Source organism: Macaca mulatta, chromosome 13 (assembly GCF_049350105.2).
Source record: "Macaca mulatta isolate MMU2019108-1 chromosome 13, T2T-MMU8v2.0, whole genome shotgun sequence".
NCBI lineage: Eukaryota > Metazoa > Chordata > Mammalia > Primates > Cercopithecidae > Macaca > Macaca mulatta.
Window position 1 is genome coordinate 83,017,131 of NC_133418.1, and position 72,089 is coordinate 83,089,219.

Consider the following 72,089-nt stretch of genomic DNA (forward strand, 5'->3'; position numbering starts at 1 on the left):
GTCCAATTTATCATTTTTTCCTTTTATGGATCATGCTTTTGGTGACAAGTCTAAACATTCTTTGCCTATCCCTGGATCCTGAAGATTTTCTCCCAAGTTTTTTTTTTCTAAAAGTTTTATAGTTTTATGGTTTATATTTAAGGGTCTTTGTTAGATTTTGAGTCAGTATAAGATGTGAAACTTAGGTCAAGGATCTTTTTTTGGCCTATAGATGTCCAATTCTTCCAGAACCATTTGCTGAAAAGGCAGTCTTTTCTTTATTGAATTGCTTTTGTTCCTTTGTCAAAAATGAATTGGGTATATTTGTGTGGTTCTATTTTTGCAGTCTTTATTCTGTCCCATTGATCTATGTGTCTCTCCTTCCACCAGTACCACAGAGTCTTGATTATGGTAGCAATATTATAAGTCTTGAAAATAAGTAGACACATTCCTGTTACTTTATTTTTATTTTAGCTATTCTAGTTCTTTTGTCTTTCCATGTATTCATTTTAGAATAATCTTTTTTTTTTTTTTTTTGAGACAGAGTCTTGCTCTGTTGCCCAGGCTGGGGTGCAGTGGCCAGATCTCAGCTCACTGCAAGCTCCGCCTCCCGGGTTTAGACCATTCTCCTGCCTCAGCCTCCCGAGTAGCTGGGACTACAGGCGCCCGCCACCTCGCCCGGCTAGTTTTTTGTATTTTTTTTAGTAGAGACGGGGTTTCACCGTGTTAGCCAGGATGGTCTCGATCTCCTGACCTCGTGATCCGCCCGTCTCGGCCTCCCAAAGTGCTGGGATTACAGGCTTGAGCCACCACGCCCGGCCCATTTTAGAATAATCTTGTCCATATCTATAAAATAATCTTGCTGGATTTTTGATAGTAGTTATGTCAAATCTGTATATCAGTTTGGGGAGAATTGACATCTTTACTATGTTGGATCTTTCAGTCCATGAACATGATATGTTTCCTCATTTATTTAAATAATTGATTTCTTTAATTGGCATTGAATAGTTTTTGACATAAAAGTTATAGTACATGTTTTAAATCTAAGTTTTCAATTTTTTGAGTGATTTTAAGTTATATTGCATTTTAAAATTATTGGTATTCATGCATTCATTGCTACTATATGGAAATATAGTTGCTTTTTATATGTTTGTCTTATATCTTACAACCTTTCTGAACTCACGTTAATTCTAGGAGTTGTTTTTTTGCAGATTCTTTGGGGTTTTCTGTAAAGACAGTTATGTCTACTGCAAGTAGGAACAGTCAGTCTTATTTTTTTCTTTCTGATATCTATTTCTTTTATTTTCATATGCTGCCATATTGCGTTGGCTAGAGCTTTCAGCACTATGTTGAATAAGAGTGTGAAGGTGGATATTTTTTGCTTCATTCCTCATCTTAGAGAGAAGACATTCAGTCTTTTACTAAAGTATAATATTACTGTAGGTGTTTTGTTCCTTGTCAAGTTGAGGATGTTCTCTCTTATTCCTATTTTTTGAGTTTTTTTTTAAAATCATAAATGGGTATTGAATTCTCTCCAGTATTTTTCTGTACTGATTGATATGATCCTGTGATTTTTCTTCTTTAGCCAGTTAATATAGTGGATTACAGTCTTTGATTTTAAAACAGCGAACCAACCTTGCATCCCTAGAATAAGCCCCACTTCATCATGGTGTGTACTTTTATTATATTCTACTTGCTAACATTAAGAATTATTGCTTTTATATTCATGAGGGTTATTGGCCTTTAGTTATCTTTTTTGTACAGTCTTTGTCTGGTTTTGTGTTTTGAGTAATAGTGTCTTCATGAAATGAGTTGGAAACTGTTCTTTTTTCTTCTGTTTTCTAGAAGAGAATGTGTAAATTGGTTTCATTTCTTTTTAAAATAAATGTTTGGGAGAATTCTCCAGTGAAGCCATCAGGGCCTGGAGATTTCATTTCTGCTCTTTATTATTTCCTTCTTTCTGCTTGCTTTGGGGTTGTTTTGCTGTTTTTTTTTTTTTGTAGATTATTGAAGTGAAAGCTTATAGTATTCATCTGTTACTTTTCCTTTCTAATGTATGCATTTAGTGCTGTGCATTTCTGTCTCAGTACTGCCTTGAATGCATTCCACAAATTTTGATATGCTGCATTTTTATTTCATTCAGTTGAATGTATTAAAAATTTCCCTCGAAGAATTCCTCTTTGCCCTGTGATTATTTAAAAGAATGTTATTTAGTTTCCAAGTGCATGGAGATTTTCCTGCTATCTTTCTGTTATTGATTTCCAGTTTGATTCCATTTTGGTTGGAGAACACAGTCTACGTGATTTTAACTCTTTTAAATTCTTTTAAATTTGTTCTATGACCCAGGATAACCTGGTAATCCTGTCATATATTCCATGGGCACTTGAAAATAATGCATATTTTGCTATTGTTGGCTAGAGTGTTCTATAAACACTGACTAGATTCTGTTGGTTGATAGATAGGAGTTTTTATATCCTTGCTGATTTTCTGTCTAGTTGTTCTGTCAGTTGTTGACAGAGGGGTGTTGAAATCTCTAGCTATAATTGTGGATTTGTCTATTTCTCCTTTCAGTTCTATCAATTTTTGCTTTGCATATTTTGCAACTTTATTGTTTGGTATGGACACATTTAAGATTACTACATTTTATTGGTGGATTGATTCTTTTATCACTGTATGATGTTCCTCTGGTTTCTGGTAATTTTATTTGTTCTGAAATTTACTTTATCTGATATCAATATGGCCACTTCTACTTTCTTTTGATTGTGTGATCTATATTTTTCCATTGTTCTATTTTTATTTTATTCTTTTTCACTGTTCAAGGTTTATTGGGGGTTTTAGTTGGTATGACACTTGGATAGTTGGTTGCACTGTTTATATGTAGGTCTTTTTACATTATATGGTAATGTACACTACTGATATACATAGTTCACAAAATAAGATCCTTTGTAACAATTATGTACAAGACATGAAATATTGGATTTATACACTGGATCCCAGGATGTGACTGATTGGGAAAAAATGTTGGACTAGGCATTGTTCAGTGAGGGAGCCAGGAAGTTATATAACACATGGTAAACCTCCATCTGGCTCAAGGGGCAACTGCAGCATGTGCAGCATTGGCAGTGGTGCCTCAGAGGTAGTAGAACTATTTCAGACTAACCAGTTTAGGACTACGCAGGATTAGTGACATCCAGCATTAGGATATAGCTGTAGGATTTTACAAACCATTTCTATTTCTAACTTTAGGAATTGATGTTTTTCCCAGTCCATCTTAATATTACTGTTGTAATCACAGACCAGAAAAAAGGACAACATGCACAACCTCCAACTAAAATCCTGTTGTAGCCTAAACAGTGAAATGGATGATATCAGAAGACTTTAAAATTGCAGCTCTGGCTGGGAGCGGTGGCTCACGCCTGTAATCCCAGCACTTTGGAAGGCTGAGGTGGGTGAATCATCTGAGGTCAGGAGTTCAAGACCAGCCTGGTCAACATGGTGAAACCCTTTCTCTACTAAAAATACAAAAAATTAGCTGAGTGTGGTGGTGGGTAGCTGTAATCCCAGCTACTCGGGAGGCTGAGGCAGGAGAATTGCTTGAACCTGGGAGGTAGAGGTTGCAGTGAGCCAAGATTGTGCCATTGCACTCCAGCCTGGGCAACAAGAGTGAAACTCCATCTCAAAAAAAAAAATAATAAAAAAATTTAAAAAAATACTGCAACTCTTTTTGGATCCCCCAAAGTGTATCTGTACTCTTTTTCAAACGGGCCTCTTCCTTAGGAGTCAGAGTCACCTTCACAAGGTCTGAGATTGCATTCTGTACCAAGATGCAAGCAACACTAAGGAAGACATCATCCTTTATTCCATAGAAACCCTTAATCATGGTGGAAATTGGGTGTACCCACCTGAGATTATTCATTATACTCTCTGCCAAATCTGCCACAGAGAGTCCAGTGGCCCAGGATGTGTAGCCTTTCAGTTTGATCACCTTGTAAGGACTCTGAACCACCTGCTTGTGAACCTCTTTCCACTGTTCCTTATCTGTATCAGTCCCTCAATGTGCGTGCAGAGTCTTCAGGGAGACACCAGCAACATTCACTCCATTCCATAAAGGCACACTGGAATCTCCATGTTCCCCAAGGACCCGCCCATGACAGCTTAATGGGTGAACTCCCAGCTTTCCCCCATCAGGTAACGGAATTGGGCTGAATCCAGATTGCAACCACTTCCAATAACACGGTTTTTGGGAAAGCCACTTATCTTCCAAGCCACATAGGTCAAGATACCCACTGGATTTGAAACAATAAGCAACTTGCAGTTCGGGCTGTATTTTACAACATTAGGAATGATGAATTTAAAGATGTTCATGTTATGCTGGTCCAAATTAAGATGGCTTTCTCCCTCTTGCTGACGTGCCCCAGATGTGATAATGACCAGCTTGGAGTTTGTAGTTACATTATGGTCTTTGCCAGAGATAATCTTTGGCGTTCTAAGGAAAAGGCTGCCATGTTGGAGATCCGTCATCTCTCCCTTCAATTTGTCTTCCATGACATCAACAAGAGCAAGTTCATCTGCCAAGTCCTTCATTAAGATACTGATGGCACAGACCATGCCAACAGCACTAACCCCAACAAATGTAATCTTAATGGGGGGGGGGCTGTTGTTGTTTTAGAAGATTATGAATCAGCTGATCCTTGAGAGTTGCAACACTGGACTTGGAACCAAAAGGAATTGGGAATGCATGTCAGGCAAGCACTGGGGGCACAAGGCAATGAGATCCGGACTTGGTGGCAACAGCTCCAGCACCTCCATCCTTTTATTCTTAACCATTTATTTTAAACCATTTTATTTGCATTTAATATGATTATTGATACATTAAAGTTTAAGTCTGCCATTATATATTTTGCTGTATTTTCTCTCTAACTTTTATTTCTCAATTTTCTTTTCCCTTTTTCCTGTTCAAAATGCAGGCTGCTTGAACATTTTGTAAAATTTCACTTTGATTTTCCAATAGTGTTTTGAGTCTATTAGTCTATAATGTTTTGAGTCTTAGTAGTTGCTTTAGGTATTACCTCATACCCACTCACACCAACACACACATACATCTTATCACACACACAAATGTCTGTTAGTGTCATCATTTTACAAGTTTCACATGAAGTGTAGGAGGCTTACCTCTTTTTATGTCCCTTTCCCTTCCCTATTTATAACAAAATTATCTTAAATATTTTCTCTACATACATTCAAGACCATATTAAACATTATTACAATTTTTGCTCCAACTGTCAACATAATTCAGAAGGCTCAAGAGGATAAGGAAGATCTATTGTATCTACCTATATTTTTGCTTACTGTGTTCTTTTCCTTTTTCTTCTTTCTTTGTTCCTTTTCCTTTTCTTCCTCTCCCTCTCCCTCTTTCTTCCTTTTTCTTTTCTTTTCCTTTTTTCTTTCTTTTCTATCTCTCTCTCTCTCTCTCCTTCTCTCCCTCCTTCTCTCCCTCTTGCTCTCTCTCTTTCTCTCTCTCCTTCCCTTCTTCCTTCCTCCCTCCCTCCCTCTCTCTCTTTCTCTCATTCTCTCTTTCTTTCAACAGAGTCTTGCTTTGTCACCAGGCTGGAGTGCAGTGGCGTGATATCCCCTCACTGCAACCTCCACCTCCCAGGTTCAAGTGATTCCCCTGCCTCGGCCTCCCGAGTAGCTTTCAATTTTTCTAATAATTTAAGAAACTTCTTTAACCACTTCCTTTCTATTTATAAATCTTCATTTATTCATTCTTTTAGCGTAGGTCTGCTGGTGACAAATTATCTTTATTTTCCTTCATTTGAGAATTTTTTGATCTTTCTTCACTTCTAAATGATATTTTTGCTGCATAAAGCATTCTGGGTTGACGGTTATTTTCTTCCAGCACTGGAAAAATGTCGTGCCACTTTCTTGTGGTTTCCATGGTTTCTGATGAGAAATCCACTGTGATTTTAATTTTTTTCTTCTATAGGTAAGTTGTCATTTGTCTCTGCTTTTAGTATCTTAGCAGACATTCTTGTAGTGAAAAAACTGTATTGAACAGAACCTAGACTCCAATTCTGCTTTACATCGGTCACAAATTATTTTTAGTAATTTTCTAAAAATGCTGTATAAAACAAGGGAAAGATTGTACTTTGTTTTGCTCTAAATTTTACTAAAAGTTGGTCACCATTTCAGAAAACAACATTACACAATATTGTAGTTGTTTACTTCACACACTTGTATCTGACTACATTTACAAGTGTTGTATTCACAGAAATTCCACATATAAGTATAAGCATCTGACTACATCATGTTTTCAGGTGTGACCATGCCAAGTACTTAAATATGAAAAATGTATTATTTTATTAGCAATTAATTTCCTTTTATTTTCTATAAAAGGAAAATAAAAGGGCACTATATTGAAATTTTGCAATTACTTGTGTAGATTGTATTTTACATCAATTTCATTTCAGGATAGAAAAGGAGGGTGATTCAAAATAGCTATACAAACAGATCATCAGATCTGAAAGGGTTGAGACCACTAATATAATGCAATTAGTTAATATGCTAATCAAATTTAACACACTAAATACAATGATAGATAATACTATTAAAGATTCAATTATCTAAGTGAACCACTAGATGTCCATTGGACTCCTTTTCAGTGTGAGAGAAACCATGGCATTTCTCGATTATCAAAAAGAGCAGAGAACAGAGATAATAGATTTTAGCTTATCTTAGAATCTTTAAAGAAAGGCAGACAGGAGCACTACACAGGTGGTGAATGTCATGCATTTTGAAAGGTTCAAATGGTACTAACAGAAGATATAGTACGTATTTTTTTTTAAAACCATTTGTGTGATGATGGAAATTCACCTATTTTTCTGAGCCTCATTTCTTCATTGTGTACAACAAGGAGGTTGTAGGGCTAAAGAGGATCACTTAAGGGCCTTCCCGTCTCAGTAGACAGCAGTTGACAGTCTTCATTCCTAAGCTCATTTGAAAGGATTGGGACAGTGGAAATTTGGTTTCATTTTTCATGAATTGTGAGAGGACTGAGGGCAAATGATACTTTCTTCAGAGTGAGATGACAAGATTGGGTGAGAGTGAAGCAGAGAAGAGACAAAGATGTACTGAGAAAGGACGTCTTTCTGTAATAGGTTTTTTTTTTTTTTGGGTTGTTCTTGTTTTTGTGTGTGTATGTATATGTATATGTGGGGTTTTTTTTTTCAAGCAACACTTACTTATTCTGTAGATTCTACCTATGGAATATCTTTCAAATCTATTCCCACGGCCACTTTCCTATTTCAGGACCTCCTCATCTCTCATATCATCCTAATTAATTTTTTTTGTCTATATCTCTCTCCTATGCACACTGACACCAAAATTATCTAAAATAAAGATCTGATCATATTATCATGCTTAAAAACAAGAGATGACCCCCTCAGCATGAAACCACACCCTTCCCCATCTGATTCTCGCCTGTCCCCCCAGCCATTGCCCACTTTGCCCGTACTCCCTCTGCTCTGGCCATGCTTGTCACCAGACATGCCATGCACTTTCATTCTCTGGACCTCTACCTGGAACTTCCCTTCCCTCTTCAACTGGCAAACTCCTCGCTTCTCCTCAAGGCTTAGCTCCAATGTCACCTTTTTTTTTTTTTTTTTTTTTTTTTTTTGTGAAGCCTATCCTTTGTTCACTAGGTAGAATTAAATAATTTCTCTCCACAGCCGTTTGCACATAGTCTGTGCAGGTACTTGCCACACTGTGTTATAAGGTCCATGTCAAAAGGATTGGCATCCCTCATTAGACTTGTGAACCTCTCAAGGGCAGGTATTGAGTTGTATTCATTATTTAATCCTTGATGCTTGGCACACAGTAAGTACACAGTAAATGTTTGTTGAATGAATGAGTGAATGCATAAAGGGCTCTAACATGGTATTTTGAGTACTATATACATACAGTCCCAAACCTGACTGCACATCAGAATTACCTGGGAAGTCTGTTAAAATCCGGATTCCTAGCTCTTACCTACCATTATTTTGTAGTTTGATAAGCTCTAAGTGATTCTTATGCAGACATCCTGGTGCTGGTTCTTACATGGCCTTTGGAACCATAACCGAATCCATTATAGATGGGGTTCTAAAACTTTCCAACCAGGAATTTCACAGCTCATCCCAGGATGATATCCTCCATCTTATATTCTGAACTTTTTCCAGGAGTCATTCAGGCCATCTTGATATGCGGAAAATTTCAGAATCATTTTGGGGGCTTTAAAAAATGTACAATATACATGTCTGGGCCTCTCCTTGTGGAGTTGCTGACATGCCTTAGGGAGGAAAAAGAGAAGATTCAGGTATGGTCATTTATATTTTGAAACTCTGTAGGTGACTTTGGTAGGTCATACCTCGGTGACTCTGCACTTACAGGAAAACCTGTGTTACCTACATTTAATGCAGTGGAGGCCAGAGACTTTGGTTCATGTTTAATTTTGGTTCTGTTATCTCAGAGCCAAGACCAATAAGAAATTCAGCTACCTCTATTTTCTGGTTAACCACCCACTAAATGAGCTGGAAGGCACAACTGCTCCTGTGGAAAGTGGCTATAAAAGGAAGCTGCCTCTGGCTATCTTAATCACACAGATATTAGAGCAGGCTGAGTAAGAGAAGATGTTAGGGGGAGTGTGAGAATGTGTCACCATGGGAGGTTACTCCAAAAGAGTAACCCTGTTAGGTTTGATGGGCTTTTATGCCCCTCTGGATTGTCAGGGGGTCTGCGTGGCTGGACAAATCATTTAAAACCCCTCCAATGAGCTGCTGTTTTACCTCTTTCACCTTGGACAGCCAGGCTGTTGGGTATTTATTACGGCAGTGCATCAAGCTGGTGGCAGCTTAGATTTCCACTGACAGCACAAGCTAGCAAGGCAGTTTGGTCCTGTCATCTTAAATTCTTAGTTTGCTCACTCGTAAAATGGGGACAATAACAGTTTACAAAGAACGTTTGAGGGAGATGCCATTGTTTTGATTTCCAGGTGACCTGTGTATTACGTTGTTTTCTGCTGCTTGCTTCTGAGTTACAATTTATGTTTTAATTTTAATTTTTTTTGAAACAGAGTCTTGCTTTGTCACCTAGGCTAGAGTGCAGTGGCGCAATCTCGGCTCACTGCAACCACCACCTCCTGGGTTCAAGTGATTATCCTGCCTCAGCCTTCTGAGTAGCTGGGATTACAGGCACGCACCACCACACCCAGCTAATTTTTTGTATTTAGTAGAGACGGGGTTTCACCATGTTGGCCGGGCTGGTCTTGAACTCCTGACCTCAGGTGATCCACCCACCTTGGCCTCCCGAAGTGCTGGGATTACAGGCATGAGCCACTGCGCCCAGCCTATTTTAATATTTTATTATGGAAAAGTTCAAACACATAAAAGAAAACAATATAATGAGCTCCATGTACCTTTCATGTAGCTTCAATTATCAACATTTTGCTACTCTTGTTCCATTTACTTCCAAACATTTTTTTCAGAAGTATTTACTTTTTTGTAATTTAAATTTTAGTTTTCAACATGACACAAAATCTACATGTGGTTTGAAAACAAAATAGCTTCTAAGTTTATAATTGCAAAACACTGTATATGTTTATTTTCGACTTTTTATTTAGAAATATTTTCAGACTTACAGAAAAGTTGCAAGAATAGTAGTACACAGAATTTACATATCCCTTTGTCCAGACTCACACAAAATTAAAATGTAACCACTTTTGCTTTATTATTCTCTTACTCTGTGGATATATTATGTATACACATACAAAGCCTATATGCATATATACATATTTTCTAATATATAACCATGTATAATTAGCACATTCTACCTAATTAAAATAACTAATATCATGTAATACTAGCTGCAGTTTTCCCTGATTATCTCAAAAATGTCTTTAACAGTTGTTTGTTTTCAAACCAGGATTCAAACCTATTACTTTTAATTGTTGACTCTTAAGCCTGTCTCTATTTCTCTTTTTCTTCTCAACACTTTTTTTTTTTTAAATTATACTTTAAGTTCTAGGGTACACATGCATAACGTGCATGTTTGTTACATATGTATACTTGTGCCATGTTGGTGTGCTGCACCCATCAACTCATCAACACCCACCCATCAACTCGTCATTTACATCAGGTATAACTCCCAATGCAATCCCTTCCCTGTCCCCCCTCCCCATAATAGGCTCCAGTGTGTGATATTCCCCTTCCCGAGTCCAAGTGATCTCATTGTTCAGTTCCCACCTATGAGTGAGAACATGCGGTGTTTGGTTTTCTGTTCTTGTGATAGTTTGCTGAGAATGATGGTTTCCAGCTGCATCCATGTTCCTACAAAGGACACAAACTCATCCTTTTTTATGGCTGCATAGTATTCCATGGTGTATATGTGCCACATTTTCTTAATCCAGTCTGTCACTGATGGACATTTGGGTTGATTCCAAGTCTTTGCTATTGTGAATAGTGCCGCAATGAACATACGTGTGCATGTGTCTTTATAGCAGCATGATTTATAATCCTTTGGGTATATACCCAGTAATGGGATGGCTGGGTCATATGGTACTTCTAGTTCTAGATCCTTGAGGAATCGCCATACTGTTTTCCATAATGGTTGAACTAGTTTACAATCCCACCAACAGTGTAAAAGTGTTCCTATTTCTCCACATCCTCTCCAGCACCTGTTGTTTCCTGACTTTTTAATGATTGCCATTCTAACTGGCGTGAGATGGTATCTCATTGTGGTTTTGATTTGCATTTCTCTGATGGCCAGTGATGATGAGCATTTTTTCATGTGTCTGTTGGCTGTATGAATGTCTTCTTTTGAGAAATGTCTGTTCATATCCTTTGCCCACTTTTTGATGGGGTTGTTTGTTTTTTTCTTGTAAATTTGTTTGAGTTCTTTGTAGGTTCTGGATATTAGCCCTTTGTCAGAAGAGTAGATTGCAAAAATTTTCTCCCATTCTGTAGGTTGCCTGTTCACTCTGATGATAGTTTCTTTTGCTGTGCAGAAGCTCTTTAGTTTAATGAGATCCTATTTGTCAATTTTGGCTTTTGTTGCTGTTGCTTTTGGTGTTTTAGACATGAAGTCTTTGCCCATGCCTATGTCCTGAATGGTATTACCTAGGTTTTCTTCTAGGGTTTTTATGGTATTAGGTCTAACACTTAAGTCTCTAATCCATCTTGAATTAATTTTCGTATAAGGAGTAAGGAAAGGATCCAGTTTCAGCTTTCTACTTATGGCTAGCCAATTTTCCCAGCGCCATTTATTAAATAGGGAATCCTTTCCCCATTCCTTGTTTTTCTCAGGTTTGTCAAAGATCAGATGGCTGTAGATGTGTGGTATTATTTCTGAGGACTCTGTTCTGTTCTATTGGTCTATGTCTCTGTTTGGTACCAGTACCATGCTGTTTTGGTTACTGTAGCCTTGTAGTATAGTTTGAAGTCAGGTAGCGTGATGCCTCCAGCTTTGTTCTTTTGACTTAGGATTGTCTTGGCAATGCGGGCTCTTTTTTGATTCCATATGAACTTTAAAGCAGTTTTTTCCAATTCTGTGAAGAAACTCATTGGTAGCTTGATGGGGATGGCATTGAATCTATAAATTACCTTGGGCAGTATGGCCATTTTCACAATATTGATTGTTCCTATCCATGAGCATGATATGTTCTTCCATTTGTTTGTGTCCTCTTTTATTTCACTGAGCAGTGGTTTGTAGTTCTCCTTGAAGAGGTCCTTTACATCCCTTGTAAGTTGGATTCCTAGGTATTTCATTCTCTTTGAAGCAATTGTGAATGGAAGTTCATTCATGATTTGGCTCTCTGTTTGTCTGTTACTGGTGTATAAGAATGCTTGTGATTTTTGCATATTAATTTTGTATCCTGAGACTTTGCTGCAGTTGCTTATCAGCTTAAGGAGATTTGGGGCTGAGATGATGGTGTTTTCTAAATATACAATCATGTCATCTGCAAACAGGGACAATTTGAATTCTTCTTTTCCTATCTGAATACCCTTTATTTCTTTCTCTTGCCTGATTGCCCTAGCCAGAACTTCCAACACTATGTTGAATGGGAGTGGTGAGAGAGGGCATCCCTGTCTTGTGCCAGTTTTCAAAGGGAATGCTTCTAGTTTTTGCCCATTCAGTATGATATTGGCTGTGGGTTTGTCATAAATAGCTCTTATGATTTTGAGATACATTCCATCAATGCCGAATTTATTGAGAGTTTTTAGCATGAAGGGCTGTTGAATTTTGTCAAAGACCTTTTTTGCATCTATTGAGATAATCATATGGTTTTTGTCTTTGGTTTTGTTTATATCCTGGATTACGTTTACTGATTTGCGTATGTTGAACCAGCCTTGCATCCCAGGGATGAAGCCCACTTGATCATGGTGGGTAAGCTTTTTGATGTGCTGCTGGATTCGGTTTGCCAGCATTTTATTGAGGATTTTTGCATCGATGTTCACCAGGGATATTGGTCTAAAATTCTCTTTTTTTTGTTGTGTCTCTGCCAGGCTTTGGTATCAGGATGATGTTGGCCTCATAAAATGAGTTAGGGATGATTCTCTCTTTTTCTATTGATTGGAATAGTTTCAGAAGAAATGGTACCAGCTCCTCTTTGCACCTCTGGTAGAATTCAGCTGTGAATCCATCTGGTCCTGGACTTTTTTTGGTTGGTAGGCTATTAATTATTGCCTCAATTTCAGAGCCTGCTATTGGTCTATCCAGAGATTCAACTTCTTCCTGGTTTAGTCTTGGGAGAGTGTAAGTGTCCAGGAAATTATCCATTTCTTCTAGATTTTCTAGTTTTTTTGTGTAGAGGTGTTTATAGTATTCTCTGATGGTAGTTTGTATTTCTGTGGGGTCGGTGGTGATATCCCCTTTATCATTTTTTATTGTGTCTATTTGATTCTTCTCTCTTTTCTTCTTTATTAGTCTTGCTAGCGGTCTATCAATTTTGTTGATCTTTTCAAAAAACCAACTCCTGGATTCATTGACTTTTTTTAGAGGGTTTTTTGTGTCTCTATCTCCTTCAGTTCTGCTCTGATCTTAGTTATTTCTTGCCTTCTGCTAGCTTTTGAATGCTCAACACTTTTTTTGAAACACTTCAAACCTGCGGAAAATGGAAGAGTTCTCTATAGCTCCCTCTCTCTGTCCTTTGAGCTCTTGGCTGTGCCTTCTGAGCCACCCTTCCTTTTTATGAAAGCCAGAGCAAGTATGCAGGTGAGTAGTTTTGTCAGCCCTTCCACTGCCTGTAGAATTTTTGGAGTCTGACAGTCTTTATATATTTTGTACTCTTTCTATTTCTTTTTTGTTCAAGCCAATGGTATTTCTGCTGAAACCTTTTCCGTAAGAACTTTGTATATCTCCTGTGGATTTCCCTGGGGTTCATTCCACTAGACAAAAGCCATATTGACAGATCTTTCTGAGATAAACCCTTCTGTCTCTTGACTTCTGCTGAGATGGCTAAGGGACCACACTTAAGTCCTCTGGTTGATTGAGAAGATTTGTGAGGCACACCTTTAATTTCTTGAAAGGGTCCTCTCCTCACTGAGTAATTTAATTTTTTGCTCTTTTTGAGGCTTTAGCAAAAGATTGTATAACCATACTCTTGGTCTTTTCTTTAGGGCTTGCTTTCCTGATATTGAATCTCTTAATTTTAGTGTCTGGAGATGCCAAGACATTTCAAAATAATCAAATTCTGGTCCATTTTTGTTTAACAGTCCAAGTTTCAATTTATCCCTCTCATACTGAATTTTGTTATAAGCAGCAAGAAGAAACAGGTAGCATCTTCAACGTTTTGCTTAGAAATCTTAGCTATATATCTGAACTTCATCACTTGCTAGTGTTGCTTTCCACATAAATGCAAAGAATAATTCTACTAAGATCTGTGCCTTACATAACAAGAATCATCATGCCTTCAGTTTCAAGTAACATGTTCTACGCTTCGTTCTGAGTCCACACCAGCAGATTCAAGTCCAGATTTCTACTAACAGTCTGTTCAAGGCAATTAAATGTTCTCTATCATGCCACTTAATTCTTTCAGCCTCTGTGTGCTGCCCAGTTTCAAAGCCATTCCCCACTTTTTAGGTATTTGTTATAGCACCATCCTATTTCTGTGTTAGTTTTCTATTGCTTTGTAATACCTTACTACAAACTCAGCACATGTTATCTCATAGTTTCTATGGGTTAGGAGGCTATGTAAACATGGCTTAGCTAGAGCGTCTACTCAGAGTCTCACAAAGCTGCATGCAAGGTGTGATCTGGGCTGCATTCTCATCTGGAGGCTCAACTAGCAAAGAATCTGTTTCAAGCTCATTCAGGTTGTTGGTAGGATTTGTTTACTGTGACTGTATGATGGCAGTCCTCAATTTCTTGCTGTTGGTGGGAGGTCCTGGAGGTTGCGCAGTTCCCTGACACATGATCTTCTCCATAGGCAATTCATACATAGCTATGTACTTCAAGGCCAGCTATGTTAGTCTGTTTGCATTTCTATAAAGTAATACCTGAGACGGGGTAATTCATAAAGAAGTGTTTTATTTGACTTATGTTTCTGTAGGCTGCACACAAAGCATAGTGCCAGCCTCTGCCTCTGGTGAGGACCTCAGGAAGTTTACAGTCATGGTGGAAGACAAAGGGGGCGCCAGCGTGTTGCATGGTGAGAGAAGGAGCAAGAGAGAGAGAGGAGGAGGTGCCAGGCTCCTTTAAAGAACCAGCTCTTGTCTGAACTAACAGAGTGAGAATGTACTCATTGCAAATGGGAGGGCACCAAGGCATTCATGAGGGATCCACCCACATGATCCAAACACTTCCCACTAGGCCCCACCTCTAACAATGGGGATCACATTTCAGCATGAGATTTGGAGGAAACACACATCTGAACCATATCACCAACAGAAGAATCTCTCACTCTAGTCTGCTAATATGGAGTCTTACATAACATAGTATACTCATGGGAGTGACATCCCATCCCTAAGTCATATTCTGTTGACCAGAAGCACTTTGTAGGTTCTGTCCATACTCACGAAGAGGGGATTGTACAAGGTCATGGATCATTAGAGTATGTCTGCCATACATCCTTTATTATGTCTCTATTTTTAAATGAAACTTATGGAGGTTTCCTTTGTGACTTAATGTATGGTCAATTTTGTGAATGTTCCCTGTACACTTGAAAAAAAGTTACATTCTCTATTGTTGTATTTGGGAGCTTAATATACATTTTAATCTACATTTTACTAATTATTTTGTTTAGATCTTCTATATGCTTACTTATTTTTGTCTATTTGACCTGCTTTGAACTGAGAATGGTTTGTTAATGTATCCTATTGTTAATGTTTTTCTGCCCGTTTCTCCCTGAATTTCTTGTAGTTTCTCCTTTAATAATATGATTGTTAATTATTTGGTACAAAGATATTATTAACTATGTTTTTACTGTAACTTATTGTTTGACTTTTAAAAATGTCCTTTATTGTTTCATATAGTGTTTTGTTTTTGATGTTTCACTGTGTGATATAAAGATTGCAATCACTGCTTTCTAGTATTTTTCATTTGCCTTGTATACATTTGCCCATCTCTTTAATTTTAGTCTCTTTGAATAATTTTGGTTTAGGTTGTCTCCTTTAAAAATAGCTTTATTTAGGTATAATCATTAAACTGTACATATTTAATGACTACAGCTGGATAAATTTGGACACACGAATATACTTATGAAAACTTCGTTCACAATAAGGGTGCTTAGACGTATCAGTCACCTTTAAAATTTCCTTTTTCTTCTTTGTTATTGTTGTAAAAACTCTTGAAATTAGATCCACCCTTCTAACAATTTTTCAGTGCATAATATAGTAATATTAACTATAGACACTATGTTGATATAGATATTTAGAATTTATTCGTCTTGCATAACTGAAACTTTATACCTGTTAAACAGCAACTCCCCATTTTCCCTTCCTTCCAACCCCTGGAAGCCACCATTCTACTTAACATTTTTATGAGTTTGACTATTTTAGTTACCTCATATAAGTGGAATCATGCAATATTTTTCCCTCTGTGACTGCCTTAATTTCACTTAGCAAAATATCTTTCAGGTTCTTCCACATTTTTGCAAATGACAAGATTTCCTTCTTCTTAAAGGCTGATTGAATTTCCATTTTATAAATATATCACATTTTCTTTATTCATTTTTATTCATTTTATTCACATTTCTTTATTCATCTATTGATGAGTATGTGAATTTTTTCCATATCTTGCAGTGCGAATAACACTGCAATGAACATGAGAGTACAGATATCTCTTTGAGATCCTGATTTCAATTCTTTTGAATATATACTCAGAACTGGGATTGCTGGATCATATGGTCGTATTACTTTTACTTTTTTTGAGGAAGCTCCATACTATTTTCCATAGTAGCTATACCATTTTACATTCCTACTAACAGCTTACAAGTGTTCCAATTTCTCTACATCCTCAGCATCACTTATCTTATATATTTTTAATAATAGCCACTCTAACAGGTATGAGATGATATCGATCTCCTTGGGGTTTTGATTTGCCATTTCCTGATGATTGGTGATACTGAGAATCTTTTCATATACCTATCGGCCACTCATACATCTTCTCTGGAGGAATGTCTATTCAAGTCCTTTTCCTATTTTAAAAATTAAGTTGTTTCATTGCTATTGAGTTCTCTGAGTTCCTTACGAATTTAAAATATTAATAACTTATGAAATATATAGCTTGCATATATATTATCCCATTCCATAGGTTGCTTTTTCACTCTGCTAATTGTTTCCTTTGCTGTGCAGCTTTTTAGTTTGATGCAATTCCACTTGTCTACTTTTGCTTTTGTTGCTTGCATTTCTTGTGTCTGTGCAATAAATCATTGCCAAGGCCAGTGTCAAAAAGCTTTTCCCCTATGTTTTCTTCTAGGAGTTTTACAGTTTTAGGTCTTACATTTAAAACCTTAATTCATTCCGAATTGATTTTTTTGTGTAAGATAGGGGATCCAATTTCATTTTTTATGTGTGAATATCCAGTTTTCCTAGTTTTCTTTGCTGAAGAGACTGTTTTTTCTCCATTGTGTATTTTGGTACTCTTGCTGAAGACCAGTTGACCTTTTATTCATGAGTTTATATCTTGGCTCTCTCTTCTGTTGTATTGGTCTATTCATCTGTCTTTGTGTCAGTGTTAGGTTGTCTCTTGAGTATACAACATAGAGTTCAGTTTTGCTTTGTGATCCAATCTGAAATGTTTTTCCTTTAGGTGGTAAGCACAGGCATTGACATTTGTGCCTGGACCCAATTCCCTTAACTGGGCCAGTGAACTTATCTTCCAGCTACTCTGTGTCTTGCCTAATACTGGCTCATACCTTCACCTGTCTTTGGAAGATTGCCTTTGGTGGATGGGAGTCACCTAGTTGGGAGATGCCTTGAAATTACGACCCCTGCCTCCAATGCCAGACAGTGACTCACTGATGTTGATATATAACAACCCAGCACTCTTGTTTCTAGATGGAAAAAACCCTGTGGTGCAATCCATGATCTAGAACTTCCGGTGGTATGGATGGGCTGAAGCTAGACTTTTTATGAATCCACATATTTGCTTAGCTGCTGCTTCTGCTCTATCTTGCTTCCTTTTCTTATAAATTTCTCTTGAGAGCACACCTTCATGAACTCACTTTAACAAGAATTCCATACCAGGCTTTATTTTAGGGGAACACAATCTAAGGCAATAAAAAGTTTGTTTACATTTATTGGTATGACTGATATATTTAGTCTCAACTCTGTGATATTATTTTCTATTATGTTTACTGTGTGTTTTATTTGCTGTGTTAGCTGAGTGTGGTGGCAGGCACCTCTAATCTCAGCTACTTGGGAGGCTGAGGCAGGGGAATCTCTTGAACCTGGAAGGCTGAAGTTGCAGTGAGCCCAGACCACACCATTGCACTCCAGCCTGGGCAACAAGAATGAAACTCCACCTCACACACACACACAAAAGAATGTTTGTAGTTTTGTTATAGTAATTATTTGTGTATCAATGCCTTTTATACTCAAAATATCAAAACATTCCCCTTCTTTAAGCAACTACTGTTTTGTCAGGTCTCTGTGTGGCAATCAATAAACTTATTCTGTGTTTTCTTCTCTGTTTCCATTTTGCTTTAATTTATAAAGTTGCATTATTTTTTCTTTGTCAGGATATGCAACATTTACATAGCATTTTTTTAACCTTGACTCATCTTTGTTTTAGTCTTAGATTTATAATTAATTATATGCAATACTGCAGCTGAATTTGGTCAAATTTCCCCAGTCATCTCTTGATTAAAAGAAGTTCATCCTCTAGTAGATTCTTCAAAATGAGCTCTTGAGAGCAGTATTCTGTAGTTATTGCATATAAAATATCTTGGCTAAACAGAAAAATTTGGGGTCACATCCTTTTTCATCAAGAATCTTTAAAATGTTGCTTTGAAGTTGTCAAGATTTGAATGTTGCTATTTAGAAGTTCAATGCCAACCTGGCTTTTCTTTCCTTTGTAAAATATTTGGTATTTTTAATATGAAGGGACAGAGATTTTTATTTTTCTTTATATTATAAGTGAACAGTTTTGATTTTTAGATCCCACTAATAAGTGAGAACGTGATGTTTGTCTTTCTGTGCCTGGCTTATTTTACTTAACAATCATTTTCAGGTCCTTCCATGTTGCAAGTGACAGGATCTCATTCTTTTTTATTGCTGATTTTAATTGGATATATAATATCTTAGAGATGACTGTTTGAGGTCAATTTTCCTAGTTACACAGTGGACCATTTCAATGTGTTGATCCACATCTTTTATTTCTGAAAAGCATTACTGGATCAGACTTTTAAATACTGGTTTTACTATATTAAAATTGGTTTATTTCCTGTTTCAAGGCCACAATTCTATCTGTGGGGTCTTTTTTCCCACTAATTTGTATTTTTTTTTAATCTTGGACATTTAATCTTTTCTCCTCCATTTCCAGTCATGTGCTGGTAAATGTTTAATAGCACTTCTGGAAAAAAATCCTTGATTTATAGCATTTTCAAATTCCAATGGTGTAAATACTCCCATTATGACTAATGTCAAGCTACCAATGGGATGTCACTGAACACAGCGTTAAGAAGATACACACAGAATTTGCTCTGCCACCTTGGTATGAGTTGGCTCCAGTACATCATTCATTCCTCTCATAATATTTCCAACTTAATTTATTCTCTATTGAGCACTTTGTAATTTGGTTTGGAAGGGGTGACTATGGGATGATCCAGGAGTTACTGACTATTCCTCCTGAAGCACTTGTGTGGATGGACAACTCAGAACTTGCAGAGAAATCTGAAAAGTCAAGCATATCCAGCCAGTAAAGTGGGACTAAAAGCTGGAGGTCGTAAATCAGTTTACAAAAATTTATTGCCTCTGTGTAGCCACTGGCACTGATAGTCTATAGCCAACAATCTGGTGGTGTGCTTAGGGCTACTGTTAGTCAGCAGGGACTAGGGTTAGGAAATGAGGTTCAGGTGTGGAGTAAAGGAGAACAAAGACAAACTAGAACTTAGTCTGGCATCTGCCACTGTGTTTGACCACAAAGACCTTCAAATAATAATGACTGCTACTTCTCCTCTACCTTCCATATATCATGCATGCTCATCTTTTGATAAATTAATATGGAAGCACTCAGGGAAAGGGATTCTGGAAAATGTAGCACCCACTAAAAGGACAGTAGTACTACTCGGCACAATTTCTGGCTTGATTTTTTGATTTTTTTTCCTCCAATTTATTTCCTGATTTCAGTCAATTCTTATTTCACATCTTCCTGTTTTTTTCTCCCTGTCTGAATTTATGAATTCCTTTTTATCTTCGCCATCCTGGTTTACGCTTTATTTTCCATAGAGCTTGTTTCCACCCACACCTTCTCTGGTCTCATCCATGCTCATTCCGGAGTCCAGGATCTCAGGTCTGGGGAATTTGTGAATTTCTAATTTGGAGTGTTTTTTTTGTTTTTTAAACTATACAAAAAAATTTTAAAGGCTATATAGTTCATGTTGGGTTGAGGTGTGATACAATGTTCTTCTGTGTAAAGTCAGTTTTTTGGGGGAGTTTTTAAAAGATCATCAGCTGAAACGTTATTTTTTTGTATGCTTTTTTAAAAAATATGATTTTACTGCTGTATTCTGTTCATTTTGAAATGTTATGTTTTCCTGGGCCAGCTATAACAAATGGTTCTATATAAGTGAGGGTGAAAGGTTTGAGTGGCTTACATGGTTCAGGAGTGCCCTCTTTTGTTGGCATAATGAAATACATTTTCTTCATTAGAAGGCCTTTTTTTTTGGTGGTGGGTGAGAGCATTGGTATGTCATTTGACTTTATAATTCTCTTTTAGAACTCTTTTTAAATTTTCAACTTTTATTTTACATTCAGGCGTATATGTTCAGGATGTGCGGGTTAGTTACGTAGGTAAATGTGTGCCATGGTGGTTTGCTGCATAGATCATCCCATCACCTAGGTATTAAGCCCAGCATCTACTAGCCATTCTCCTGATGCTCCCCATCCACCCATCCCAATATGCCCCAGTGCATGTTGTTCCTCCCCATGTCTCATTGTTCAGCTTCCATATAAGTGAGAAGATATGGTGTTTGGTTTTCTGTTCCTGCATTAGTTTGCTATTGATAATGGCTTCTAGCTCCATCTACGTCCCTGCAGAGGATATGATCTCATTCCTTTTAATGGCTACATAGTATTCCATGGTGTATATGTATTACATTTTCTTTATCCAGACTATCATCGATGGGCATTTGCATTGATTTCATGTCTTAGCTATGGGAATAGTGCTGCAATGAACATACATGTGAGTGTAACTTTATAACAGAATGATTTACATTCCTTTGAGTATATACCCAGTAATGAGATTGCTGGGTCAAATGGTATTACTGCCTCTAGATTATTGAAGAATTGCTACACTATTTTCCACAATAGTTGAACTAATTTACACTCTCACCAACAGTGTAGAAGCGTTGCTTTTTCTCCACAACCTCGCCAGCATCTCTTGTTTTTTGACTTTTTAATAATCACCATCCTGACAGGCATTAGATGGTATCTCATTATGGTTTTGATTTGCATTTCTCTAATTATCACTGCTGTTGAACTTTTCGTCGTATATCTGTTGGCTGCATATATGTCTTCTTTTGAGAAGTGTCTGTTCACGTTCTTTGCCCACTTTTTAATGGGGTTGCTTTTTCCTTTTAAATTTCTTTAAGTTCCTTGTAGACTCTGGATATTAGATCTTTGTGAGATGGATAGATTGCAAATATTTTTTCCTATTCTGTATATTGTCTGTTTACTCTGTTGATAGTTTCTTTTGCTGTGCAGAAGCACTTTAATTAGATCCCATTTGCCAATTTTCGCTTTTGCTGCAGTTGCTTTTGGCATTTTCATCATGAAATCTTTGCTTATGCCTATGTCCTGAATGACATTGCCTAGATTTTGTTCTAGGGTTTTCACAGTTTTGGGCTTTACATTTGAATCTTTAATCTATCTTGAATTAATTTTTGTATGAGGTGTAAGGAAGGGGTCTAGTTTCAATTTTCTACATATGGCTAGCCAGTTCTCCCAGCTCTGTTTATTAAATAGGGAATCCTTTCCCCATTGCTTGTTTTTGTCATGTTTGTTGAAGATCAGATGGTTGTAGGTGTGCAGTCTTATTTCTGAGGTCTCTGTTCTGTTGCATTGGTCTATGTGTCTGTTTGGTACCAGTAGCATGCTGTTTTGGTTAATGCAGCCTTGTAGCATAGTTTGAAGTCAGGTAGCATGATGCCTCCAGCTGTGTTCTTTTTGCTTAGGATTGTCTTGGCTATTCAGGCTCTATCTTGGTTCCATATGAATTTTAAAATAGTTTTTTCTAATTTTCAAACTTCATTGCTTATTTTCCTTCATCACAAAGTCTCCAAAGGATGCCTCATGTTCCCTTGGGATTAGTGCCTTCTCAAGGTTGCCCACTCTTGTCTGGAGCACTTTCAAGCTTCTGCCTTTCTATTCCTCAGTAGATCTTAGATCCACCAGATCTCAGTGTTTCCCCACCAGGGTGGGACTCTGTTTCGTAGATGATTTTATCAGTGTTTCGTTGTTTCTAGTCCCCCATTGCACTTTACTGAGAGCAGAGCAGACTATGGCAACACAATAAAAACCTCTCAAGATTACAACTGAGACTATATTGAATGGGACAAATTCGCTTGCTTTTTAAAATGTAAAAGGGATAATCCAAATATCCTTAATATCTTTAATCCAAAATTTTCTGGAGAATTGAAGACAAACAATATAGCGTGTGTTCTGATTTATGAATTAATAAATTGAAATAATCATGGCATTTATTCTTGTTGTTTTTATTATACGTGTTTTAGGTTATAGGTAAATCATGTTTACATGGGGGTTCATGTACTTCACATGAGTTATTGTGCTTTCTGCTTTCAAGTGATCATTATCTTTTATGTCTCGTACAAATATCAAGGGAGATGGGCTTTGAGAGGTGAGAGGGTGAATTTGAATAGAGGGAAAACCTTGCAGATACTGAGAGAAGCTCTGACTACTTCTAACGGGAGGGCAAGTTCACAGGTTAAAAAAGAAGAAACAGTTGTGACAAGCTTACATGATTATATTTAACTTAAGTAATGGTTTTAAAAGCTGCCAAATTCTTAATATAATTGTGTTGACCACAAGATTTATATGAAATTGCATGACAAGTGATGTGACCCTAGAAAGACACTAATTTGAATGTTTTTTCTCTCAGTGCTTTATTCCTCTAATTATATGCATTACTCTTGAAAATGCGAAAAGCTGTTTTCTAAGAGTTCAGAAGTCATCACTTGCATCTTGACAACAAGAAAAAAAGCTGAACAAACTGAAAATAAAAACTCTTCTTGGATCCATCACAGAATGGAGATCACAGGGCAAACTGCTTTCTAAAATGGAGAGAGAATCTGGAAGATATAGTTAATCACAGCTTACTAGTAGCAGAAGACCAGAGCAGAATCCACAGTCGAAGCCACTGTTGGTAGGAGCAATTTAAACTGTAATTGACCAGTTGCTGGAGGCTCATTGAGAGTTAAAAATGCCAAGGACTTACAGGTTTAGAAGGACCTCTCCAGTCTTTCCAATTTCACCTTCAGGAACCCTGCCAAGTTTTCACTGTGAGGACTGAAAAAAAATATCTCTTGCTTCAAGAGATTTTCAGAATGGAAAAACAACCATTCTGAAATATACCCAGCGCTCTCTGTGCTCCTTAACAAGTCTTGCTCTCAGGGAAAACTATTTTATCAGAATCTGATTGGAGTTTTACTAAAGCCTACCTGACTAGAGAATAGCGTGTGGGATGAATGGGATAGGAAAGAGAAATATCCATCCTAGATTCACTAAAAGACTGACATGTAATCATATGACTATAGAATTCTTCCTCTTCTCTACATTTTACCACCATATCAAGAAGGCTTCTGTATAACAACAGGGGATTATAGCTGAAAGAACTGCAAACTTCAGATCCTAATTAAGGAGTTTCTTGGGACACCCAAGGACAACAGGGAGAAAAAAGACACTAGAGAAAATGTTAGCATTTGAGACCACAACTGCAGGAAACAGTAAACACTCTCTAACCCCTAGCCAGATAAATACAAAACCTCACACTAAAGGCCTATTGCCTCAGTTCCTTTTATCTGATATATCACGTTTGCTTTAATAAACAATTACAAGGCATGCTAAAAGGCAAAAATCACAGTTTGAAGGGACAAATCAAGCATTAGAAACAGTCAAATATGGCAGAGATTTTGAAATTTCGGCCAGCAGTTAACTAATTATTTTATCCAGGAATTTAAAATAACTGTGACGAATATGTTAAGGGCACCAGTAAAAAAAAGTGTACAACATACAAGGACAGATGGGTAATATAAGCAGAGAGAGAAAAAAACTCTAAGAATCAAAAAGAAATGTTAGAAATCAAAACCATAGTAACAAATGAAGAATGCCTTTGATGGGCTTATCCATCAGTAGACTGGACATGTCAAAGGAAAGAATTAATGAGCTTGAAAATATGTAAGGAGAAGTTTCCTAGACCAAAATGCCAAGAGAAAAGTGTTTGTAGTTTGTGCAATAGTGCAATGAATAACAACAGTGGTATAAGAGATAGGAAGAAGGAATTGGTAACACTCTGTTATACATTACTTGTACTACACATGAGGTGGTATAGTTTTATTTGAAAGGGAACTGAAGTTAGTCATACATTGTAAACTCTAGAGCAATAACTAAAAATGTTTTTTAAAAATATAAATGGTATTTTAAGAGAGAAGAGAAAATGGAATTATATAAAATGCTCAATTAAAACGGGAGAAGGCAGAAAGAGAAAAAAGAAACAAATAACAAGGGCAACAAGTAAAAAACAGTTACAAATATGGTTGAATTAATCCAACGATAACAATAGTTACTTAAAATAAGAATGGTCAAAATTTATCAGTTAAAAGACAAAGATGTCAGAGTGGATAAAAAGACCCCACTACTATATGTTATCTGCAAGAAACCCACTTTATAATAACACAGATAGATTAGAAATAAAGGGATGAAGATATACTATACTAACACTAATCAAAAGCAAGCTGAAGTAGCTACATTAATTTCAGACTTTAGAGCAAGAAAAGCTATGGATAAAGAGGGGCGTTACATAATGATAAAAGGGATCTATTCCCTAAGAAGACAATAATTTTAAATGTGTATGTGTCAACAATGGAATACCAATATACATTAGGCAAAAATGATAGAACTGCAAGAACTAGATGAGTCCACTATTATAGTTGGAGATTTCAACACCCCTATGTTAGTAATTGACAGATTCAGCAAGCAGAAAATCAGTAAGGACATAGTTGAACCGAACACCATCATCAGTCAAATGAATCTAATTGACATTTTAGAAAATACTTCATACAACAACAGCAGCATACATATACTTCTGACACACACAGAGAACATTCACAAGGTAGACCACATTTTGAACCATAAAAAAATTGTGACAAATTTAAAAGAATAGACATCATACAAGCATGCTCTCAGGCCACAATGGCATTAAAGTAGGAATCCCTAACAGAAAGATATCTAGAAAATCCCAAAATATTTGTATACAGAAAAAGTTCTAAGTAACACATGATCAAAGAAATATGAAGAGAAATTAAAAAATACATTGAACTAAATAAAAATATTTTCATTTACAACCCATCAAAATTTGTGGGATGCAGCAAAAGCAGTGCTCAGAGGCAAATTTATAGCATGGACTGCATTTATTAGAAAAGAATCCAGTAAATTAAGCCTCCACTTTGTAGACTAAAAAAGGACAAATTAAATCAAAACTAAGCAGAAGAAAAGAAATAATAAAAATCAGAGCAGAAATCAGTGAAATTAAAAACCAGAAAACAGTAGAGAAAACCAACAAATCCACATGTTGGTTCTTAGAAAAGATCAGGAAAATTCATAACCACATAGCCAGGCTAGCCTAGAAAATAAGAGAAAAGACACAAATTATTAATCATCAATGAAAAAAGAGCCATCACTACTAATTCCATGGACATTAGAATAATAAAAAAAATTATGAACAATTATATGTCCACAAATTTGATGTTACATAAAATGGGTCAATTCCTTGAAAGACACAGTCTACCAAAATTCACACAAAGAGGAATAGATAATAGGTTTATATATAGTAAAGAAATTGAATTAGTAATTAATGATCTTTCCAAAAAGAAGGCACAATGCTCAGATTGTTTCACTGGTGAATTCTACCAAACATTTAAGAAAGAAATAATACGAATACTCTATAATCTATTTGAGAAAAAGAAGCAGAGAGAACACATCCTAGTTTATTCTATGTGGCCAGGGTTACCCTTATGCCAAAACCAGATAAAGACATTTCAAGAAAGAAAATCTACAGACCAATATTCATTATAAATATTGATGGAAAAATCTCAGGAAAATATGGGGGAACTTCAAAAGTTCATGGAATAAATGGAAATAAAAGATAAAAACAAGAAATATAAACTTTATTAACATAAACACCATCAAGTTCAATATACCTTTGTAAGCAATGATACTAGCCATTTAGTCTATCTCTAAAGAACTGAGGGTCCCAGAAATTTAACCATGTCAGTGCAGTAGTTTTTACATTATTCAATGAAGAAAAATGAGTGCCCTTTAAAGATATTTTTAAAATTAGAAAACAAAAAGAAGTCAGGAATCAAAACAGGACTGTAGAGTGGATGCCTAATAATTTCCCATAGAAATTCTTGCAAAATTGCCTTTGTTTGATCAGAGGAATGAGTAGGAGCATTGTTGTGGTGAAGAAGGACTCTCTGGTGAAGAGTTCCTGGGCTTTTTCCTGTTAAGCTTTGGTTAACTTTCTCAAAACACTGTCAAGTAAACAGATGCTACTCTTTTGCCCTCAAGAAAGTCAAGCATAATGCCTTAAGCATCCCAAAAAACTGTTGCCATGACCTTTGCTCTGGATTGGTCTGCTTTTGCTTTCACTGGATCAGTTCCATCTCTTGGTATCCATTCCTTTGATTGTGCATTGTCTTCAGGATTGTACTGGTAAAGCCATACTTCATCTTCTGTTACATTTCTTCAAAGAAATCCTTCAGGATATCGATCCTGCCTGTTTAGAATTTCCATCAAAAGCTTTAATCTTGTTTGCTGCTAATGTGGGTACCATAGTTTTGGCACCTATTAAGTGAAAAGTTTGTTCACCTTTAATTTTTTAATCAGAATTGTGTAAGCTGAACCAGTTGAAATGTGTATGGTGTGGCAGTTGTTTCTGCTGTCAATTGTTGGTCCTCTTCAATTAGGATGTGAATAAGATTAAATTTTTCCTCACAAATTGATGTGGGTGGTCTAGTTACTGTGGGCTTCATCTTTAACATGGTCTTGTCATTTCTTAAAATGAGTTATCCATTTGTAAACTACTGATTTCTTTGGGACATTGTCCCCATAAACTTTTCAGAAAGTGTCAACGATGATTTCACTATTCTTCCACCCAAGTTTCACCATAAATTTGATGTTTGTTCTTGTTTCAATTTTAGCAGAATTCATGTTGCTCTGATAGGAGTTCTTTTCAAACTGATGTCTCATCCTTTTTGTTAATGATTTCTCAAACTAGATTCTGTTTAGATATGTTACAATAAGTTAGCGTTAGTTGATTTTGATGCAAAAGTTTTTGAAATGCCTTAATAGCTTTTTTCATAATAAATATTTTCCATGAACCTTTAAGGAACCCCTCTTAGGAAATTAAACCTAGCAACATATACAAAGAATTATATATAATGCCAATTAGAACTTCTTCCAGGTGTACAAGTATGGTTTAACAATGGAAAAATCATATCAACATACTAAAGAAAAATTATATAATCATGTCAATAGATGCAGAAAAAATATTTGAAAAACTCCAACACCTCATTCATAATAAAAACTTTCAGCAAAGTAGGAATAGAAGGTGCTATGGTTTGGATACAGTTGGTTTGTCCTCACCAAAACTCACGTTAAATTTGATCCCCAAAGCCATGAGTTGGGACCTAGTGGGAGGTGTTTGGGTCATGGGAGTAGATCCCTCATGAATGGCTTTGTGTCACTCTCCACAGTAGCAAGTGAGTTCTCACTTTGGTGAGACTGGGTTAGTTCTCATATAAATGAATTAGTTCCTGAGAAAGTAAGTTGTTAAACTTTTTGACTTCTTTGGTTTTGCTATCTTGCTTCCTTTCTCAGCATGTGATCTCTTTGTATATGCTGGCTCCTCTTCCACTTTCTGCCATGAGTTGATGCATCCTGAGGTCCTCACCAGGTGCAGATGCTCAATCTTGAACTTTCCAGCCACCAGAATCATGAGCTAAATAAACCTCTTTAATAAATTTCCGAGTCTCAGATGTTCTGTTATAGCAACACAAAACAGACCAAGACAGAGAAGAACTTCCTCAACTTGATAAAGAGCACGTGTAACAAATACAGAGCTGACATCATAATTAATGGTGAGAAACTGGGCACTTTTCTTCTAAGACTGGGAAAAAGGCCAGGATGTCCCTTCTCACCACCTCTATTCAACATTGTACTAGAAGTCCTAGCTAATGAAATAAGATAAGAAAATGAAATAAAAGGTATATATCATAATAAGAAAGAAAGAAAACTATGTTTGTTTGAAGATGACATAATTGTCTATTCAGGAAATACCAAAGAATAAACAAAAAACCCTCCTGGAACCAATAAGGGATTACAGCAAGGCTATTGGTGTAAAGTTAATATATAAAAAGTAATTGCTTTCTTATATATCAGCAGTTGAAATTTGAAATTAAAGACACAAAATCATTGACATTAGAACTAAAATAATCTTAGGTATAGATATAACAAAGTATGTATAAGATCTGTATGAGGAAAACTACAAAATTCTGATAGAAGAAATAAAAAAATTAAATTAATGGTAAGACATTTCATGTTCATGGACAGGAAGGCTCAATATTGTTGAGATGTCAGTTCTTCCTAAATTGATGTATACCTGCAACACAATCTCAATAAAAATCCTTGCAAATTACTTTGTGGATATCAACAAACTGATTCTAAAGTTTTATATGGAAAGACAAAAGACCCAGAATAGTCCATAAAATATTGAAGAGGAAGAGCAAAGTCAGAACACTGACACTATATGGCTTCAAATCTTACTATAAAGCTTCAGTAATCAAGATAGTGTGGTACAGGTTGAATATGCCTTATACAAAATGCTTGCAACTGGAAGTGTTTTGAGTTTTGGATTTTTTTTTGGAGTTTGCAATATTTGCATATAGGAACATTGAGACCTACTCTTGAAAATCTGAAATTTGCAGTACTCCAATGAGCATTTTCTTTGAGCGTGAACTTTGAGCATTTTGTTAGCCTTAAAAATTTTCGGATTTTGAGGTATTTCAAATTTTGATTTTTTGGATTAGGCGTGCTTCTTTTTTATTGGTAAAAGAGTAGACAGATAGATTGATGGGACAAAATAGAGAGCCTAGAAATAGATCCACAAAATATAGTCACTGGTTTTTGACAAAGAACAAAGGCAATGCAAAGGAGAAAGAATAGTCTTTTCAGCAAATATTGCTGAAACAACTTGATATCTAAATGCAGAAAAAAAAAAAAAAATCTAGATACAGACCTTACAGCTTTCATGAAAATTAAAATGGATCACAGGACTAATCTAAAATGCAAAATTATAAAACTTCTGGAAAGTAACAGAAAATTTAGTTGACTTTGAGTTTGGCAATGAGTTTTTAGATAAAACACCAAAAGCATAATTAATCAGTGGAATAAAACATTGAGTTAATTTTCTTTATTCTTTTTTTTTTTTTCTGAGGCAGGATCTCATTCTGTCACCCAGGCTGGAGTGCAATGGTGTGATCTTGGCCCACTGAAACCTCCACCTCCCAGGCTCGAGTGATGCTTGCACCTCAGCTCCCTGAGTAGCTGGGACTACAGGCATCCACCACCATGCGTGGCTAATTTTTTGTATTTTACTAGAGACGAGATTTTACCATGTTGTCCAGGGGGTGGTCTTGAACTCCTGAGCTCAGGCAATCCACCCACCTCGGCCTCCCCAAATGCTAGGATTACAGGTGTGAACCACAGTACCTGGCCAGTTAATTTTCATTAAAATTAAAAATTTTGGCTCTGCAAAAATTAATTTCATGCACTGTTAAGAGATTCAAAAGACAGGTCACAGACTGGGAGGAGATATTTGCAAAACACCTATCTGATAATGGCTTGTATCCAAAATATGCAAATAATTCTGAAAATTCAACAATAAGAAAACAACTCAATAGCTGCTTCACCAAAGAAAATATACAGATGGCAAACAAGCATATAAAAAAATGCTTAGCATTATAGTCATCAGGAAACTGAAAATTAAAACAACAAGATACCACCACATACTTATTAGAATGGCTGAAATCCAAAAGACTCATGATACCAAATGCTGGTAAAGATGTAGAGCAACAGGAACTCTCATTTACTGCTGGTGGGAAAGCAAAATAATAAAGCCATTTTGAAAGACACCTTGGCAGTTTCTTATAAAACTAAACGTAGTCTTACCATATGACTCAGCAATTGGGATTCTAGGTAGTTACTCAAGTGACCTGAACATTTACGTTTACACAAAAAAACTGCATACAAATGTTAATAGTAGTTTTATTCTTAATTGTGACATTTTGGAAGCAAACAAGGTATTCTTCAATAGCTGAATGGAGAAACAATATCTATACAATGGATACATTTTAAAATCACTAAATATTCCACTGTATTATTCCATTGTATAACTCTATACAAGGGAATATTATTCAATGATTAAAAACTATGAAGCCACAAAAAGACATGAAAGAAACTTAAATACATATTGTTAAGTAAAAGAATCCAGCCCGAAAAGACACCACATAGGAGAATTTCAACTACGTAACATTTAAGAAAATGCACAACTATAAAAACAGTAAAAATGTCAGTGGTTGCCAGGGGTTGGGGAAGGAATAATAGGTGGATTATAGGTCATTACTAGAGCAGTGAAACTATTCTGTGTGATACGACAATAGTGGATACATGACATTATGCATTTGGCAAAAATTACAACATAGTGAACCCTGGTAAACTGTGATCTTTAATTAGTAATAATGTACCAAGATTGGTTCATCAGTTGTAACAGATGGACCACACCAACAGAAAATGTTAATGTTTGGGGGAAATGAGAGTCAGGGGAGACAGTGTGTATAGGTACTCTCTGTACTTTCTGCTCAGTTTTTCTGGAAACCTAAAATCCCTCCCAAAATAAAGTCTATAAGAATATGCTAAAGAGACTTGTGGATCTTTAGTTTGGGCCAAACTGCCCTCCTGGACCCAGTCTGTAATAGGCCCTGAAACAGGAACTTTGAGAAGCGGGAATGGGTGGGGGAGAGGGAGGGAGTTGGGGGGATGGGTCTCACTTAACATCCCAGCCCCCATGACAGAGTGGCACTAGAATCTGGGAATTTAACACACACTAGGCTTGCTCTCTTGAAGTTATTTTCTTGCTTTCAAGGGGTGAAAGGAAGATCATATACTACAAGTTAAGTAGCCATGCCAAAACTCAAAGTTCTGACAGTGACACTCCAGGCTTTTAGTTACATATGATTCTTGTTTCTAAGGGCACTCCTTTACCGCTTTGGAGAAAGCCAGTAAGATAAAAAACACATGACCTATCAAAGGTTGTGACTTGCCCTGGAAGAATATATTTATTTTTTTCTTGGGCTGCCATTTCCCTCAGGAACCCTCACTGGATCGTGTAATTCATGTTGTGCCCCATGTGGGGATTTGGCTTTTCTGTTTATGTGAGTTTTGATAATACAAGTCAGGCTGAGCATTTAGCTAGTGTCTCAGGAGGCATGTTTGTCAAATGCAAATTAACATATATAATCTTAACATACTTCCAGTAACTGAGTTGATATGTGCTCTGTTGACAAAGGAGTCTCCCAGGTAATAAATGTTGAATGCTTGGAAATAGGGAATGTATTTAAACCTCAGCCAAAAAATTGGCTCCTAAAGCCAAGATTTGAGTAAAGAGACAGTGGCTATTTCGTTATTATTATTATTTTTTTCAAAACTCTGGATGGTTAGTTAACTAGATAAAAAATAAAATATAAATATATGAAAATTATATCTTTAGTTGAGTTCTCATTTAGGAGAAATTTGCTTAAAAATAAAAAATATGAGTATATTAGGTCATTTTAAAATAACTGTGTTACTCCAATTTTAGTATATGTGATGCTGAAGTGAGCACTTAGCATAACTGCATCATATATCTCTATCTCTATTTTTCTACTTGGAGTTTAATTTATATTACAATAATAAATAACTTCACTAATTGAGTAAATTGGCTCAATGGCATGGAGAAATTCAGTTAATAGCTGAAAATGTTTCAAGTATGAAAAAATTAGGCCAAGTTGGGTAGATTGCTTGAGCCCAGGAGTTTGAGACCAACCTGGGCAACACAGTGAAACTCTGTCTCTACAAAAACGACACAAAAAAGTAGCCAAGTTTGGTGGTGTGTGCCTGTGGTTCCAGCTACTGGGGAGGCTGGGATGGGAGGATCACCTGAGCCTGGGAGGTAGAAGTTTCAGTGAGCTGAGATCATACCTCTGCACTCCAGCCTGGGCAACAGAGAGAGACTCTGTCTCAAAAAAAAAAAAAAAAAAAAAAAAAAAAAAAAAAAAAAGAAGAAGAAATGGAATGAATACATAATGTAAATACTTTGAAGAAACAATAATCACAAATAGCCAATTAAAAATCCTGACAGATTGGCTTTAAGGAAAAGAAAAAAATATATTGTCATTGTTACACTCAATGTTAGTAGGCAAGAAAGTTTCTCAAATACTGTTATCTGATTAATCAATTAAAATAACATATTTGTTTACTATGCTAGTGCCATTCATTTGTCAAGAAAGCTTTTCAAATTTGAGCTTCAAATTAGCGTATGTCTAAATCAGTTTCTTAACAGTGGCACTATTGACATTTTAGTTCGGGCAATTCTTTATTGTGGGGAGCTATTTTGTACATTGTAGGGTATTTGGTAGTATCCTTGGTCTCTAACTGCTAGATGCCAATAGCGTTCCCCTCTCCGGGTATGACAAAAATGTCTGCAGGTATTGCTACATATCCCCTGGAAGGCAAATTTACTTCTGTTTGATAATCAGTGGTCTAAATTATTGGAATATCCCAAACAGGGCAATTAAAATGATGAAATCTTACTGAACATACATTCTACAATGAACATAGAAGAAAGGATGCTTTTAAATCAGAGTCAGTGCGTAAATAGACCAAATTTGATGTTATCTAGTGCTGATTTCAAGGACTGAATTTGGGTGACCATAGCAAACCATTTGGTTCACATAAACTTTTATTTTCCTTGATTGGGTTTGGTGTATAACCTGTCTGCTCCAAGATAACTTGGAACAGACTATAATATTCAACATAATAGTTCAAGGATACCTGTGTTGACTAAATATATTGTTGATTTAATTACTGTGGTTTTGAATAAAAAATTTAGAACTCTTCTTTCTGAATAAGGGCTTTAGTAACCTTTTTCTTGTAGCTCCTCATCACTCTAATGACACTTTCACTAATTTCAAAAAAAGTAATTTGCCTCAAAAGGCTGATAATTTCAATTTACTGTGTTGATCAAGGAAGGATTTATACATCTTTGGCAGTTGGGCTGATTGCTCATTCAAGGGCTTTAATTATTCCTTGACTCATTTATTTTTAAGAGACATTCGAACTAGCCTTTCTTTTGCTCATTAGGTGCTTGACAGCTTCCAAAGTAAGCAAGGGTTGACTTAGTACACAGAGGATTTTTCCCTTTCCTTGATATCCATTCCTCCTATCACTTCTTTGGGTCCAGGTTTCTGCCTCTTAGAATGCACTTTAATTTCTAACGCTAACAACATAACTTTAGGAGCTCAAGTGAGGCTCAGGGCAGTCAGAATCATTAATTTTTATTTTTTGTTGGATCTTGTTGAACCACTTTGAGGTAGACTAAGAGAACGACCAATGTGGGGCATGTTGAGTCTAAGAGTTGGGTGGATAGGGGGATTTTCAGGGGGTGGCCAATCATTTTAGCTTGCCTGGGACTGAGGGGCTTTCCAGGATGTGGGGCTTTTGTTGCTAAAATCAGGAAAGTTACAGGAAAACCGGGATGAGTTGGTTACCCTAGGAATACTATTGCAATCCAGATGTCTTGGGATTCAGCAGCATGTAAACTCAAATATGACCACATAGCCATCAATACCCCAAAATTGATAGCTCTGGGTCCCCCATCTTACAACGGCAAGCACTTAGTGTCCTGAAATTCTCTCAGATTTTTTGTAGGAGTCTGCAGAGAGTGACTCATTTGTATCCATAAAGGTGGGCTTTTCTCTCTCTCTGTTTTCTTTTTCCTTTCCTTCCTCCTCAACTTCCTGGCAGTGGTTTGCAGTCTACACACTGCTGAAAGAAGTGCCTCTATGCTGCCACTGTTGTTGGAAATGTCTGTAAAACACTGGTGCACTCCCAGACCTTGCCTATCTGGTGCTTTCATGGGGATAGTTTTTCTCTTCTGGGAGATCCCAAAGCCTTCAGGTTATCAAAAGTGCTCAGAGAGTCACAGTCCTTTAGCTCCTGGGCCCCCTTCAGCACTCTTGGCCAGCTCTTAGACACATTCACTTGGACTCTTCCTATACTGGAAGGCTTTTTCTTCCATTATTCTTTTCTCTCTCTTTTACTCATTTGAAAGCATTCCTGAACCTACAAAATGGATAACAAAAAATCCCCATGCACACTAATCCACACCGTTGGGGGTGTGGTCTTACTCTTCTTATACACTCACTCAGCAGCTTCTTTTCTGCTGAGCCAAACCTCTGTTTTACACAGCCATGAAGTGAGAGGATTTTCCAAATTCACCACGGGCTTCATCTCAGCCTCTAATTGCTTAATTGAAACCACTCATAGGCCACATGACTATATGGCATGAGTCTTGTTCCTTTTTACTTAAAATCCAAAGTTACTAGGAAGACATCAGGAAATGCAAGAGGCGTCTAGAAAGCAAGAGGTCAGAGAGATGCTGTCCATGGTGCTGCAGCAGTGCTCAATGTTGATGAGTACAACTTTACAGACAGTCCCTGACTTACGATGGTTTCACTTCCAATTTTTTGACTTTATGATGGTGCAAAAGCAATACACATTCAGTAGAAACCGTACTTTAAGTACCATTACAACCATTCTGCTTTTCCATTTTCAGTACAGTATCCAGTAAATTACATGAAATATTCAACACTTTACTATAAAATAGTCTTCATATTAGATGATTTTGCCCACCTTGAGCCCAAATTTGAGCATGTTTAAGTTAGGCTAGGCTAAGCTATAATGTTTAGTAGTTCAGGTGTATTAAATTCATTTTAGACTTATAATATTTTCACCTTACAATGGATTTATTGGCATATAACTTGAATGTAAATTGAGAATCATCTGTAGTCAATTATAGGGCAAGTATTAGTGAGTCAAACTCTCATTTCCTCATTAGCCACCCCCATCCAACTTGAATCAGTTTTTTTTTGGGTAAAGATATAAGATGTAAAACAAGCTATCAGTTAGAAGGATTTTGGCTGCAACTGCCATAAAAAAGGATGAGTTTGTGTCCTTTGTAGGGACATGGATGCAGCTGGAAACCATCATTCTCAGCAAACTATTGCAAGAACAGAAAACCAAACACCGCATGTTCTCACTCATAGGTGGGAACTGAACATTGAGATCACTTGGACTCGGGAAGGGGAACATCACACACCGGGGCCTATCATGGGGAGGGGGGAGAGGGGAGGGATTGCATTGGGAGTTATACCTGATGTAAATGACGAGTTGATGGGTGCTGACGAGTTGATGGGTGCAGCACGCCAACATGGCACAAGTATACATATGTAACAAACCTGCACGTTATGCACATGTACCCTAGAACTTAAAGTATAATAATAATAAAAAAAAGAATCTCTTCTTTGAGCCACCATATAGAAGAAATAAATTATAAATTCTAGGAAGAAACAAATGTAAGAAATTGCATAGAGGGTTTTGATTAGGTAGTGAGTGAACATTATTGGGGTAAGAGAGGTCAACAGCTTCTATTTAAACCCATAAAATATGTTCAGCAAATGGCACAATTGTAAAAAAAAAAGTTACTTTGTAGGAAAAAGTTACATCAGGGATCTTTTCTTTAACTTATTATTTATTGTATTACACTGTATCATCACTCTATTCAGTGTTCTAAGTATTGATGAGAATGTTTTATTCTGGAAGAATGTGATCCTGCTGAGATTTTTGAATAAGGAGATAAATAAAATGCTTATAAAATAAATAAAAAAAGGATTTTGGCTGCAAGTAACATAAATTATTATCCAAACTGGCTTAAACAAATAGGACATTTATCATCTTATAGAGCAGCAAGTCCATAAGTAGGGCAAACTTCAGAGTTGATTGGCTCAGTGCATCAGAAATAGCAAGAAGCCAGATTATCTCCACATCTGTGTCATATCATCTGTACATGGGTTCACCTTCTAACTAATTCTTCTAGTCACAGATAGCTGCCAAAAGAGATTGGGAAAAATCATACCCTTGATTTAATCCATTAGGGGAGAGAGAGAGAGAGAAGGAAGGAGAGAAAGAAAGAGGAAGAGGAAGATAGAGACATGAGGGAAGAGAGAGGGAAGAGAAAGGGAGAAATTATTCCTCAAATATGAATGTAATTTCTTCCATTTAATCTTATTGGGTAAATTTTGGTCATATGCTCACTCTGATCGGTAAGAATCACCAGGAAAATGCAATCGTTGATTTGTTTAGACTAATCATGAATCAAATCCAGAGCTGGAGATGGAGTATATCTTCCTGAGTCACATGTGCTACATGAGAAAATGATGGATAGTTGAACAAAATTGGGACTCCTTTAGGAAAAAATAACTCCATTTTATGCTATTTCTCTATCTCTGTGATGGCCCTGGTACTTTGGCAATAACCTTATAACAACTTTGGTAATACTCTTACAATTTGGCAGAGTAAAGAGTACAAAGAGGATGGGTTGGGGAGCCCTATGAACCTGAATTTCAGCAATGGTTTTTCTGTCTTCTTCAGAAAAGCGAGGTCACCCCCTGAGCTTCTGTTTCCTTATCTGTTAAATAGCTTAATGCTATTGACTATGGAGCACTGTTGTGGGTATTTAAGACATAATGTATACAAAGTATGTTCTCAGAACTGGGCACATAGTAGCTACTCAAGAAATGTTAATTTTCAGCTCTTTCTTCTCCCCTGCCTTACCGAGTTGGAAACATAACTACCTATTGCAGTTATGTTCATCACTTCATCACTATCTTCATCACTCTTAGCCATCTCTTAGACACACTCATTTGCATGTCACTTTTTCAACTGCATTGCTGTGCTGCCTTGGGCCATCCAGGGGGCCAATAATGAGGGTTATATGTCTAGCATCCTTGTCCAAAAAAATGGAAATCAATGGTGGGTTATGCACTTCTTCACTGTATAATGTTGGATGGTTCAATCCCTCTGTAGGTGACTGCCCTACAGTGTCCAATTTCTTGTGTATCTGATCCTGGAACAAGCACAGGTTCGGGGTCAGAATATGTGGAATCTGCTACTTGAATATTTCTGAGAATCAGGTCTTTCATAATACAATGATGATTTTTGTGACCTTCTTTGTTGGTTATTTTTTGGTATAACAATAAATAGGATAATGCATGAAAATGCACTTAAAATGCAAGGTGTGAAACCATGTGAAATAAGGAAAATCTGCTGTTCTCCAGTTTCAGCCTTTTGGGTATCTGGAACTGATGATGTAGCCACAAATATCAAGATTGAATCTGGAGCGATCTTACCTAATATGGGGTATCTGGTCAAATTCTTCCTGGCCCCTCTCCCATTTTACTCATTTTTTTCTTTTGATTATCAAATATTTAGGACCTATTGTGGGTGACAAAAACCAGGGGTTCATTTAAGACACTTAACCTTATGAAGTAGAAACTTCTCTGTTTCCATCCACTTCTTCTTACTTCACAAATCTAGGCTGAGTAAAACGAAATACACTAGCCCCTGAGTCTCCACCTCCATGTGTAAAGGATGCCTTCTTGCTGCCGTTGCAGCTTCTGAATGATACTCAGCATCCCTTGAGGGCCTGAGTGCTTGGTCTCAGTAGATTGTGATGCTGAGGATGAAAGCACTTTCCAGAGAAGGGAAGGGCCTTGTTCAAGGCCACACAGATTATTTAGTATTGCGTCCTGAGCTCTTTGTCTTCTGCTGAGCTGGTGACTGGTAAGGCTCAGGCCAAGGCTCTTTTTTCTCCAACACATGGGTTCCCATGAATTTTCATGGGTGCGTCTTCTCTAGTATTGAGGGACCCACTGTTTAAAACTGTATCCATCTCCTCCTCACACCTGGAGTTCCATAAGCTGCCGTCTTTATAAATAGACTTGACTCTCTGTTATCAGATTGTAATAGAGCATAGGGCTGGTATAGTGAAGACCACCATTTCAGTGCAAACTTGGTGAGGGACCATGGAAAAGTCACTATATATGTGTGTACAAATGAAAGTCAGAGTTTCTACCTTTTGGATGGCCTTTGGGGAACCTAGGAGGCTGTTTGTGAGAAAAAAGGAATGTAAGGGAAGATGTAGGATCCTGGAGTGGAATCCAAACATATGGTGTTACCTGCCATCTTTTGTGTAACCTTGGGCAAATCCCCACATCTCTCTCTTCTTCCATTTTCTCCTTGGTAAGATGGTAATAATAATAAATATTTGTCTTAATCTAATGAGGGTTATGGAAGAAGCCAGTATTGCTACAGCAGTCATGAGAGAAGAGGACATGTGAGGTGGGTAAAATAATGTAGGCCAGGAGATAAGTTCTGAGAAGAAATGGAACAGAGGAAAGGGGGTGTATGGGTGGTGTCAGCAGATGCAGATGTAGGAGGACTCACAGGGATTCTATCCTGGCTGTCTCTTCTGGGAGGCTGAAGGGTTCTGGTGAATAGTGGTGTTATGTATGAATTAGAAAAAAGAGAGAGAAGGGGAGGATCTGCAGCGTCCAGAAAGAAGAGGGCAAGAGAAAAATTATTCTAGCCTGTTTGAAATTGGTAGACTTCTTTCCTTTAAGTTAAGATTGGCTTACCTAAGAAGGAGAGAACAAAGACCATCAATGTATAAAGGGTGAGATAGAGAAATCAAGGAATAGTGAGTAATCTCTGAACCATCAATGGAAAAAAATCAAAGTGGAGGTTATCAGTGGATTACGCTTTAGATTCTTTCACTATAAAGATTCGTGAGAATCTTTGAAGGCAGGAGAGAAGAAAATATGCTTAAGGATGGCATTGTTTTTCTGGAAACTTCCACAGGATACTTTTACTTATGGGCCACACCTAGCTGTGAGGGAGGCTGAGAAATATAGTTTTTACTCTGGATGGCTGTATGCCCAGCTAAAATTTCGATTACTGTGGATACTGGGAGACAACTAGAAGTCTCTACCACAAGGAATAAATAAGACAATGTATGTAAAGCAATGAGCACACTGACAGGGGTAGAGCAGGTACTTGATGAATGTCAACCATTGTTTCCATCCTTTACTTACATCAGGAAAGGAAAGGATAGCAAAGAGAGGGTGGGGTGGAGTAGGGTGAGTCCTGTGATACTTTCGAAGCCGTGGGGAGAGAAGATGACACTTACAACAAAGGCTTAAAAAGGAAGCAAGAATTTTGCCAGAGATGAGAGGTTTACAGTTGCTTTTTAAGATTTCCATTTGGAAAATTGGTGTTTCAAAGACAGAAAATCAAAACGGAAATGTGCTAAACTGGGATGGGGAAAGAGGGTACTGGTAAGGCAGAAATGTGTTTAAATGTTTTAAAGAACTTTTAAATGTATTTACAGAGCACCTTGGGAGTGTTTTGCTTATGCGAATTCTAAGGGAGTATTAGACAACATGTGAGGAAGGCCTTAAAGTCTTAGGAGGAGTTTATGCAAATCAGAGTGTTGGCATTATTAATAACAACGATAGTTTTATTATATGTCAAGCACTTTGCCCTTCCAAAGAAAAAGATTATGTGAGTACAAAGAAGTATAGTAGCAGCAAAAATGAGTTCCCAGTGGAGGGCACTGCTGTTTCCCAGTGACCAGCGCACATCTTCTTTATCTGCGACAGCACGGAGGATTAGTTGCCATTTGAATCATTGTTTAGTCACAGGGCCAGAAACCCTCCCTTTTCCTCTATTTCTTTTCTCTCCTTTGCTTTTCTCCTCTTTCTCTACCGGGGGAAGATGATATGCCTCTTTAGTCTTCAATTTCCCTTTTTCTCCTTTTGAATCCTTTGATCTAAGGAGTATTGGTTCTTGCCCTAGGCCACTGTGACTAGCAAAGTATTTTCTCAAAGCCCCTATTTAGCTTCTGCAAAAATGGGACAATAGTACCTGTCCTCGGTGTATGTTCAGAACTAGGATTATGATAGGGGTAGCGGGAAGAGCACTGAATTTGGAAGGAGAGTAAGTGTTTCTTATTAATGCAGTTATTTTTGGTAAGTCATTTACCTTATTTAAGCAGTGATTTCTCCATTTAAAAAATAATAGTTAAAAAAACTAAGAGTATTTGTGAGTATAAAATAATGGATATGGAAGGGCTTTCAGATCAGTGAAGCTCTATACAGATGCTAACTGTTGTTATTATCATCTTATGGGGCAGAGTGGAGTTCCAGTTAGGCAAGATGTGGAGGCACAAGAATGTACTGCAATCCGTACATCTTACAAATGCAAGAGTTTGTTTGCCTCTGCAAGTGGTTTGCCCCTTTTTAGGCATAAAGATGTTTCATAGAGCCAACCATTTATTTAACAATTCCAACAGATCTTTATCTGAGTGCTTACTAAGTATAAGGTTCTGTCCTGGGCACCAGGCACAGCAATCCTTGACCTCCCGGAAAGTAGTCAGGTGAGGGAGACAGATAATTAATAAGTACACAAACAATTGAATTCATAATTCCAAATTGTGATGTGCTTAGAAGGGAGCTGACAGGATTGTGGTAGACAATTCAGTGATGTGGGCTGCAGGGAGCTGTCGTTCGTGCCCCCCTCTAGGATATGGCTCTCTGAGCTGCAAGGAACTCAGTGGCATCTCTGGCTCTCTGAGCTGCAAGGAACTCAGTGGCATCTCTGGTCTTCCCTCTCATCTGTGGTTGGACCTCCCACTCAAGTGACCCAGCCCATCTTATTTTAGAAGAACTGCCCTGAGCCATTGGTCCGCCCCTGCCTGCCTTTCACCCGAGTGGGGGAAAGCATCTCTGGGCCATGGGATCTGCCACTTCTGTGTCTCCCAACACCTGTGCCCAGCTGAAGACAGAGGCTCCCAATTCAAGGGGGAACAGGCCCTTGCATAAGCCCTCATCCTGCCACAGGGGTCCTGTCAGGGTTATGCAGGGGTGAGGGAAGGGATAGGGGCAGAGAAGAAGATTATAGCCGACTTGGCCGATTTCTGCAGTAGTCAGGCCAGCTTCTGGGATGCAGCTCCCAGGCCTGCAGGCTGAGTGAATCCCAGAAGCAACGATTTCGGGGGCGGGCTAGATTTTTATCAAGAAGCTAATGAAGCCTGCTTCCTTCCCATGCACGACTGCCAGGGACAACTTGGTGCTGCCTTAGGTGGCCCACTCAGCACCTGCCTTCTGGATCCGGCATCTCTCAGGCAAGCCAGCAGAAGCTTTTTGGCATTAACTTCCTTTCTCAGCTTTAAAAGCTCTGTTGTCTGAGACAGACCAAGTAATTGCTACGAAATAATCTGGGAAGTCACATCTAGAGACAAAGGGTAAAATGTAAGTGGCAAGTACTCACATTCTGTCGCCGCCCCAGGGTCTAATGGTCCAATTTTGACCGGTGGAGAAGACAACACCTTAAGAAGCAGCATGGTACAGGGAGGAAAGCTCTGGGCTGGGAATCAGAATATTTGGACCGTGCTCCTCAGCAGATGGGTTACTTTAGGCAAGTCACTCCACCTCTCTGGTCTTAGTTTGTTTATAGTAAAATGAGTGGGATAGGCTAGATGATGTCCCTCGACCATTCCAGATCAAATAATGAGATGTCATACTGCATTTATAGACACACACTTTGAAAGCAATACTGCACAATCTGTTCTTTTTTATTTTTTATTTTTATTTAAAGAATGTCCAGAAAAGGGAAATCGAAATCAGAGGCTGATCTTCTGCTGGTGAAACGACATGGGATTCTGCATTTCCTCTAGACAGCTGACTTAAATTCGTTGTGATTGATGCATAGTTTCTGCAGAACAGAAAGGCCAATCCTGAGACCAGCCTCTGAGTGCTTCCTCATTGGTGAGTCCTAGCAAGTGATTCAGTGGTTCCCCCAATCACCAGCGGGCAAGGAGGAGGTCCAAAGCTAGGCATTAGGCAGGCCAGGCCAGGTGGGCAGCAGGAAATGGTTGGAATTTTGGCACCTGCATTGACTCTTTTAAGCCTGTGTGACACTGCCCCTTGTGTACTGTGTGACACCACCCCTTGTGTACACTTGGCCAGTTTCTACCGTGCTCTGTGCTGTCCTGGAGGGTCTACTCCCAGAGGGCGCATCACTCCAGGCTTCTCTGGTGGCCTGGATGGTGGAGAAGAGGGAGGTCACGGCACTTGTCACTGCTGCTTCCTTGCTGTGGCCCCTTGTCACATCCAGGACTAGGGTTCTTTCACAACTTCTGCCCTCACTAGACTCTGGTAATGCTGCTATCGCTGAGCCCTTCATCTCCAGGGAAATTAATGGCTTCCTGCTGGGTGCCTGTTCATTCTTTTATCCTGTCTACATTTCTATGGTTAGTCCCATACAGGGTGAGTTCTGTTTCCTGCCAGATTTTTAATTGTTAAAACATCCAAACAGGGCATGAAAAGCAACAAGGAGTTAAGATTATATTTATCTGTGGTTGTCAACCGTGGCTCAACATTAGAATCCCTTAGAGACCCTTAAAAATCCTGTGCTTGGGCTCAATTCCCCCAAATTCAGATTTGATCAGTCTAGAGTAAGGCCTATGATTGGGATTGATATTTAACAATTTTACGTTTTATTTATTTACTTATGTTTTGAAATAGGGTCTCACTGTGTTGCCCAGGCTGGAGCGCAGTGTTGCAGTCACAGCTCACTGCAGCCTCGAACTCCTGGGCTCCAGGGATCCTCCTGCCTCAGCCTCCTGAGTAGCTGGGACTATAGGTGGGAGCCACCACACCCAGCTAACTTTTAAATTTTCTGTAGAGACAGGGTCTGGCTATGTTGTTTAGGCTAGTCTCAAACTCCTGACCTCAAGAGATCCTCTCACCTCGGCCTCCCAAAGTATTGGGATTACAGGCATGAGCTACCACACCTGTGACTGATATATTTAAAAAGATGTTAATGTGTAGCCTGAGTTTGAAACAACTAATACCTCTGATTAGTACTGATTGTTGGGGCTGGGGGAAATTCATCCTTTTCCTTTTCTTGGTGGCAAAAGCCCCCTCTTTTTTTCTTTTAAAGTTTTTATTAGACAGAGTTTGATATATACACGAAAGTAGGGTGAGTAGAGCAATGAACCTGCATGTACCCATCACTCAGACTCAACAGTTGTTAATTCAGAACTTCAACTGACTGTGATGTCCAGCTTCAGATGACTGATGGCTGACTGGTGTCAGGAATGGCCTGTCAATCCGTAATGCAGCTTGTAAAAACACCCACAGATACAGGATGGATCTGGTGGGCGGTGTATGAAATCTCAAAGCAAGGAGCTTCTTACGGAAGTGGACCTCTAAGGAGTGGACTGAGTTTACACCTCACCAGTTACGTGGGGAGGTTTAATGGCACTGGACTATTAAATCATGCCAAAGATGACTTTTGGAGATTCTGACCTCAAATGTTGCTTCGTTTGACTTGTCTCTTAATGCAGATCTGGATGCTAGCTTCAGAGCCTCTTGGTAGGACATTTCTAGAAAGTAGAATGGTATTGTTGATGAAAAAAAGTGCCCTTGGTCCAGAGACAGATTTCCTTTTCTGTAAAATGAGGAGGGAAAATTCCATGAGGGCCTAATGTTCTTTCTAGCAATGATACCAGAAAGTGAGCCTATGAACCTAAGAGAGTGAAAAATGTCAACAATCTAGAATAGTGTTGGTTGGGTTGGTGAAAAATTTGAAAAAAAACTTGCTAAGGTCAAATGACTTTTATAAAATTGACTTAATTACTTATCACTACTAAATGAGAATTGAATCTTTTCCTAAGACTGAATATCAAACACATGTGCCGAATTCCCATGAGAAAAGTAGGCTTTGTCATTTTTAGTGTTACCACTAGATGGCAGATGTGCCCCACGGTGTTGGTAGAAAACCACCCTGCGTTTTCAGGTAAGGAGGATCTGCAGGAGAAATACACAAGTTGCTTAATAATTTTTAAGTAATCATGTATAGGTTCAGCCGTGGTTAGGGGAGGGAAGGTAGTGGGGTTTGGAGTGAAGATAATTTTTAAAGTAACATTAGGATTTTTCAGGAGGACAGCATGATAGATGTCTAACCGTTTAGAGGTAATCAGTAGCCCCACCTTCTGTTATAACAAAGGGAGTACAGATTGTGGGCTGTATACTAGGGTAGGTGGACCCAATGTGGACTTTATTGTCTCCTGGAGAAGATGACAAATGGTGGCAGTGGCTCGGAGGCAAGAAGGTCAATCCCTTGTGACAATGTCTAGTTGTTTTGCAAAGTAGGCTACAGACCTCTTGATATTTTGTAAGTCTTGCATTAACACCCCTAAACTCATTTCTTGTCTCTTGTGTATGAACAAGTCAAACAGTTTTCTTAGGTTAGGGAATCTCAACGCTGGAGCTGTTAATATATATATTTTTAATGGTTAGAAAGGTCTTTTGACATTTTCCAGTCTACTCCAGGGGTTCAGTGTCTTTTTCTTGGCCGGGGGACAGAGGGAGTGGTGGCTTCATAGAGAAGTTTTGCTATAAGGCCAAAATTAGGAAACTAAATATGGCAAAATCCAGTCATACTTAAAAACCCTCACAGTGTCACCGTGTTGTGGGACTGGCCACAATGAAAAGAGCTTTTCTCCAGTCTGGAAGTAGATTTTTTCTGTCCCTGAGAAAGTTTAAGTCTAAAATCTCTCACTGAAGGGTTTTGAGATCTGGATCTTTTCTTGGATACCTTACATCTGCATCTAGTCAGGTGTAGTATTCTGGTCAGGGTTTCTGTTGGCTACTAATATGTCCTCAACACACTGTAACAAAAATCTCATTTTAAAATAGACTTCTTGAAGGTCTTTAAGAAGTATTTTTCTCAACATGATTGGTGAGTTTTTAAAGCCTTGGGGAAGTATTGTGTAGCAATACCATTTAACTTTAGTGTCAAAGTCTTCTTGTTGAAAGGCAAATAGTTCTTGGGACTCTGGACTCGAAGAGTACAGAAGAAGACACCTTTTTAGGTGTAAGACTGAAAATGAGCAAAACTAACTGATTAGAGTTGTGAGTAGTGTGTAAGGATTGGGAACTGCCAGATGGATGTTTCTGATGATTTGGTTCATGGACCTTAAATCCTGTATAAACACATATTCCTTAGTTTGGTTTTTGTACTGGCAAGATGGGCATGTTACTTGGGACCAACAAGGTCTAGAGAGTCTATATTGTAGAAAGGCCATTATCAGAGGCTGAGCCCATGCCCGTTCTCTCAAGGAATATTGCTTTAGATTTGGCAGTGTTACTCCTGCATGAACCTGGAATTGTAGAGCAGCTGTAGTTTTTGTTTTTCCTGGAATTTTACTACTCATGTTTCTGAAGTCACCTCTTAGAGTACTTCTTCAGGGATGAGGATGTTTTTAAGGGCCTCTGATCGTAACAATTCAGCCTGTAGAGTATATGCTTGTTTTGGAGACGTCAGGATGGTCAACTGTCCTGGAGAAAGGGTAACTGTAGCATTTAGTTTGGTTAAGAGGTCTCGCCCCAATAGACGGAAAGCACATTTAGGCATGTATGGAAAACTGTGTTTTAAAAGAGCTTGTCTTAGTTGATAGTCTGAAGGTTGGAAGAATGATCTTGTCTGTACTTTTCTCGACACCCCAGTCATCTTTACAGTTTTTGAAGAAAGTTGAGATAACCGGGTATTTAATATTGAATTGGTGGTACCAGTGTCTATTTAAAAGTATGAAAGCTGATTTTTCCACCATCATCATGACCTGGGGCTGTATATGGGAAATATGGAGGGTGTCATTTGGGTTGGGAGGAGCCCTGGGCCCCATTATTCTTGATCCTTTTTTGGGATATCTGTCTCAAACCCCCTAGTTATCTCAGATGTTTAGTGGGCAGAAGCTGACTCTTTCTAACATTAGGCTTTCTAAGGCATGGACAATTTTTTTTCCAGTGGCCCTCCTGTTTGCTATAGGCAGACTGCTTGGGACCTGCAGTGGAATATTCTTTTTTATTGGCGGTTTGGAGGCCCAGGTGGTCTTAGACTGTGTGTCCAAGAAGGGCCCTTATTGAGGCATAGGGACTCCTTGGGTTAGAGTTGCAGTTATTCAGTTGGCCTAATTTTTTTTCTTTGTTGTTTTTATCTTTTTAAAACGTCGATACCTTGAAAGTAATTTTTACTAATTGAGACAAGGATATGTTCAAAGCCTCCTCTAATTTTTGTAACCTTTTCTCATTATCTGGGGCACTTTGATACACATTATGTTTCCTATTTTAAAATGTTTTTGTGGCTTTGTGTCAATATTTGTGTATTGTCTGAAATCCTCAAAGATGTGTTTTAACAATTCTGAGGTACCCTCATTAGGCTTCTACTCCTGAACCTTACTGAATTTTTTGCTTGACAGAATGTAGTCTCAATAATGTTTGAACCAGGGCAGCAGCCCTTATTGGATTACTGGGAGACTCCATGTGTATATGGTCAGCTTTTTCTTAGCTTTATTTAAAATCATTGTTTGCTGCTCTAAAGTCAATAAAGATTAAGTAAAATTTGAACATCTGTCTAGGTGGGGTTGTGGGTGGCACATACAGAGGAGAATAGATTTTGTTTTCACTTTAGATCTTCTTGAAAAGTGGGCATATTATTAAGCAGGTCTGAGGTGGAGAAGAGAGAATAAATTATAAATTCCATAGGCTGGACTGTGACAGTATCAATACATTTTATAGGTACTCGTCCTAGAGGAAATTGTCCTTCTGGAGCCAGAGTGGTGCTCTGGCCAAATTGAGTTCCTTGTCAGGTGTGAGAAGGGGAGACCACTTCTGTTGTCCTGGATTGATGAACTCTTGGGCGGGGGTGAGGACTGTGGCTCAGGTGTCAGTAGTGCTGCTGTGGCTCCCCCATAAGATGGAGGAGGGGGAGCTCTAGGTTTATTTAATTCAACCATCATGGCATTATTATTATTTTTTTGTGACTAATCAAAACAGGTTTTTTGTTGTTGTTGTTGAATCATGACTTTGTATTTTTTTCTGTATTTGTCTATTTTGTCAAAACAACAAAAAACATGATATACATGGGATTTTATCTCCCCTTCCTTTTTCTTTTTACAAAATAAATATAGCTGTAGGATGGTATTATAAGTAAGGGGACCATTGAGTGACTACCATTTTTCTGAATCCAGCAGGTATTGGGGCCAAGCTGGGTTATAAGGAAAGATCATTCTTTTTTGATTCATGGGATCACAGGCAGCCCGACAGGTTGTGTAGAGGAAGTGAATTAACGTTTCCCATTCCAGCTGGAGCAATATACATGTAACAAAACATAGGCACTAGTTACCCTGCTCAGCATCCAAGTATTGACCTGGCAAGGCTCCCCTATTCGCCCCGTCACCTTTGATCCACTCAAGGTGGGCAGAAATGACCTCTGACTGGGAATTCAATGGATAGTTTCTGGGCAAGATAGAAGAGTGGATGGTCACCCAGAGTTAGGCCTACTGAGTTTCTGCCAACAGCTCCTTCAGGGCTCGCTGAATGTGGCTGACCAAACTAGGAGAGTTCCCTGAGCTAGGCCTGCTGAGCTTTCACCATCAGTTCTTTCAGGGATTCCCCCGACAAATACAAACACACGTAATTGAGACAAAGACAAAGGGCCTTTTAATATTAACTTTTCGATTTCCAAAAACCAAGAGTATTATTTCCAAGCAGTGATCTTTATTTTCTTTTTCCACTTGAGAGGAGATCCCCTCATGCAAGACCCTACTTACAGCTTAGGGAGGGTCGATGAGACCTCCAAAGGGGCCTACTAATCAGGAGAAGAAAAGGGGGTGCTGGTTGCACAGAGAAAGCGCACCAGAGATGTCTCCAGAGACCAGAAACTGTTTTTCTGCTACAGGCAAGGTTATGCGCTGAAGGTCGACACCATCCTGCCAATAGGGCAGACCCTGGGAATGGCTCTTAGTTCAGCAGAACTAAGCAGTGGGCTCGTCTCTGGGTCTGCCCTAAAGGCAAGGGGGCCCAGGTATGTAGGCAAATGCACAGAAGGCATGTGGTTCCTGGCTGACTTGTCACTAATTGCTACAGCCTCAAATCCATTTTGTCAAAGGATTCTGGGCAAGAGGTTTTTTTTTTTTTAAGATGGAGTCTTGCTCTGTTGCCCAGACAGTAGTGCAGCAACGCCATCTCAGTTCACTGTAACCTTTGCCTCCCAGGTTCAAGCAATTCTCCTGCCTCAGCCTCCTGAGTAGCTGGGACTACAGGTGCGTGCCACAATGCCTGGCTAATTTTGGTATTTTAAGTAGAGATGAAGGTTCACCACGTTGGCAAAGCTGGTCTTGAACTCCTGACCTCACGTGATCTGCCTGCTCGCCCTTGCAAAGTGCTGGGCCAGAGTTTTTAAGGGGATCATGGAGGGTAAGAGTCTGGAAAATTTGAGGTCACCGATTAGTCAGGGTAAGGAGGATGAAGTCATTGTTTTTTTTTTATGAGCTGGCTTTTTGCTGGGCCCTTCTGGCCAGCTGGCATGGGTAGTTTTGTGGGTATGTAGAGCCTAATGGAGAAACTCAGTGGAAAGCTTATTATCTCACAACGCCTTAGGTTTCATTTGTAGAACAATAAAAGAACAGTCTTGTGACAAGGGCTATACATCCTGGGGTAGTAAGCAGTGATGAGCCACAGGTGGGCCAAAGAGCAAACTGGCTTCATGATAACTGTGGGTTGTGTTTTAAGCCTAGTTGAAAATTATTTTTTATCCATTGATTTTATAAAATTTTCTTGGGGACAGTTTCAGAACTTTCTATCCCAGCAGAAAGGAATTTAATAAGCTTCAAGGCTGTGAACTGTGCTCCTAGTATTGCCTTAAGTAGAATTTCTTCTCCTTTTTGCATGAATTGCTGTTGACACTGTTTCAGCATCTTTCTAGCTGAGGGTCTCCCATTGGAGAGTCTTGTCTCTGAGTAGAATGATACCTAAACCATCCATGTGAAAGCTGCCTGGAATTAAGTAGAAGAAAGCCCACTAGCAACAGCCTTGTTTAAATGGTTGCTATCTTGCCTCTGCAGGAAGCAAAGCAGCATTTAAAAAATGCCACGTCAGCTAAATTGGTGCAGTACAGAGAACTGATTATGAAAGCTTCACTATTCCATTCTGTCTCTTTAAATGAAATGATTTTCAAAACCCTAATAGTTTAGATGCCAAAGGAGTGGGAAGGAAGCCAAAGCTAAAGGTTGGGGGGGGATCACATTCCAAAAACAGGGGCTAATTTTACAACAAAAGGAAAAAATCAACTTTGAACTGCTTCAGTGGGCACAGAGGGAATATTGCAGATCTGGGCTTCAGGGCCAGCCCGCAAAACATCCAGAAGACCCTAGTCACTGAACAGGAGCCTGCCAACCAAGGTGGGTTTCAGGTCCTCTCAGCTTGCTGTAGACAACCTTCCTGAGGATTCTAGGTCCCAGATGTGCATTTGATTAGAGCATTTACTTTAGAAAACTTAATTGTAAATTCTTTCTCTGCTCCTTTGAGATGTAACTCTTGTCCCTGCTGCCAGTCAGTTTTATAAGCCAGTAAGTTGCTTACAATTACTCATTTGCTCAATCTAAATGTCTTTTTCTAGGACTGATGATACCATCCCTTTGATATATAGTCATCAAGAAAGATAGTACCCCCATCTCCCAGTCTTGGTGGGAACATAGAAGACTAACTGTGATAAGCGTCAGTTAGCAAACTCAGATTTATCCCATCGCTAACCTCCTCTAAGGCCCTCCCATACATTTGCATGAATTCACCCCAGTACTCAACACCTCTCCTGCCTTTTGTTTCAGCAGTTGAGTTCATCTCTCTCCTTCTTGCAACAGTCTTGAATAAAGTCTTCCTTGCCTTTTAAACACTGGTGCAAATTCGCTTTGACTCTGCTCAATCTAAGTCCTTTTTTTGGGATCTGGAACCAAGACACCTCTGTGGAGCCACCTTTTCTCCCCAGATGGAACTTCCCTGGGAGATGCCCCACCAGCTTCTCTTGTAGGCTGAAAGAACCCACTTCCCGCTTCTGTTCCCTCCTTCTTCCATCTGTTTCCCTGGAAATGCTCATACCAGCGCTTCCTTAGGAGAGATGACTCAGGGAAAGTGAGGGAAAGAGCCACTCCACCCCATCTCTTGCTTTTCCTTGGGTCTGATCTCTATTTCCATAAGATTCTTTCCATTTTGTATTTTTCTTTTAAGTATATATTTTTAGTTCTTGGGCAGGGAACAAATTAGGAATGCTATGCATAGATGAGAGGGAGAGATTTCTTGAGCAGATATCTTGGAATCCTTTGAGTAAGTGGCTGAATGGCTTTACTTTGAGAAATGTATGGTTCACTGGGTGGAGAAGATCCCACTAAGCATGGTGCTGAAGAGCTTGGGCTCTGGAGTCTGTCTGTATGGGCTGATTCTTACCTCTACTGCTTAGTGTGTGACATTGGGTGAGTTGCCTAAGTCTCTCCCTGGGCCTCAGCTTCCTCACCTATAAAATCAGGGCTAAGAATAATAGTACTCATATCATAGGGTTGTTGGGAGGATTATAGGCTTATATGCAAAATGCTTAGTACAGTGGCTAGCACGGGTTAAGCATTCAATAAATTCTTAGACATATTCATCATTATAATAAGCACTTTATTTCCCCTGGAAGGATGCACAAGCACTTGCTAACAAGGTAACCTTTGGGAAGAAATAGAATAGGGAGGGAGATTTTTCTTTTTGATTTTTTACTTACTTGTACTGTTTCAACTTTTTAACCATCTACTTTTAAGATTTCAAATAACATTTCTCCTCTCTGGTAATTAAGGGAAACAACCTTAATTAAGAGCAGAGGAGAGAATTCTTATCTAGAAATAATGCTTCAAAAATCAGTGCTATTTCATACTTAAGATTTAGTTTTGAAGAACCCATTTTAAATAATAGAAAACTAACCTCTGAGACAATTACATAATCCCTTCTTCTAAGACTTTTTGATTTGATTGACTTGAATGCAGAGTGGCACCATGGCCTATTTCTGGGTGGAGGAAAAAATTGTATTGTTTTAAACCTGGTAAGAAAGGATGAGATTTGCTTTTGTTTAGAAAAATTTGCTATTAGCTTCTTCAGGAATGAGAGAGTGTTCCTGCTCACCCTGCCTCCTTGCCCCTGCTGGTGTAGTGGAGACAAGAATGATTTCTCTTTAAAAGGAGCTGGCAGCCATTTTAGATTCCCATGGGCAGTTCAGGAGTGAGGGATAAGGAACTCAGAGATGGGAAGGGTAAGAAAGTTGACCAGGGGTGAGGTTCTGGTTGGAAGGGGTAAGGGGGTCTTTAGAACAAAGGGGTCTCAGATTTGATTTTAAATGATCTGCTGGGTAGTAATATCCCTTTATTGTCATTGTTCCAGGTAACTACCCTCATGTAAGGGTTTTGGGGGAAATGAAGGAAAGGTACTAGGGGAGTATTGACTTGAGTAAGATAATTACTTAGGGGAAGGAGGAAATCAAATCTACAAGTGTCAAGGGAAAAATGCAACCTCTGAGAGGTACCAGTGATACTGAGTTTCCTCTGTGTCGGGGGTGGGAGACTGAATCCATTTCCTTTTAAATATTGTTGTAGAGACTTCTAATTGCCCCCCTTTCCCAATGTCTATTCTTCCTTTTAATAGAACCCACGCCCTGCCCAGTTCCTCCAGTTAGCCATAACTATGCTGTTGGAGACTGCATTTGCCTTGCAGCTGGTTGTGTCGTTTTGACCACGCATCTTGCCAAGGGAGAGTTAACAGAATGGGCAACGTTTGCAATTTCCCTTTTACTTCCTTGAAAGGAAATGATTTCTCTTTCATTTCTTCTCTCCTACCTTTCCATGATCTAGAACATGGAAATGGTGGTAAGTCCATTTTGACTACTTGGGTAAGGACAGTACTTAGAAGGCTTGTTAAAGCATAGATGGCTGGGCCTCCAGAATTTCTGATTCAGTAAGTCTGAGGTAGAATCCCAGAAATGTGCATATTTAACTAGTCCTTGAGTGCTGCTGGTTCTGCTGGTTCAGGGACCACGGGAGATGGCAGAACAACAAAGCAGAAGGAGCCTGAGTCCCTGGATGCTCCTGTGGAGCCGAGCTACCTAACCTCTTGTGTCACCTCCAGACTGTTACCATAAGGGTGGAATAAATGTCTATTTATTTTGAGCCATGGTGTTTGTGTGTCTCTCTGTTTTAGAGCTGAACCTGTCTCTTAATGCAAATATTACAGGTAAGGGTTACACAGCAAGGCTGTAGGATGTGGGGAGTCACATGTGGTTGGCTTTTAGGTTCAACATGGGTGAATTTATTTGGAAAAACAATAAAACAAAGGCAATTGCTTGTTTAGTAATGACTTCTTTTTTGGGTTATCACAGGTAGGCAGTGGACTGAAAACATTCTTTCCACATTTGCACCAGTACTTGTTTTCTTGCCTTGGGAAAAATCGAAAAATTTGCATGTTCTTGTGTTCTCATTTGTTAAGTGATGCATGTGATTTTAGTGTTGTTGTCCAGAGAGGGGTACTTTGGGCATTGTCTTAGAAATTATTGTAAATTTAAACATTTCCTGAATGTTTCCTAGATACCAGATACTGTGTGCTCTACATGCATTATATCATTAATTCTCTCAACAGCCCTGCGAAGAAGTGTTACTATTATTTCTATTTTATAAATGAAGAAACTGAGATTTGGAGGAAACAAACAGGTCAAGATTCCATTCCAGGCCTGCCCATGGCCTGAACTACTTGGCAATATTCTGTCCTCCTGGCGAATGACCTGTTTGCAAGATCATTTTCAGACTCAGTGTATTGGGCCTAACATTTGTTAACAACAGGATTTGGCTATTCTGTTTTGCATTGCTATAAAGGAATACCTGAGACTGGGTAATTTATAAAGAAAAGAGGTTTATTTGGCTCATGGTTCTTCAGACTGTACAAGCATGACACCAGTATCTGGGTTCTGGTGAGGCCTCAGGAAGCTTTTAGTCATGGTAGAGGGGAAGGAGAGCTGGAGCGTCACATGGCAATAGAGGGAACAAGAGATGCCAGGCTCTTTTTAACAATTAGATCTCACATGAACTCACAGAGGGAGAACTTGATTATTATTGTGGGGAGGGCACCAAGCCATTCATGAGGGATCCACCCTCATGACCCCAACACCTACCTCTAGGGCCTGTCTCCATCATTGGGGATCACATTTCAACGTGAGATTTGGATGCTATATACATACGTGAGATTTGGATGCTACATACATGCTATATCAGTGTGTATGTTCAAATGCAAATATATTTTCCCCTGAGCAGTCAGCCTGACATTGCACAATCTAGCCTGCAGTGCTTAGGCTCTAGAACCTGATATGGGAACTGTTAGTTGGAAATAAGCAAAGGGCATGAAGTTTAAAGGGGAACAAATGGCTTTGGGTTGCCTGGATTTAAGGCTGTGAAAATTTACTACCCTATGAGAACACTGGATTCCATTACAGTGTTGGATTTAGTTAGTAATCACCTGTCTATGGGGGAAACAATGAGGAAGCCCATCTGGCAGGTTTGAAGCAGCGGCCATGGTAATTTTCCAAGTTATCTGCCTCAGGAGCAATGTTAACCCCAACAAAGGCCAGTGTGAGAGGAAGTATTAATCCTCATCACAACAAATCCATATATCTCTACAACAACCTCTCTTGGTTCTTGGCTTCTGGCTGCTTCTGAGAATCAATTTTCTCTTCAGACTCCTGTTGTTTTCTTCAAGATTTACATGTTCTGTTTCCCATTCTCTCCTCTCATCTGCTTGTATCATAATAGAACAAATTTTGAATTAATTCACAATTCATTAATCCTGTTTTTACTTTGATGGGATTATTAGGATCAAGTAATGCCAATAGCAGAGTATATTTTGAGTTCTGCACAGTCCCTGGGAATGGCCTTGTTTTTAAATGAATTCAAAGCTGTGTGAGCCACTGTTCCTAAATGTGCTTGTTTGTCATTTTAAATAAACTGGAGGTCCATAGCACCCTGATTTTGGCTTGAGTCTATTATATATATTTCAAGGCTTTAGGTTGGGGAATCATAGGATCATAAACTTTTTTCATAAAGGGCCAGATAGTAAATATGTTTGGTTTGTGGACCATATGGTTTCCACTGCAACTTCTTCTTCTTCTTCTTTTTTTTTTTTTTATTTTGAGATGGAGCTTCACTCTTGTTGCCCAGGCTGGAGTGCAATGGCATGACCTCGGCTCACTGTAACCTCTGCCTCCCACCCGGGAGAATCAAGGAGATCAAGGAGAATCAAGCGATTCTCCTGCCTCAGACTCCCAAGTAGGTGAGATTACAGGCACGTGCCACTACGCCTGGCTAATTTTGTATTTTTAGTAGAGATGAGGTTTCTCCATGTTGGTCAGGCTAATATTGAACTCCGGACCTCAGGTGATCTACCCATTTCGGCCTCCCAAAGTGCTGGGATTAGAGGTGTGAGCCACCATGCCCAGCCCATTGCAACTTCTTAACTTTGCTGTTGTAATAGAAAAGCAGTCATAGACAATAGTAAATGAGCATGGCTGTGCTCCAGTAAAACTTTATTTGCAAAATAGATAGTGGCTGAATTTGGGCTGTGGGCTACAGTTTGCATGCTCCTTTTTAGACACAAATATAACAATTTATTCAAGTTAAAATTTACGAGGGCCTAAAGCTGCTGGGGAAAAATTGGGGGAGGAAGTAGCTGATGCCATGGTTTATAGACCCAACATGCAAAGCTATCTTGACATTCTGGCCTCTGCTCAAGACCCCAAGATTAAATACAGTAGGGATAAATAGATGATTATGCATTTTTGGTTCAAAATATGGCCTGTGAGTACACAGGGTGGGGGTTAACTTGCTGGGAGGGAATTTGCATGATAAAAACCTGAGATCTTACTTTGTCTTAAAGCTTAAGAGTCTGAGAGGCTTTGCCTGCTAAAGAGATAGCCCATCTTGGGCTGCATCGCAGGTCGAATGGTTGTAGATCAGAGATGCAATAACCCTGCTGGGTTCTTTGCTGGCTCAGACAACAGCTGGAGTGTGGTGTACAATGCAGATACCTCATTTTGAGAGTCCTTTGACAAATTCAAGTTTATCTAAAGGAGGGGGACCACAGTGGTGAGGGGCCAGGAGACCACAATCTATGAGAAATAGTGAATGGAACTGGGTACATTTAGCTAGGGTAGAGAGGCCCAAAATGAGAAGTTGTCATAATCATCATGTGTCTGGATTTTTGTCATGAAAGGGAATAGAATTCCTGTGTGGACCAAGGCCATGGGCCCTTGCACACAGCAGCTGCATAATTAGTACCTGACTGAACAGTGTGCAGAGAGATTACAAGGAGAGAGAGTCAGGCTTGGGGTAAGGATAAACTTTCTCAGTGAGAGCTGTCCATTAACGGAATGGTTGTGCTCATTATTTATCACTGGGATAGTGCTGGGCATCAAAGAGGCAGTGAGATGCAACAACAGTTCCCTTTGTATAGTAGAGAAACCACATTTTTGACATTATAACAAAATAGTTTTTAAATGAAGATAAAAAGAGTGAGACCAGATGGGTTATTTTGATTGTTGGTAAAATCCAATAAAAATATTCTCTATAGTGTACAATGTCTTCGGCTGGGCAGGCATTCAAGTATCAAGGGGGATAATAAACACAATTTTCAACAAATCGCTTGTATCATTCAATAGAGAAGAGGGAGATAATGTAAGTGCTTGTAAGTTTGTCAGGTGGTCAATACCACCTGGATCTTTTCACCAAGGTCTTTGAAGGATGGTGAATGATTGAGAAATGTATCAGAGAGTGATTTTTAACTTTATTAGGAGCTCTGCAAGAATAGTGAAGTTCTTCTTTGTTATAGAACAAATTGTCTCTCTATTCTCCAGGCTCTGTTATCCTCTGGGTCAAACCATGAACATTTGCTGTGTGTTTGGAATAAGTCTAAGAATTTTATATATATTGGTTAATTTATTCCTCTACAGCAGTGATTTTAAACTATGGATGACTTTCTCCCCTCCCACAGGGGGCATCTAGCAATATCTGGAGACATTTTTAATTGTTATAAGTGAGGTGGGGGAATACTACAGGAATTTAGTGGGTGGAGGCTAGGGATGCTGTTAAACATCCTAAAATGCACAGGGAAGCCCTCCACAGCAAAGAATTATCCGGCCCCAAAGTTGATAATGCTGAGCTTGTGAAATCCTGCTGTATAGAATAGTAGGCACTATTGTTATACTCATTTTACAGATGGGAAATCTGAGAAGTTAAATAACTGACCAAAGGTCCTCCATAGCCAGAAAATTAGATAAGCATTTTACTGTCTTGTGCTTTATTTAGCAATGTAAATAATACACCCTAGGAAGCACTGTGTGTGAAGGTTATATCTACCTCTTGGAACTAGCACAAAAATGGACTTCTATTTTTATTTTTGAATTTATACTTAATAAATACTAAAATACATAGCAAGCAATGCAGCTCTCTCTAGATAAGTTTGTTAATGGAGTCAAATCAAGGTGTGGCGACGTTCTGAAGGCCTGGGAAAAAGAGGCCATGGGCTCACTGTGCCTCTTTCCTAATTTAATTTCTTTCAGCTAATCTGTTTGCTTGCCTTTTTGACCATTTTCTTGCTAACTGCACTGTTGTATCAGGGAAGGAAAATCAAGTAAATCAGTCCAATTTGCTGGCGCCTGCTGTCAGACTGGTGGAGAGGACTGAAAAGTTTCTTAGGAGAATAGTCTATAGTAAGCACTAAAAAAATCAGATTATTCTCTACCTTAGCTGGAAAAGGTAATTTGGTGAGTGTCAACTTCAGGGTTGAGTACTCTTTCCCAAGTATTTATTCTGTAAGTCATGAAGTAATCACCTTGAACCTACATCTTTGCGTAACACTTGGGAAGTTTCTGCAGAGCCTTTGATGGTCATAAAATGAGATGAGTCTTTATGGTGCAGGGTGAGGCTATCTGGGTGTGTGGCCTGATAGGAGAGGCCCCTTACAAATTTCCTCTCTGCCCCCATTCCCCACCCCATCTGCTAAGATTTAAACTCAACCTCAGACAGAAAGATGAGCTCTGAAGTCTCATTTATTACTGAGGTTCAACGTTACTAAAATAACCACAAAGAAATGAGATGCCTTCTTCAGATTGCTGAAGAAGTAAGTGAATTGATCTGCGACTTAGAGGTATCTCCTCCAGTTAATCATTGCTGACACTTTGCTGCCTGCAATCCCTATAAATCACAATGGAACTAGAAAGAGAAATGATATATGCAACACGATGGGAAGTGGAAATAGGCTGCATATTTCTACATGGGGTTGCTGAAATGGGAGCCCTGAGTTTTTAAGATGCAGCACCTGCACATGGAAGGCAGGGAATGACACTTGTGTCTGAATCATTTGGTTAGCAAAGCTGGCCTTGCTTGACTGATGGCCGTTTGATGGATTCTGCCCTTTCCCCATCTGCTTCACCAGTTCGTTGCCAGTAGAGAAACATGCTTACTTAGAACCATGTTCCTATCTCACATGATTTTTTTAAAATTATACTTTAAGTTCTAGGGTACATGTGCACAACATGCAGGTTTGTTACATATGTATACACGTGCCATGTTGGTGTGCTGCACCCGCTAACTCATCATTTACATTAGGTATATCCCCTAATGCTATCCCTCCCCCCACCCCATGACAGGCCCCGGTGTGTGATGTTCCCCACCCTGTGTCCAAGTGTTCTCATTGTTCAATTCCCACCTATGAGTGAGAATATCACATGATGTTTTGATAAACCACAAGACCTTTGAACCAGCTGAAGGTGACTGGAGAAGGCGTTTCTTCTCCATTCTGGCCTGCATCAGTGTCCCTTGGTAAGCTGGTTCCACTGTAATAAGACTAAGACAGAGATCTTCTTTCCTGACCAGATGGGGGACAGCAAGGGAAGCTCTGATTTTCAACTGAGAAGGGTCCCTGGCATGCTGTGTCTACTGCCACAGTCATGGCTCTGGAAAATTAAAAAAGACAATTGTGCTCATTGATGAGACCTCTCATCCCTCTTTTGGAGGGATATCCTCTTTCATCATGACTCTTCTTAAAGGAATGAAACCCTCCTTCCTTTGGATAAGGCATTATTTAGTGTCCTTGAAGTATAACCTTTATTCTCACATCCCCAATAATTGAAGAGTTGATGTGTTTGGGACTTGTGATCCCTTTGGAACCAGACCCTGGGGGGCAGTCTCTGTGCTCTGTGGCAGTCATCCTGAATATCTACTCTCTGTGCATGTCCAGTGATTTGGTCTCATTCCTCGTGGCCAACACTTTGACTCTGTTACTGCTATGTAATACACATCATTTGGGGAGGTGAGAGATTTAAGATGAATCACTAGCAGCAAAATCCCAGTGATAAATGATAAGGATGGTGCCAAGGGAAATGCAAGAGAATCAACAGACTTGGTGATTTCACAGCATTCAGTCATGTGGGGGACTGGAGTTCTCTGCAGGTAAACTAAGGAGAAACCTAAGTGCATACACAGGGAAAGAAGAGAAAATAATTAAAGGAATAGTGGGAAGAGGAAACACGAATGAAGGAGATTTTTTGTGGTCTGGTGGGGAAGGTGATTGATTCTGTTCTTAAACAGTTCTAGAATAGGTGAGCTGGTAGTGAAAGGAGGACATTTTTTGGTTAATGTTCAGCATGAAATGGGAAATCTCAGAAGGCACTGAAATTCAAAGTGAGTTTAGCACTAGTGAGGCAGATTTGGGTCTCTGGTGTTGACCTGGTAATAGACTCAAAGAAGTTGGTATGATTGCACAGAGAAGGATGTGCATAAAAAGAAGAGAGACTTGCAGCCCACATCTGAAATCTTTATATTTAAGAGCTAACAGGAAAAAGATGCACAGGCAATGACGATTGAAAAGGAACATTAGAAAAAGCAGGAGCAGAGGACACAGAAAAAAAAAAGTTTAAGGAGAGGATAACTACATTAAATGTTACAGAAAGGTCAAATTGGAAAAGGACTGAGATGAGGCCCTAGGATTTAGCACTTAGAGACATTTGAGAAAGTATTTTTAGTAAAATATTGGAGATGGAAGTCTGATTCTAGGGAGTTAAGAGGTGTATGAGTGATGTAGAACCGTGGGTGGTGAGTGTGATTTGCATATGAGCTTGGTGGATGGAAGCAGAGTTGTTGATGTGGGGACAAGGGTGAGGACGAATGGAAAGGGCGTCTTACCCTAAGGCATAAAGGGAGGTGTTAAACCTGCAGGAGAATGAGAGGAGAATGGTTAAGGTGATAAAATCTAGGAGGCATACAACATGGGATCAAAAGTTTACTGTTAATATGGGAAAAGGGTTGGGGTTCTTCCTTTTTGCACACTGAGGGAGTCCAGGGAACCAGATGAAGCAATGAAGTTACTTTGAAGTGAAGGAAACAGGAGGCGAAGGAGAGAACATTAAGTTTTTCAGTGAAGGAGGAGGCTCAGAAAGAAGTGGATAGGTTATTTGGGGATCAGAGAAAAGTAAAATAGATTGAAATTGCTGCCATATGGTGCGGAATAGATAGTTAATAAGGATGAAGAAAAGGATTAGTGAGCAGTGATGTTGAATGGCATAGATTTATAATGGAAACTGGTCAGTAGACTATAATAATTGTCAACAGCTTGGGAACAGGAGAGGATAAAATGGATTGAATTTAGCTGGAGCTGGGAATTGGCAAAATTAAAATGATTAAAGGCTGGGATTAGATCTGGGAGGTGGACTTCAAGGTGTTTCTAGTGTCCCTATTTGACCATAAGGCTCCCCTTGATGGGTAACTATAGCCTTGAGTGCCACAGGACAAATGACCTCACTAGCTTTCTTTTACCAGAGAGCCTCTCAGAGGAGGGGTTTTCTGGTAGGGTAACTTTCAAAAGTGAGTTTTAATAGGAAGGAATGAGGAAAAATGGGAAATACAACTAAGAGGATTAGGGCAGTCATGACATTTAGAGACAATGAGGACCCTGGGAGAATAGAAGTCTCCCGGAGGGCAGGGTAGCTCCTTGGGCCATGATCTATTTCAATAATCGCATCATTTAATTCTTTCTCTAAGGCCACAGAATAAGCACAGAAAGCTCAGACATGTGCCCAGTGAATAAAACGAGCTGGGATTCAAGTTGAGGTTTGTGAGGCGCTGAACTGCAGGAGCCAGTCTCTACCCTATATCCCCAGCTTCCTCAGCTGTAGAAGGCACTGGGAAGGAAAGTGGCTGGTTGGCTTCATCCCTGGGTTCCCAGCTCTCCGGAGGGGCACAGTGTGAATAGTACCCAGAGAGGCGATGATTCCTGGTGTGGCGTAATTCCTCATGGCTCCATTCTTGGAAGAATGCTTCATTATTTGACCTTTCAGTTCTCTACACTTAAGTCTGGAAATTTGTATTTAAACTGAAGTTTGAAATATTCTGAATTATCTCTTGCTGGCTGAATTCTGCCATCCATTTCCCTCTTGGTGGAAGCAGAATGGGCTAGAATTTAGGCGAGAGAAGTATGAGTCATTCGCTCACCTTCCTGGGGAAATCTCTTGACAGGAGGCAAAAATGCATCCTGTCGCTGGCAGTGAGAAAGGCCCTCAGAGAAGGAAATATGATGGCGGCTGACAATGTGTGAACTGAAGCTCCCAAAAAAGGATGCATCCCCAGGGACCATGTGAGCCGAAGAAAGCTGCGAGTTTAAGTAGTGTGGGGAGGCAAAGCCTGGAACCAAAAGCAGGCCCAAAGGCTACAGCTAGAGGCTCACGTGCTTAGGAAATTAAAATAGCCCCCCTGCCCCAGGAGCTAAACTACTCCTCAGCAAAGCAACCTTTTAGAAGAAAAACAGCCGGCCTCTTTCCATTTCAGAGCTCTATTTTGTTCATAGCTGGGAATGAGGGCAAATGATCTGAAGAAAAGACTTCCAGGAGCCACGTTTGGTTAGTTTTTAAGTTCACTGTGGTGGTAAGGCAGCCTCTAAAGTGGCCCCCAATGATCTCCACCCACTAGTATTCGCATCCATTGCAATCCACTCTTCACCTTGCACCAGCCTTGAGTGTGGGCTAGACCCAGTCATTTGATTCAACAAATAGAATGGGGTGAAGGGGATATCACTTCCAAGATGAAGTTGCAAAAAGACTGTGACTTCTGTCTTGCTTGCTCTTTCCCTCTCACTTACTTTCTCTGATGGTATCAGCTGCCATGTTGTGAGCTGCCCTATGGAGGTCCACATGGGAAGGAACTGAGAGAAGCCTCCGGTCAACAGCCAGTGAAGGACTGAGGAACTGAGAACAACAATCCTCAAAGATCTGAATGCTGCAACCACACGAGCTTAGAAGGGAATCCTGCCCAGTTGAGCCTTTCCATGATTACATCCCTAGTTGATCCTGACTGCAGCATTGTGAACTCTAAGAGGACCCATCTAGCTGGGTGCGGTGGCTCACACCTGTAATCCCAGCACTTTGGGAGGCCAAGGTGGGTGGATCACAAGGTCAGGAATTCAAGACTAGCCTGGCCAAGATGGTGAAACCCCGTCTCTACTAAAAATACAACAATTAGCTGGACACAATGGCAGGAGGCTGTAATCCCAGCTACTCAGGAGGCTGAGGCAGGAGAATCCCTTGAACTAGGGCAGCAGAGGTTGCAGTGAGCTTAGATCGAGCCCCGGCACTCCAGCCTGGGCAACAGAGTGAGACTCCGTCTCAAAAAAAAAAAAAAAAAAAAAAAAGAAAAGAACCCATCTAAGTAGCACCCTGATTCCTGACCCTCAGAAAATGTGAGATAGAAAAAAATGTGTGTTTAAGATGTTAAGTTTTGGACCAGGCATGGTGGCTCATGCCTGTAATCCCAGTGTTGTGGGAATATTGCTTGAGGCCAGGAATTCAAGACCAGTCTGGGAAACATAGTAAGATCCTATCTCTATTAGCCTGATGCAGTGGCGCACACCTGTAGTTTGAGCTACTGGGGAGGCTGAGGTGGGAGGATGCTTGATCCTAGGAGTTTGAGGGTGCAATGAGCTGTGATTGGACCACTGCATTTCAGCCTGGGCAACTGATTCCCTGTTTCTTTTCTTTTTTTCTTTTTCTTTTTTTTGAGATGGAGTCTCGCTTTTGTCACCCAGGCTGGAGTGCAGTGGCGCGATCTCGCCTCACTGCAACCTCCACCTCCCAGGTTCAAGTGATTCTCCTGCCTCAGCCTCCTGAGTAGCTGGGATTACAGGCACCTGCCACCATGCCCAGCTAATTTTTGTATTTTTAGTAGAGACGGGGTTTCACCACGTTAGCCAGGCTGGTCTCGAACTCCTGACTTCAGGTGATCCACCCACCTCAGCCTCCCAAAGTGCTGGAATTGCAGGTGTGAATCACTGTGTCTGGCCATGAGATCCTATCTCTTTAAAAAAAAGATATGTTTTGGGGCAATTTACTGCATAAAAATAGATAACTAATGCAACTATACTAATTTCCACATCACCATTCCATACTCCTTTGGAGTAAAAGAGGCTTTTCCTTGAAAGACCCCTGTAACATTGGGGAGTTACAGACAGCTGCTCCTGGACAATATGATGTTGCTACTCCTGAGTATGTAACACCCCAATGCCTCCTTGTCAAGAATGTTGATGACCTCTGGAAAGAGAACTGAAGAAGTCAATGTTTCAGTGTCTTGATGGTGCCTATTAAACTGTCTGGGCCCCTACGTGTAAAAGGCTGTGAGAATTCCCTGGTTTGTGGTTTAGAACCCACTGAGGAAATGGGCAGGTTAGTTAGTGGTGAAAAGGTCAAGTTTTAGGCCAGGGTAAAGTAGAGGCAAGCCCTGGTCAATAGGGTACTCTTTATAGCGATCTGCCACTCTGTTTCAGATGGAGGGGCAACTCCTTCCATTCCAGACAATGTCTTCTGCTGTTCATGTCCTTACTATAGTAAACTGTGCTCAGTTTTTTGAGGTGTTAGCCATATTGCTTTTCAGTAGCCCCAGATCCTGACCAAGTGTTTTCTGACACCAGCCTTTAAGTTAACTCCCTCCCACCCCACCTTTTTTTTTTTTTTTTTAAGACAGAATCTCACTCTGTCATCCAGGCTGGAGTGTGGTGGTGTGATCTCAGCTCACTACAACCTCTGCCTCCTGGGTTCAACCAATTCTTGTGCCTCAGCCTCCTGAATAGCTGGGATTACAGACATGCACCACCACACCCAATTAATTTTTGTATTTTTAGTAGGGACGGGGTTTTGCCGTGTTGGCCAGGTAGTCTTGAACTCCTAGCCTCATGCGATCCACTTGCCTCAGCCTCCCAAAGTGCTGGGATTACAGGCATGAACCACCGCACCGGGCCTAAGGTGACTTCACTTTTTAATTGCTTTTTACACTGACAGTTTTCCTTAAAATTCTTAATTTTATCTCTATCCTGACTCCAGCTACCACTATCATAGCGGTACAAGAGAAACAAAGGCAGGAATTGGCCTTAAAAGCATAGGGAGAAAGGGCTTAATGTTTTTCTCTTTCAAGGCTGATGTCCTATTCTTTCATTGTACCATAGATAGGCAATGGTTAGGAAGCTCCTTACTTGGAGATATTTCAGTATGTTCTTAGATATAGAAATCTATCTGCTAAAAATGTTGCTACACGAGACGATATCTTATAATGGCATAGCTACCCTTTTTAACAAAATCATATGAACTTGTCTGTCCTTCCACACTTCCAGTACTTCCAGAAGTAATTATATTACATTTGAATTTTAGGTACTTACTGTTTAAACTAAAATATCAGTAAAATACTCCTCTTCCTCCCTACTCCCAAATGACAATGATCTCAGACCCTCTCTCTCAAACCTCCAGCGCCTTCTGTAATATTGCTGTAAGTAGGTCCCCATGCATTCTACTTTATTGAGAGCATCAGAGCATTTGGAAGAAGCTGCCACAGGCTTCTCCCCTGTCAGCTTCAGCACCTGCACACTCTACCTTTTCTAGCTAAGGCCAGTTCCTCCTCCACGTGTGCACTAGGTGGCATTCTCCTCTTCCTCTTTCAGGACGTGACTGCAGCAACTTTTTCCTCTCTTACGTCATTGAGATTTTTGTTCTTTCCTGGATCATTGTTATGAACATATTATTAATCCCCCACCTTAAAATACAGAATTTTTCTCTCACTTTCTCTACCAGCTGCCACCCCATTTCTTTGCACTGGTTACAACAAAATCCCTAGAGAGCTATCTATGCTCAGTGTCTCCAATTTATTTCCTCATGGTTTCCTTGAGTTACTTAATCAGTCCTGTTTTTAAATCGTTCCACAGAAATGGCTCTTATCAAGGTTACCTGTGACCTCCACGGTGTTACAGTTCATAGTTAACAGTCTTCATCGTACTTGAATGGTGAGAGGCATTTGGCACAGTCATATAGTCCCTGCTCTTCGATACACTGTCCCTGCTTGGCTTCCTGTAGGCCACACTCTCCTGGTGCCTCCTCCTTAGACTCCTTTGTGGGTTCCTTCTCTTCTCACTAATCTATTAATGTTGCCATATCCCAGGGCTCAGCCCTTGGTCCTTTCTTCTTTTCTGTTTTCACTCACCTTCTTGGTTATCTCATCCAGTCCTATGGCTATAACTGCCTTCTATATGCCAACAATTTCAAATTTTTTTTAAATTTATTTATTATTATTATACTTTAAGTTCTAGGGTACATGTGCATAACGTGCAGGTTTGTTACATATGTATACTTGTGCCATGTTGGTGTGCTGCACCCATCAACTCGTCAGCACCCATCAACTCGTCATTTACATCAGGTATAACTCCCAATGCAATCCCTCCCCCCTCCCCCCTCCCCATGATAGGCCCCAGTGTGTGATGTTCCCCTTCCCGAGTCCAAGTGATCTCATTGTTCAGTTCCCACCTATGAGTGAGAACATGCGGTGTTTGGTTTTCTGTTCTTGTGATAGTTTGCTAAGAATGATGGTTTCCAGCTGCATCCATGTCCCTACAAAGGACACAAACTCATCCTTTTTGATGGCTGCATAGTATTCCATGGTGTATATGTGCCACATTTTCTTAATCCAATCTGTCACTGATGGACATTTGGGTTGATTCCAAGTCTTTGCTATTGTGAATAGTGCCGCAATAAACATACGTGTGCATGTGTCTTTATAGCAGCATAATTTATAATCCTTTGGGTATATACCCAGTAATGGGATGGCTGGGTCATATGGTACATCTAGTTCTAGATCCTTGAGGAATCGCCATACTGTTTTCCATAATGGTTGAACTAGTTTACAATCCCACCAACAGTGTAAAAGTGTTCCTATTTCTCCACATCCTCTCCAGCACCTGTTGTTTCCTGACTTTTTAATGATCGCCATTCTAACTGGTGTGAGATGGTATCTCATTGTGGTTTTGATTTGCATTTCTCTGATGGCCAGTGATGATGAGCATTTTTTCATGTGTCTGTTGGCTGTATGAATGTCTTCTTTTGAGAAATGTCTGTTCATATCCTTTGCCCACTTTTTGATGGGGTTGTTTGTTTTTTTCTTGTAAATTTGTTGGAGTTCTTTGTAGGTTCTGGATATTAGCCCTTTGTCAGATGAGTAGATTGCAAAAATTTTCTCCCATTCTGTAGGTTGCCTGTTCACTCTGATGGTAGTTTCTTTTGCTGTGCAGAAGCTCTTTAGTTTAATGAGATCCCATTTGTCAATTTTGGCTTTTGCTGCCGTTGCTTTTGGTGTTTTAGACATGAAGTCTTTGCCCATGCCTATGTCCTGAATGGTACTACCTAGGTTTTCCTCTAGGATTTTTATGGTATTAGGTCTAACATTTAAGTCTCTAATCCATCTTGAATTAATTTTCGTATAAGGAGTAAGGAAAGGATCCAGTTTCAGCTTTCTACTTATGGCTAGCCAATTTTCCCAACACCATTTATTAAATAGGGAATCCTTTCCCCATTTCTTGTTTCTCTCAGGTTTGTCAAAGATCAGATGACTGTAGATGTGTGGTATTATTTCTGAGGACTCTGTTCTGTTCCATTGGTCTATATCTCTGTTTTGGTACCAGAACCATGCTGTTTTGGTTACTGTAGCCTTGTAGTATAGTTTGAAGTCAGGTAGCGTGATGCCTCCAGCTTTGTTCTTTTGACTTAGGATTGTCTTGGAGATGCGGGCTCTTTTGTGGTTCCATATGAACTTTAAAGCAGTTTTTTCCAAATCTGTGAAGAAACTCATTGGTAGCTTGATGGGGATGGCATTGAATCTATAAATTACCTTGGGCAGCATCCAAAACCCCATCAGTACATCACCATCATCAAAGACCAGAGGCAGATAAAACCACAAAGATGGGAAAAAAGCAGGGCAGAAAAGCTGGAAATTCCAAAAATAAGAGCGCATCTCCCCCGGCAAAGGAGCGCAGATCATCGCCAGCAACGGATCAAAGCTGGACGGAGAATGACTCTGACGAGATGAGAGAAGATGGCTTCAGTCCATCAAACTTCTCAGAGCTAAAGGAGGAATTACGTACCCAGTGCAAAGAAACTAAAAATCTTGAAAAAAAAAGTGGAAGAATTGATGGCTAGAGTAATTAATGCAGAGAAGGTCGTAAACGAAATGAAAGAGATGAAAACCATGACACGAGAAATACGTGACAAATGCACAAGCTTCAGTAACCGACTCGATCAACTGGAAGAAAGAGTATCAGCGATTGAGGATCAAATGAATGAAATGAAGCGAGAAGAGAAACCAAAAGAAAAAAGAAGAAAAAGAAATGAACAAAGCCTGCAAGAAGTATGGGATTATGTAAAAAGACCAAATCTACGTCTGATTGGGGTGCCTGAAAGTGAGGGGGAAGATGGAACCAAGTTGGAAAACACTCTTCAGGATATCATCCAGGAGAACTTCCCCAACCTAGTAGGGCAGGCCAACATTCAAATCCAGGAAATACAGAGAACGCCACAAAGATACTCCTCGAGAAGAGCAACTCCAAGACACATAATTGCCAGATTCACCAAAGTTGAAATGAAGGAAAAAATCTTAAGGGCAGCCAGAGAGAAAGGTCGGGTTACCCACAAAGGGAAGCCCATCAGACTAACAGCAGATCTCTCAGCAGAAACTCTACAAGCCAGAAGAGAGTGGGGGCCAATATTCAACATTCTTAAAGAAAAGAATTTTAAACCCAGAATTTCATATCTAGCCAAACTAAGTTTCATAAGTGAAGGAGAAATAAAATCCTTTACAGATAAGCAAATGCTTAGAGATTTTGTCACCACTAGGCCTGCCTTACAAGAGACCCTGAAGGAAGCACTAAACATGGAAAGGAACAACCGGTACCAGCCATTGCAAAAACATGCCAAAATGTAAAGACCATCAAGGCTAGGAAGAAACTGCATCAACTAACGAGCAAAATAACCAGTTAATATCATAATGGCAGGATCAAGTTCACACATAACAATATTAACCTTAAATGTAAATGGACTAAATGCTCCAATTAAAAGACATAGACTGGCAAACTGGATAGAGTCAAGACCCATCAGTCTGCTGTATTCAGGAGACCCATCTCACACGCAGAGACATACATAGGCTCAAAATAAAGGGATGGAGGAAGATTTACCAAGCAAATGGAGAACAAAAAAAAGCAGGGGTTGCAATACTAGTCTCTGATAAAACAGACTTTAAACCATCAAAGATCAAAAGAGACAAAGAAGGCCATTACATAATGGTAAAGGGATCAATTCAGCAGGAAGAGCTAACTATCCTAAATATATATGCACCCAATACAGGAGCACCCAGATTCATAAAGCAAGTCCTTAGAGACTTACAAAGAGACTTAGACTCCCATACAGTAATAATGGGAGACTTCAACACTCCACTGTCAACATTAGACAGATCAACGAGACAGAAAGTTAACAAGGATATCCAGGAATTGAACTCATCTCTGCAGCAAGCAGACCTAATAGACATCTATAGAACTCTCCACCCCAAATCAACAGAATATACATTCTTCTCAGCACCACATCGTACTTACTCCAAAATTGACCACGCAATTGCAAAATTTTTATGGCCAGTCCAGACTTCTCTTTTACACTCCAGATTTCTATATCAAACTGTGTACTTGGCATCTCTACTTGGATGACTGTCTTCTCAAACTGAAACTGTCCAAGACTGAATTCCTGTCCCCCGATTCCTGCCAAACCTATAGCAGCTGCAGCCTTCCCTGATCTTAGTTGATAGCAATCCATTATTCCATTTTTTTTTAAGCCAAAAAACTTGAAGTTATCCTTGATCCTTCCTTCCTTCCTTCCTTCCTTCCTTCCTTCCTTCCTTCCTTCCTTCCTTCCTTCCTTCCTTCCTTCCTTTCTCTTTCTTTCTCTCTTTCTCTCTTTCTCTCTCTCTCTTTCTCTCTTTCTCTCTTTCTCTCTTTCTCTCTTTCTCTCTTTCTCTCTTTCTTTCTTTCTTTCTTTCTCTCTCTCTCTCTTTCTTTCTTTCTTTCTTTCTTTCACATCCCATGTCTAAACAGGCAGGAACTATTGCTGGCTTGAAGATCTATCCAGAATCTGACCACTTTCATCACCTCTTTGATGCCACCTAGATCTAAGCCACCACCATCATGTCTTGCATGGACTCCTGCTCTAGCCTCCAGGGTCTCCTGGCTTCTACCCTTGCATCTCCACAATTTATTTCCAACACAGCAGCCAGATTGACAGTTTTTAAAGATCATGTTGCATCTTTCTCAAAAAATTCCCGAAACTCCACATTTCACGTTATAGTCCTTCACATGGTCTGCATGATCAGACTCCTGTCACTTCTGTGATCTTGGCTGTGCGACTTAACTCCTCTGTGCTGTAGTTTCCTCTTTTAAAATGGAGCATGGTATAATTCTTATCTCACAGGATTGTTAAAAGGATATAACAATTGGTATCCTGGTAACAATCCTGTAAGATAATGCATGTAATAGTAAAATGAGCCATTATTTTATCAATATCATTAGGAATGATAATATTGTTAAGTTTAATGCTCTTAGCTTAGAATCCGAGACTGTTTATATTTTTTCCGATCTTTCCTTCTACTGCCTTTCTAATGGTTGTCCCTCTCTGTTTCTCAGTTTTACTGCTTGTAAACATGGTAACATGGATGTAAGCCACACCCTTGCTCACAGGTTTGTTGTGAGGCCGCGTGAGATACTGCACATCCAAGTCCTTTATTGCAGAAGGGGCTATCGAACCAGAAGATACTGTCTTCGTACTTCTAAGGACTAAAACTCCTTTTTTCTTGTCTCTGCAGAAATGACAACAAGGTGATTTTTCCCTCAAATGTTTCACCTGGAGACCTGAAAATAGCAAACATGTATGTTGCTATGACAACATCAGAAAGGAGTTAGTACTCAAAGCAACTAAGTAGTGCCCCTGAGCAGGCTGCAGGGCGAGGCACTTGATTTGACAGATTAGAAAACAGCAGGGACCCTTGCTTCCCCCGCCTTGTGAGCCCACGTATCCTTGTCAACTCTAATTAATGAATGTTCCAGCAGAAAAGAAACACCATTCATTGTGTATTCTTCTTTGTGTTTGAAGTTGATGGGGCTTGTTTCTCTCATTTCATCGAAATGCTTCCCACACAAAACAAACAAGGTCAGCTTGTTGGATTTCCAGAGAGTATACACTCACCTGTAGGTCCAAAGCACAATCATTTCAATGCAAGTTGTGACAAAAGAAAAAAAGTGTCATTATTCAATCATTTTGAAAAAAATCTGATGTAATGTTTGAGTTAAGCAGATGGATGGACCTGGAGAGATGAAGGACTCTGGCCTAGAACTTGGTGAATGGGCCTTGAATCCATCTTTTGAGTACTGCAAGGCTCTTGATGTGAGAACTTTGCTCTTTTTAATCTTACCTCTGCATCTTTGTCTGTATAGGATTGTCTGTATTGGTGGAACTGGACAACTTAGGCTTGGGGAGGAACGGGGAAGAGGTTCTGGAAAGAAGCAAAGCCAAGCCAGTTCTCTACAGGGACAAGTCAGACTAACGTCTCATTAGTTTCCTATTGTAAATATGAGTAGAAAACCAGGAAATGTGAACAACACAAATAAAATCTGATGCAATAGAGGTTAGAGCCACTGTCAGATACCTTATAGTAGAGTTGGTCTGCATGACATTAAGTAATTGAACAGTTATAACCGTACATATGGTATTTGAACAGAAATTTATCTTAGCACCTATTTTTGGAGTCTAGGCCATCTGCTATGCCTTGCACTCAGTGGTGTGATGTGGCATCAGCAGGGGCTCTGCAGGCTAGCTTCATCACACCAGCTGCATGGCCCTTGGGCTAGATGTTGAATTTCTCTGTGCCTCAGTTTCCTCCTTTATAAAATGAATAATATGATAGTAATGATAATAATACTTTGTAGGGTCACTGTGGGAGTTAAATGAGATAATAAATGTGAAACCAGTCGTAATGGAGTCAGATTCTTTGTTCCTGTGCACCTTCAGGACCATCAAAGGGTGAGATGGCCATACAAGTTAATGATAACAAAGTCTCTTTCCCCTTACGTGTGGCAGTGAAGTAAGCAGACAAATAACTTCTATAAATATAATGCAAATGGTTTAAAGCAAAGTGATTAGAAAAACAAGAGAGTATGATGAATTTTGACTAGGGAGAGATCTGGATACTTTGTTGAAGTTGGGATGGGTGGATAGAGTTAGTGGTGGGGAGGTGAGGAGATTTTCCAGGGGGAGGAGAGAGCAAATGTCTAGGCCCAGGGACTGGAGAACACAGGGAACAGTGGGGTCACATTACCAGGATGACTTTCCAGGAACAGGCTGTATGGGGGGCATTAGAAAAGAAGCCCAAAGTCCAAGTAGGTTGAGACTGAATGCTGGATGAGTTGTTGAGGTTTTATTCTGTAAAATATTGGTAGCCATTTTGTTTTAAAGCAGGTGTCTTAGTTCATTTATGTTGCTGTAAAGGAATACCTGAGGCCGGGTGATTTATAAAGAAAAGAGGTTTATTTGGCTCACCGTTCTGCAGGCTGTACAAGAAGCAGAACGCCAACATCTGCTTCTGGGGAGGGCTTCAGGAAGCTTCCACTCATGGCAAAAGGGGAAGAGAAGCTGGCATCACATGGTGAGAGAGGAGGAAAGAAAGAGGGGAGGGAGGTGCCAGACTCTTTTTAACAGCCAGATCTCGTGGGAACTAAGAGTGAGAACCCACTCAATCCCACAGGATGGCACTTAGCCATTCAAGAGGCATCTGCCCCCATGACCCAAACTCTTCCCACTGGGCTCCATCTCCAACACTGGGGATCGAATTTCAACATGAGATTTGGAGGGGACAAATATTTACACTGTATCAGCAGGTGAGTGACAATGATTAGGTCTGTGCTTTAGAAAGAGAATTCTGGCCTTTGTATATCTGAGGGTTTATGGGAAGGAAGACTAAAATATTCCAGAAGAGAATTTGGCAGCTTAATGTATGTAATCGTTGAGGCTGAGGCTAAAGCCAAGACTAGGTTAGCCTTGAAACTGGGAGCCTGGGTGACCAGGAAGATGACAGGTGACAAACTTACGGTTGTTTAATGACTAATTAGTATCACTTCTGGATCCATTTTTGGAAGGGATGGGGACAACTGAGTGAAACGGGAAACCACCACAGGATGAACCTAAGGCCCCTGGATCTCTAAGTCTGGATGGAGGGCAGAAGTCCTAGCACCCACACTGTCTAGGTACTCTGGCAGATGCAGCCTCAGTGTCCGACCCTCCTGTCTATTTTTCATGGTAGGAACCGTGGTCTGACTCTGTTCAGTCTTCCCTTTCCTTCCTAGTGGCCTACCTTCAGCATTCTGTGAGGAAGTCAGCTCCCATAACCAAGAAGAGGATGCCTTTCTGAGTATCTGCTAGAGGCTGGCCCCAGAGTTCCAGCCATTGGTCCAGCTACCAAACTCAGGGAGCATACACGTCTCTCAGCCAGAGGTTGGCATATAGAACTCAAAAAAGTAATTTTAAAATTATGATTTTTTATCCTTTTTCTTTGGTTCTCCTTCCTATCATTATTTAATCCTTGAGCAAAGAGTTATTGAATGCCCGTTACGTACATGGCAGTGAGCT

General features: G+C 39.5%; 1 pseudogene across 1 annotated transcript; it reads right to left on the reverse strand.

Annotated features, from left to right (window-relative positions):
* Positions 1-1,963: 1,963 nt before the first annotated feature.
* On the reverse strand, positions 1,964-36,965 carry LOC144333649 (L-lactate dehydrogenase A chain pseudogene; annotated as a pseudogene). Its single transcript, XR_013402566.1, has 2 exons — positions 36,894-36,965; positions 1,964-4,690 (listed from the first exon to the last, which is right to left on the reverse strand). The product of XR_013402566.1 is annotated as an L-lactate dehydrogenase A chain pseudogene (transcript).
* Between the last annotated feature and the right edge of the window lie 35,124 nt (positions 36,966-72,089).